Below are 59313 nucleotides of genomic sequence, written 5' to 3' on the forward strand. Positions count from 1 at the left end.
CACATGGGTCCACCTGGATCCACCTGGGTCCACCTGGGTCCACCTGGGTTCACATGGGTTCACATGGGTCCACCTGGGTCCACCTGGATCCACCTGGGTCCACCTGGGTCCACCTGGGGTCACATGGGGTCACATGGGTCCACCTGGATCCACCTGGGTCCACCTGGGTCCACCTGGGTTCACATGGGTCCACATGGGTCCACCTGGACTCCCAGCAGGCTGACTACCTCTTAATGATGACGTCCTGGTTGGTTCCTGCTGGTGTTCTTCCTCTCAGATGTAGGTCGTTTGGAGAAAAGCGTCTGTTACCTGACTGTAGAACAAAATGTAATCTTTAAGAAAACTGTGTGATTATAAATAATATTTTACATATAAAGAAAATCTGTTAAATAAACAGTAAACAGTACTTTACAATAAACCTACAGAAACCATGGAAACTCAGACCCACTCGCACAGTTTCCACCTGCTGGTAGTTCTATTTATTTTCCTCCATTTATCATCATGCTGGTAGTTCTATTTATTTTCCTCCATTTATCATCATGCTGGTAGTTCTATTTATTTTCCTCCATTTATCATCATGCTGGTAGTTCTATTTATTTTCCTCCATTTATTATCATGCTGGTAGTTCTATTTATTTTCCCTCCATTTATCATCATGCTGGTAGTTCTATTTATTTTCCTCCATTTATCATCATGCTGGTAGTTCTATTTATTTTTCCTCCATTTATCATCATTGCTGGTAGTTCTATTTATTTTCCTCCATTTATTATCATGCTGGTAGTTCTATTTATTTTCCTCCATTTATCATCATGCTGGTAGTTCTATTATTTTTCCTCCATTTATCCTCATGCTGGGTAGTTCTATTTATTTTCCTCCATTTATCATCATGCTGGTAGTTCTATTATTTTCCTCCATTTATCATCATGCTGGTAGTTCTATTTATTTTCCTCCATTTATTATCATGCTGGTAGTTCTATTTCTTTTCCTCCATTTATTATCATGCTGGTAGTTCTATTTATTTTCCTCCATTTATCATCATGCTGGTAGTTCTATTTATTTTCCTCCATTTATTAACATGCTGGTAGTTCTATTTATTTTCCTCCATTTATTCATCATTGCTGGTAGTTCTATTTATTTTCCTCCATTTATCATCATGCTGGTAGTTCTATTTATTTTTCCTCCATTTATTCATCATGCTGGTAGTTCTATTTATTTTCCTCCATTTATTCATCTATGCTGGTAGTTCTATTTATTTTCCTCCATTTATCATCATGCTGGTAGTTCTATTTATTTTTCCTCCATTTATCATCATGCTGGTAGTTCTATTTATTTTCCTCCATTTATCATCATGCTGGTAGTTCTATTTCATTGTTTTCCTCCATTTATTAACATGCTGGTAGTTCTATTTATTTTCCTCCATTTAATCATCATGCTGGTAGTTCTATTTATTTTCCTCCATTTATCATCATGCTGGTAGTTCTATTTATTTTTCCTCCATTTATCATTCATGCTGGTAGTTCTATTTATTTTCCTACATTTATCATCATGCTGGTAGTTCTATTTATTTTCCTCCATTTATCATCATGCTGGTAGTTCTATTTATTTTCCTCCATTTATCATCATGCTGGTAGTTCTATTTTATTTTCATCCCCATTACTCATCATGCTGGTAGTTCTATTTATTTTCCTCCATTTATCCATCATGCTGGTAGTTCTATTTATTTTCCTCCATTTATCATCATGCTGGTAGTTCTATTTATTGTTCCTCCATTTATTCATCATGCTGGTAGTTCTATTTATTTTCCTCCATTTATCCATCATGCTGGTAGTTCTATTATTTCCTCCATTTATCATCATGCTGGTAGTTCTATTTATTTTCCTCCATTTATCATCATGCTGGTAGTTCTATTTATTTTCCTCCATTTATCATCATGCTGGTAGTTCTATTTATTTTCCTCCATTTATCATCATGCTGGTAGTTCTATTTATTTTCCTCCATTTATCATCATGCTGGTAGTTCTATTTATTTTCCTCCATTTATCATCATGCTGGTAGTTCTATTTATTTTCCTCCATTTATCATCATGCTGGTAGTTCTATTTATTTTCCTCCATTTATCATCATGCTGGTAGTTCTATTTATTTTCCTCCATTTATCATCATGCTGGTAGTTCTATTTATTTTCCTCCATTTATCATCATGCTGGTAGTTCTATTTATTTTCCTCCATTTATCATCATGCTGGTAGTTCTATTTATTTTCCTCCATTTATCATCATGCTGGTAGTTCTATTTATTTTCCTCCATTTATCATCATGCTGGTAGTTCTATTTATTTTCCTCCATTTATCATCATGCTGGTAGTTCTATTTATTTTCCTCCATTTATCATCATGCTGGTAGTTCTATTTATTTTCCTCCATTTATCATCATGCTGGTAGTTCTATTTATTTTCCTCCATTTATCATCATGCTGGTAGTTCTATTTATTTTCCTCCATTTATCATCATGCTGGTAGTTCTATTTATTTTCCTCCATTTATCATCATGCTGGTAGTTCTATTTATTTTCCTCCATTTATCATCATGCTGGTAGTTCTATTTATTTTCCTCCATTTATTCATCATGCTGGTAGTTCTATTTATTTTCCTCCATTTATCATCATGCTGGTAGTTCTATTTATTTTCCTCCATTTATCATCATGCTGGTAGTTCTATTTATTTTCCTCCATTTATCATCATGCTGGTAGTTCTATTTATTTTCCTCCATTTATCATCATGCTGGTAGTTCTATTTATTTTCCTCCATTTATCATCATGCTGGTAGTTCTATTTATTTTCCTCCATTTATCATCATGCTGGTAGTTCTATTTATTTTCCTCCATTTATCATCATGCTGGTAGTTCTATTTATTTTCCTCCATTTATCATCATGCTGGTAGTTCTATTTATTTTCCTCCATTTATCATCATGCTGGTAGTTCTATTTATTTTCCTCCATTTATTATCATGCTGGTAGTTCTATTTATTTTCCTCCATTTATCATCATGCTGGTAGTTCTATTTATTTTCCTCCATTTATCATCATGCTGGTAGTTCTATTTATTTTCCTCCATTTATCATCATGCTGGTAGTTCTATTTATTTTCCTCCATTTATCATCATGCTGGTAGTTCTATTTATTTTCCTCCATTTATCATCATGCTGGTAGTTCTATTTATTTTCCTCCATTTATCATCATGCTGGTAGTTCTATTTATTTTCCTCCATTTATCATCATGCTGGTAGTTCTATTTATTTTCCTCCATTTATCATCATGCTGGTAGTTCTATTTATTTTCCTCCATTTATCATCATGCTGGTAGTTCTATTTATTTTCCTCCATTTATCATCATGCTGGTAGTTCTATTTATTTTCCTCCATTTATCATCATGCTGGTAGTTCTATTTATTTTCCTCCATTTATCATCATGCTGGTAGTTCTATTATTTTCCTCCATTTATCATCATGCTGGTAGTTCTATTTATTTTCCTCCATTTATCATCATGCTGGTAGTTCTATTTATTTTCCTCCATTTATTCATCATGCTGGTAGTTCTATTTATTTTCCTCCATTTATCATCATGCTGGTAGTTCTATTTATTTCCTCCATTTATCATCATGCTGGTAGTTCTATTTATTTTCCTCCATTTATCATCATGCTGGTAGTTCTATTTATTTTCCTCCATTTATCATCATGCTGGTAGTTCTATTTATTTTCCTCCATTTATCATCATGCTGGTAGTTCTATTTATTTTCCTCCATTATCATCATGCTGGTAGTTCTATTTATTTTCCTCCATTTATCATCATGCTGGTAGTTCTATTTATTTTCCTCCATTTATCATCATGCTGGTAGTTCTATTTATTTTCCTCCATTTATCATTATGCTGGTAGTGCTATTTATTTTCCTCCATTTATCATCATGCTGGGTAGTTCTATTTATTTTCCTCCATTTATCATCATGCTGGTAAGTTTCTATTTATTTTCCTCCATTTATCATCATGCTGGTAGTTCTATTTATTTTCCTTCCATTTATCATCATGCTGGTAGTTCTATTTATTTTCCTCCATTTATCATCATGCTGGTAGTTCTATTTATTTTCCTCCATTTATCATCATGCTGGTAGTTCTATTTATTTTCCTCCATTTATCATCATGCTGGTAGTTCTATTTATTTTCCTCCATTTATCATCATGCTGGTAGTTCTATTTATTTTCCTCCATTTATCATCATGCTGGTAGTTCTATTTATTTTCCTCCATTTATCATCATGCTGGTAGTTCTATTTATTTTCCTCCATTTATCATCATGCTGGTAGTTCTATTTATTTTCCTCCATTTATCATCATGCTGGTAGTTCTATTTATTTTCCTCCACTTATTATCATGCTGGTAGTTCTATTTATTTTCCTCCATTTATTATCATGCTGGTAGTTCTATTTATTTTCCTCCATTTATCATCCATGCTGGTAGTTCTATTTATTTTCCTCCATTAATCATTCATGCTGGTAGTTCTATTTATTTTCCTCCATTTATCATCATGCTGGTAGTTCTATTTATTTTCCTCCATTTATCATCATGCTGGTAGTTCTATTTATTTTCCTCCATTTATCATCATGCTGGTAGTTCTATTTATTTTTCCTCCATTTATCATCATGCTGGTAGTTCTATTTATTTTCCTCCATTTATCATCATGCTGGTAGTTCTATTTATTTTCCTCCATTTATCATCATGCTGGTAGTTCTATTTATTTTCCTCCATTTATCATCATGCTGGTAGTTCTATTTATTTTCCTCCATTTATCATCATGCTGGTAGTTCTATTTATTTTCCTCCATTTATCATCATGCTGGTAGTTCTATTTATTTTCCTCCATTTATCATCATGCTGGTTGTTCTATTTATTTTCCTCCATTTATCATAATGCTGGTAGTTCTATTTATTTTCCTCCATTTATCATCATGCTGGTAGTTCTATTTATTTTCCTCCATTTATCATCATGCTGGTAGTTCTATTTATTTTTCTCCATTTATCATCATGCTGGTAGTTCTATTTATCTTCCTCCATTTATCATCATGCTGGTAGTTCTATTTATTTTCCTCCATTTATCATCATGCTGGTAGTTCTATTTATTTTCCTCCATTTATCATCATGCTGGTAGTTCTATTTATTTTCCTCCATTTACCGTCATGCTGGTAGTTCTATTTATTTTCCTCCATTTATCATCATGCTGGTAGTTCTATTTATTTTCCTCCATTTATCATCATGCTGGTAGTTCTATTTATTTTCCTCCATTTATTAACATGCTGGTAGTTCTATTTATTTTCCTCCATTTATCATCATGCTGGTAGTTCTATTTATTTTCCTCCATTTATCATCATGCTGGTAGTTCTATTTATTTTTCCTCCATTTATTACATGCTGGTAGTTTCTATTTATTGTCCTCCATTTATCATCATGCTGGTAGTTCTATTTATTTTCCTCCATTTATCATCATGCTGGTAGTTCTATTTATTTTCCTCCATTTATCATCATGCTGGTAGTTCTATTTTTTTTCCTCCATTATCATCATGCTGGTAGTTCTATTTATTTTCCTCCATTTATCATCATGCTGGTAGTTCTATTTATTTTCCTCCACTTATTATCATGCTGGTAGTTCTATTTATTTTCCTCCATTTATTATCATGCTGGTAGTTCTATTTATTTTCCTCCATTTATCATTATGCTGGTAGTGCTATTTATTTTCCTCCATTTATCATCATGCTGGTAGTTCTATTTATTTTCCTCCATTTATCATCATGCTGGTAGTTCTATTTATTTTCCTCCATTTATTAACATGCTGGTAGTTCTATTTATTTTCCTCCATTTATCATCATGCTGGTAGTTCTATTTATTTTCCTCCATTTATCATCATGCTGGTAGTTCTATTTATTTTCCTCCATTTATTAACATGCTGGTAGTTCTATTTATTGTCCTCCATTTATCATCATGCTGGTAGTTCTATTTATTTTCCTCCATTTATCATCATGCTGGTAGTTCTATTTATTTTCCTCCATTTATCATCATGCTGGTAGTTCTATTTATTTTCCTCCATTTATCATCATGCTGGTAGTTCTATTTATTTTCCTCCATTTATCATCATGCTGGTAGTTCTATTTATTTTCCTCCACTTATTATCATGCTGGTAGTTCTATTTATTTTCCTCCATTTATTATCATGCTGGTAGTTCTATTTATTTTCCTCCATTTATCATTATGCTGGTAGTGCTATTTATTTTCCTCCATTTATCATCATGCTGGTAGTTCTATTTATTTTCCTCCATTTATCATCATGCTGGTAAGTTCTATTTATTTTCCTCCATTTATCATCATGCTGGTAGTTCTATTTATTTTCCTTCATTTATCATCATTCTGGTAGTTCTATTTATTTTCCTCCATTTATCATCATGCTGGTAGTTCTATTTATTTTCCTCCATTTATCATCATGCTGGTAGTTCTATTTATTTTCCTCCATTTATCATCATGCTGGTAGTTCTATTTATTTTCCTCCATTTATCATCATGCTGGTAGTTCTATTTATTTTCCTCCATTTATCATCATGCTGGTAGTTCTATTTATTTTCCTCCATTTATCATCATGCTGGTAGTTCTATTTATTTTCCTCCATTTATCATAATGCTGGTAGTTCTATTTATTTTCCTCCATTTATCATCATGCTGGTAGTTCTATTTATTTTCCTCCACTTATTATCATGCTGGTAGTTCTATTTATTTTCCTCCATTTATTATCATGCTGGTAGTTCTATTTATTTTCCTCCATTTATCATCATGCTGGTAGTTCTATTTATTTTCCTCCATTTATCATTATGCTGGTAGTTCTATTTATTTTCCTCCATTTATCATCATGCTGGTAGTTCTATTTATTTTCCTCCATTTATCATCATGCTGGTAGTTCTATTTATTTTCCTCCATTTATCATCATGCTGGTAGTTCTATTTATTTTTCTCCATTTATCATCATGCTGGTAGTTCTATTTATTTTCCTCCATTTATCATCATGCTGGTAGTTCTATTTATTTTCCTCCATTTATCATCATGCTGGTAGTTCTATTTATTTTCCTCCATTTATCATCATGCTGGTAGTTCTATTTATTGTCCTCCATTTATCATCATGCTGGTAGTTCTATTTATTTTCCTCCATTTATCATCATGCTGGTAGTTCTATTTATTTTCCTCCATTTATCATCATGCTGGTAGTTCTATTTATTTTCCTCCATTTATCATAATGCTGGTAGTTCTATTTATTTTCCTCCATTTATCATCATGCTGGTAGTTCTATTTATTTTCCTCCATTTATCATCATGCTGGTAGTTCTATTTATTTTCCTCCATTTATCATCATGCTGGTAGTTCTATTTATTTTCCTCCATTTATCATCATGCTGGTAGTTCTATTTATTTTCCTCCATTTATCATCATGCTGGTAGTTCTATTTATTTTTCTCCATTTATCATCATGCTGGTAGTTCTATTTATTTTCCTCCATTTATCATCATGCTGGTAGTCCTATTTATTTTCCTCCATTTATCATCATGCTGGTAGTTCTATTTATTTTCCTCCATTTATCATCATGCTGGTAGTTCTATTTATTTTCCTCCATTTATCATCATGCTGGTAGTTCTATTTATTTTCCTCCATTTATCATCATGCTGGTAGTTCTATTTATTTTCCTCCATTTATCATCATGCTGGTAGTTCTATTTATTTTCCTCCATTTATCATCATGCTGGTAGTTCTATTTATTTTCCTCCATTTATTAACATGCTGGTAGTTCTATTTATTTTCCTCCATTTATCATCATGCTGGTAGTTCTATTCATTTTCCTCCATTTATCATCATGCTGGTAGTTCTATTTATTTTCCTCCATTTATCATCATGCTGGTAGTTCTATTTATTTTCCTCCATTTATCATCATGCTGGTAGTTCTATTTATTTTCCTCCATTTATCATCATGCTGGTAGTTCTATTTATTTTCCTCCATTTATCATCATGCTGGTAGTTCTATTTATTTTCCTCCATTTATCATCATGCTGGTAGTTCTATTTATTTTCCTCCATTTATCATCATGCTGGTAGTTCTATTTATTTTCCTCCATTTATCATCATGCTGGTAGTTCTATTTATTTTCCTCCATTTATCATCATGCTGGTAGTTCTATTTATTTTCCTCCATTTATCATCATGCTGGTAGTTCTATTTATTTTCCTCCACTTATTATCATGCTGGTAGTTCTATTTATTTTCCTCTATTTATTATCATGCTGGTAGTTCTATTTATATTCCTCCATTTATTATCATGCTGGTAGTTAGATAGACTGGTAGTTCATCTCAGTGGTGGAGGACGCTTCTTCTACTTGGCTTTTTTTTTTTTTTTTTTGGCAATATTAAGATTTTGTTTTACTTTCTTATTTAGCCTGATGAGAGCCTTAATGTCTTTTCAGTCTGTTCAAATATAGTACTACTGATTACTGAAAGATAGCGCATTGCACTATGTACATGTTATTGTCTAAATTAGGGGGATTTTATGGTTCCTTTTCCACATCAAAAAGTCGGCTGTGCTTATAAGAAAATTACAGCCAATCCCTGTGATTATCGGTGATCGGCACTCATGGGTAATCGGTAACGGAATCGACAACAAAAAATCTGATCGGAGCATCCCTAGTATATATATATATATATATGTGTGTGTGTGTGTGTGTGTGTGTGTGTGTGTGTGTGTGTGTGTGTGTGTGTGTGACAATCTATCTTATGACCCAGAGACCAGCCTGAAGCAGACAGGTGAGTTTCTGTTTATTAAAAACTGAAAACAGTAAAACACTGAAGCTGATCATCATCAATAGATCTGATTACATGTTATTAAACACATTGATTTACACAGAGAAGCAGCTCACACACCACAGTCCAGATCAGACCTGATCCAGGACTGTCAGAGGACTGACTCCTGATGGAGGACCACTGTGAGGGTCCTGGATCAGGTTCAGACCTGTTAGTCCAGTTCTGGATCAGGTTTACATCAGTCTGGTCCAACCAGGATCATCGGTCTGCTGAGGAGGTGGAGGCAGGTTAAAGCAGCAGCTGGTTCTACGTCTGACAGGACCAGGACCACAACCAGGTCCAGGACCAGGACCAGGATCCAGTCTCAGTTAGTGAGAACCAAAATACGACCTGAGAAAAAAGGAAGAGACTTAAACAACAAATCCTGGACAGAACTGGTCTAGTCTGACCTAAACTGGTTCAAACTGGTGTGAGAGGAGTCTGACACTAGACTGGTGTGATGGTGGACATAAAGCTGGTAGAAAACCTGGGAGACGGGTTTAACACGTTCTGGTCTGCAGGGCTCCCATGCTGCAGTATTCTCTAGGCCAACATTCACAGTAAAACCAGAAGTTTAGACTCTTCACTTGGTTTTATTTAATGTTTCTACTGTCCTCAGAGAAATAAAACCTACAGGTGGACGGCTTGAAGGTTTCCAGAAAATTCTCAGATAAAGAGAAGTTTTTATCTTAAACACTGGTTGTTGTTTAAGCTGCAGGTTTATGTTCAGAGATAAAACGTTTAGGTTTTAGATGAGCTCTAACTGGTTTGAAGTGGTCTGAACTGGTTTTAAACTGAACTGGTCTGAACTGGTCTGAAGTGGTTCCATACTGGTCTGAACTGGTTTTAAGCTGGTCTGAACTGGTCTGAAGTGGTTTCATACTGGTCTGAACTGGTTTTAAGCTGGTCTGAACTGGTTTTAAACTGGTCTGAACTGGTCTGAAGTGGTTTCATACTGGTCTGAACTGGTCTGAAGTGGTTTCATACTGGTCTGAACTGGTTTTAAGCTGGTCTGAACTGGTTTAAACTGGTCTGAACTGGTCTGAAGTGGTTTCATACTGGTCTGAACTGGTTTTAAGCTGGTCTGAACTCGTTTAAACTGGTCTGAACTGGTTTTAAATTAATCAGAACTGGTTTTAAACTGGTCTGACCTTTGGCCTTCCTCCTGTAGTAGATTAATCCAGCCAGAGAAAAGATCAGACCCAGGGTTCGTCCTGCGGCTCCGATGGCGATCTTGTTTCTTTCTGACTCAGGCATGGACGGGTCTGAGAACACACAGGTGAGACAGACAGGTGTAGAACAGTTAGGCGTAGAACAGTTAGGTGTAGATCAGACAGATGTAGAACAGAGGTGTAGAACCCAATCCCAAACCAGGATCCAGTCTCAGTTAGTGAGAACCAAAATACGACCTGAGAAAAAAGGAAGAGACTTAAACAACAAATCCTGGACAGAACTGGTCCAGTCTGACCTAAACTGGTTCAAACTGGTGTGAGAGGAGTCTGACACTAGACTGGTGTGATGGTGGACATAAAGCTGGTAGAAAACCTGGGAGACGGGTTTAACCTGTTCTGGTCTGCAGGGCTCCCATGCTGCAGTATTCTCTAGGCCAACATTCATAGTAAAACCGGAAGTTTAGACTCTTCACTTGGTTTTATTTAATGTTTCTACTGTCCTCAGAGAAATAAAACCTGGTGGTGGACGGCTTGAAGGTTTCCAGAAAATTCTCAGATAAAGACAAGTTTTTTATCTTAAACACTGGTTGTTGTTTAGGCTGCAGGTTTATGTTCAGAGATAAAATGTTTAGGCTTTAGATGAGCTTTAAACTGGTCTGAAGTGGTCTGAACTGGTTTTAAACTGGTCTGAACTGGTTTCATACTGGTCTGAACTGGTTTTAAATTAATCAGAACTGGTTTTAAACTGGTCTGAACTCGTTTAAACTGGTTTGAACTGGTTTTAAATTAATCAGAACTGGTTTTAAACTGGTCTGACCTTTGGCCTTCCTACTGTAGTAGATGAATCCAGCCAGAAAAAAGACCAAACCCAGGATCAGTCCTGAGGCTCCGATGGCGATCTTGTTTCTTTCTGACTTTGGCATGGACGGGTCTGAGGACACACAGGTGAGACAGAGGTGAGACAGACAGATGGGACAGGTGTAAAACAAACAAGTTTAGAACCAGACAGGTGTAGATCATTCAGGTGTAGCACAGACAGCTGTAGATCAGACAGTTGTATATCAGACAGGTGTAGCACAGACAGACGTAGATCAGACAGGTGTAGAACCAGGCAGGTGTAAAACCAGATAGGTGTAGATCATTCAGGTGTAGTACAGACAGATGTAGATCAGACAGGTGTAGAACCAGGCAGGTGTAAAACCAGATAGGTGTAGATCAGACAGGTGTAGCACAGACAGATGTAGATCAGACAGGTGTGGATCAGACAGGTGTGGATCAGACAGGTGTAGAACCAGGCAGGTGTAAAAGCAGACAGGTGTATATCAGTCAGGTGTAGATCAGACAGGTGTAGATCAGTCAGGTGTAGATCAGACAGGGGTAAAACTAGACAGGTGTAGATCATTCAGGTGTAGCACAGACAGATGTAGATCAGACAGATGTATATCAGACAGATGTAGATCAGTCAGGTGTAGATCAGACAGGGGTAAAACCAGACAGGTGTAAAACCAGACAGGTGTAGATCATTCAGGTGTAGCACAGACAGATGTAGATCAGACAGATGTATATCAGACAGATGTAGATCAGTCAGGTGTAGATCAGACAGGGGTAAAACCAGACAGGTGTAAAACCAGACAGGTGTAGATCATTCAGGTGTAGCACAGACAGATGTAGATCAGACAGATGTATATCAGACAGATGTAGATCAGTCAGGTGTAGATCAGGCAGGGGTAAAACCAGACAGGTGTAAAACCAGACAGGTGTAGATCATTCAGGTGTAGCACAGACAGGTGTAGATCAGACAGGTGTAGCACAGACAGATGTAGATCAGACAGTTGTATATCAGACAGGTGTAGATCAGACAGATGTAGCTCACACAGGTGTAGATCAGACAGGGGTAAAACCAGACAGGTGTAAAACCAGACAGGTGTAGATCATTCAGGTGTAGCACAGACAGATGTAGATCAGACAGCTGTATATCAGACAGGTGTAGATCAGACAGGTGTAGATCAGACAGGTGTAGAACCAGACAGGTGTAGATCAGACAGGTGTAGATCAGTCAGGTGTAGATCAGACAGGTGTAAACCAGACAGGTGTAGATCATTCAGATGTAGCACAGACAGATGTAGATCAGACAGCTGTATATCAGACAGGTGTAGATCAGACAGGTGTAGAACCAGACAGGTGTAGATCAGACAGGTGTAGAACCAGACAGGTGTAGATCAGACAGATGTAGATCAGTCAGGTGTAGATCAGACAGATGTAGATCAGTCAGATGTAGCACAGACAGATGTAGATCAGTCAGATGTAGCACAGACAGATGTAGATCAGACAGCTGTAGATCAGTCAGGTGTAGATCAGACAGATGTAGATCAGTCAGGTGTAGATCAGACAGATGTAGATCAGTCAGGTGTAGATCAGACAGGGGTAAAACCAGACAGGTGTAAACCAGACAGGTGTAGATCATTCAGATGTAGCACAGACAGATGTAGATCAGACAGCTGTATATCAGACAGGTGTAGATCAGACAGGTGTAGAACCAGACAGGTGTAGATCAGACAGATGTAGATCAGTCAGGTGTAGATCAGACAGATGTAGATCAGACAGGGGTAAAACCAGACAGGTGTAAACCAGACAGGTGTAGATCATTCAGATGTAGCACAGACAGGTGTAGATCAGACAGCTGTATATCAGACAGGTGTAGAACCAGACAGGTGTAGAAACAGACAGGTGTAGATCAGACAGGTGTAGATCAGACAGGTGTAGAACCAGACAGGTGTAGAATCAGACAGGTGTAGAACCAGACAGGTGTAGATCAGACAGATGTAGATCAGTCAGGTGTAGATCAGTCAGGTGTAGATCAGACAGGGGTAAAACCAGACAGGTGTAAACCAGACAGGTGTAGATCATTCAGATGTAGCACAGACAGATGTAGATCAGACAGCTGTATATCAGACAGGTGTAGATCAGACAGGTGTAGAACCAGACAGGTGTAGAAACAGACAGGTGTAGATCAGACAGGTGTAGAATCAGACAGGTGTAGAACCAGACAGGTATGTACCCCAGTCAATAATCAGAGGCTCCTTCAGGCTGGCGTGTTCCACCTTACAGGAGATCTTCTCTCCAGGCCTGCACCAACACAAACCAACGTCACTGACATGAAACTGCACCACGAAGTCCAGAAACTCTGGTACAACCAGGGTAGAATCCAGGTAGAACTCAGGTAGAAACCAGGTAGAAACCAGGTAGAACCCAGGTAGAACTCAAGCCCTAACCTCATAGCTGTACCTTAACCAACAAATGCTGTTGGATGTTTGTTCAAGTTTATTTTTTCCAGACTGGCCTGGTAGGGGAGAGCAGCCATTTTGTTTTGTTTGGGTGCTTTTCTACTCTTTATGTTGAAGTTAGGGTAGAACCCAGGTAGAATCCTTCGTTAGGTTCTCTATGAACTACTCAGCAGATTCAGACTATGAGTTACCTTCTGGTTATCAACCAGGTGTTCTGTCTCTGGATCAGGTAAAACGGGGCAGAGCTGACATATATGGATCTGGACTTGGACTCACCTGGGTGTGTACTCCAGGTGGGAGTGGACCAGGACCTGGACTTACCTGGGTGTGTACTGCAGGTGGGACTGGACCAGGACTTGGACTCACCTGTGTGTGTACTCCAGGTGGGACTGGACCTGGACTTGGACTCACCTGGGTGTGTACCCCAGGTGAAACTGGACCAGGACCTGAACTCACCTGGGTGTGTACTCCAGGTGGGACTGGACCAGGACTTGGACTCACCTGGGTGTGTACTCCAGGTGGAACTGGACCAGGACCTGAACTCACCTGGGTGTGTACTCCAGGTGGGACTGGACCAGGACTTGGACTCACCTGGGTGTGTACTCCAGGTGGGACTGGACCTGGACTTGGACTCACCTGGGTGTGTACCCCAGGTGGAACTGGACCAGGACCTGAACTCACCTGGGTGTGTACTCCAGGTGGGACTGGACCTGGACTTGGACTCACCTGGGTGTGTACCCCAGGTGGAACTGGACCAGGACCTGAACTCACCTGGGTGTGTACTCCAGGTGGGACTGGACCAGGACTTGGACTCACCTGGGTGTGTACTCCAGGTGGAACTGGACCAGCACCTGGACTCACCTGGGTGGGTCCTCCAGGTAGGAGTGGGTCTGGTAGTACCAATCACCGTCCTCCATCTCATTAGTGAGATCAGGCAGGACTTCCTGTCCGTCTCTGAGCCAGCTGACTCTGATGGTTTTTGGGTAGAAGTCGTAGACGCTGCAGACCAACATGGCGGGATGGCGACCAGCATGGGGCGTGGTGGAGTACAGCCTGACGTAGGGTTCAGCTGGAAGACAGACGATGGTTATAGATTAATCGTTCATATCTCTGATCATCTTTAATTAGGTTGGTGGAAGAAGAGGAGGAGGAGGAGATGGAGGAGGAGGAGGTTCTGCAGGATGAGGAAGGAGTGTGTTTATTACAGAAACCAGATGATTGACTGCAAACAGTCTGAACCAAGAACAGAGACTTAATGTTCTGGTCCAGGGACAGCTGGTATCTAAGCAGTCCTCAACATCATCCTCTTCATCGTCCTCTTGACATTTAGACAGCAGACTCGCACTCGAACCAGACCAGGCCAGACCAGGCCAGACCAGACCAGACCAGACCAGGCCAGGCCAGGCCAGGCCAGGCCAGACCAGACCAGACCAGGCCAGGCCAGGCCAGGCCAGACCAGACCAGGCCAGGCCAGACCAGACCAGACCAGGCCAGACCAGACCAGGCCAGACCAGACCAGACCAGACCAGGCCAGGCCAGGCCAGGCCAGACCAGGCCAGACCAGACCAGGCCAGGCCAGACCAGACCAGATCAGACCAGACCAGGCCAGGCCAGACCAGGCCAGACCAGACCAGGCCAGGCCAGACCAGACCAGACCAGACCAGGCCGGCCAGACCAGGCCAGGCCAGACCAGACCATACCAGGCCAGGCCAGATGAGACACAGGACTAGGAATGATGGTTAGCCCAGCTGCCAGGTTTAGGTTTAAGACTGATGCCACTGAGCTTCACTTCCTGTTTACTCACCAGGAGGTTAAATACTGACCCCTGCTGGTGGAGAAGGAGCTCTGCATCCGTTAGACTAAGCTGCTAAAATCACTACATGATACACGACCTGGTAGGTGTATAGATGACCTGATAGGTGTATAGATGACCTGGTAGGTGTATAGATGACCTCATAGGTGTATTGATGACCTCATAGGTGTATAAATGACCTGATAGGTGTATAGATGACCTGATAGGTGTATAGATGACCTGGTAGGTGTATAGATGACCTGGTAGGTGTATAGATGACCTCATAGGTGTATTGATGACCTGGTAGGTGTATAGATGACCTGATAGGTGTATTGATGACCTGGTAGGTGTATTGATGACCTGATTGGTGTATAGATGACCTGGTTGGTGTATAGATGATCTGGTAGGTGTATTGATGACCTCATAGGTGTATAGATGACCTGATAGGTGTATAGATGACCTGGTAGGTGTATAGATGACCTGATAGGTGTATAGATGACCTGATAGGTGTACTGACGACCTGATAGGTGTATAGATGACCTCATAGGTGTATAGATGACCTCATAGGTGTATAAATGACCTGATAGGTGTATTGATGACCTGGTAGGTGTATAGATGACCTGGTAGGTGTATAGATGACCTGATAGGTGTACTGACGACCTGATAGGTGTATAGATGACCTGGTAGGTGTATAGATGACCTGATAGGTGTATAGATGACCTGGTAGGTGTATAGATGACCTCATAGGTGTATAAATGACCTCATAGGTGTATAGATGACCTGATAGGTGTATAGATGACCTGGTAGGTGTATAGATGACCTGATAGGTGTATTGATGACCTGGTAGGTGTATAGATGACCTGGTAGGTGTATAGATGACCTGATAGGTGTATAGATGACCTGGTAGGTGTATAGATGACCTGATAGGTGTACTGACGACCTGATAGGTGTATTGATGACCTGGTAGGTGTATAGATGACCTGATAGGTGTATAGATGACCTGACAGGTGTATAGATGACCTCATAGGTGTACTGACGACCTGATAGGTGTATAGATGACCTGGTAGGTGTATAGATGACCTCATAGGTGTATTGATGACCTCATAGGTGTATAAATGACCTGATAGGTGTATAGATGACCTGATAGGTGTATAGATGACCTGGTAGGTGTATAAATGACCTGATAGGTGTATTGATGACCTGGTAGGTGTATAGATGACCTGGTAGGTGTATAGATGACCTCATAGGTGTACTGACGACCTGATAGGTGTATAGATGACCTGGTAGGTGTATAGATGACCTGATAGGTGTATAGATGACCTGGTAGGTGTATAGATGACCTGATAGGTGTACTGACGACCTGATAGGTGTATAGATGACCTGTTAGGTGTATAGATGACCTGATAGGTGTATAGATGACCTGATAGGTGTATAGATGACCTGGTAGGTGTATAGATGACCTGATAGGTGTACTGACGACCTGATAGGTGTATTGATGACCTGATAGGTGTATAGATGACCTGATAGGTGTATAGATGACCTGGTAGGTGTATAGATGACCTGATAGGTGTACTGACAACCTGATAGGTGTATAGATGACCTGGTAGGTGTATAGATGACCTGATAGGTGTACTGACGACCTGATAGGTGTATAGATGACCTGATAGGTGTATAGATGACCTGGTAGGTGTATAGATGACCTGATAGGTGTATAGATGACCTCATAGGTGTATAGATGGCCTGATAGGTGTATAGATGACCTGATAGGTGTATAGATGACCTGATAGGTGTATAGATGACCTGATAGGTGTATAGATGACTTGATAGGTGTATTGATGACCTGGTAGGTGTATAGATGACCTGATAGGTGTATAGATGACCTGGTAGGTGTATAGATGACCTGATAGGTGTACTGACGACCTGATAGGTGTATAGATGACCTGATAGGTGTATAGATGACCTGGTAGGTGTATAGATGACCTGATAGGTGTATAGATGACCTGGTAGGTGTATAGATGACCTGATAGGTGTATTGATGACCTGATAGGTGTATAGATGACCTGGTAGGTGTATAGATGACCTGGTAGGTGTATTGATGACCTGATAGGTGTATAGATGACCTGGTAGGTGTATAGATGACCTGATAGGTGTATAGATGACCTGGTAGGTGTATAGATGACCTGGTAGGTGTATAGATGACCTCATAGGTGTATAAATGACCTGGTAGGTGTATAGATGACCTGGTAGGTGTATAGATGACCTGGTAGGTGTATAGATGACCTGGTAGGTGTATTGATGACCTGGTAGGTGTATAGATGACCTCATAGGTGTATAAATGACCTGATAGGTGTATAGATGACCTGGTAGATGTATAGATGACCTGATAGGTGTATTGATGACCTGGTAGGTGTATAGATGACCTGATAGGTGTATTGATGACCTGGTAGGTGTATAGATGACCTGATAGGTGTATAGATGACCTGGTAGGTGTATTGATGACCTGATAGGTGTATAGATGACCTGGTAGGTGTATAGATGTATACGCTGTGTAGCGTCCACAGCTTTAAATAATTACATGGAATAAGTCAGACCAGTGAGGAAGGAACGGTCTTCTGAATGATCAATAAAAACAGAACAGAAGGATGGGATTTAATGAAGTTTAAATATTTCTGCTGAATATCTCATGAAATCAATCAATTACTTTATTGATAGTCTGATTATATATATAGTTATAGTTGCAATAACTGTGTAAACAAGCAGAATCAATATGTTATTGATCATCAGTATCAGCTGTTATTGATCAGTGTGGTATGAATGAGCTGCAGTTCCAGGGTCTGACCAGCAGGTGGAGACAGAGACCTGGTTCTGGTTCAGTTTTCTGATCAGCATGTTATTGATTACTGTGATTGATTCTGGGATCTGAGCTAATAAACTGGAGGATTATAGATCAGAGCAGCAGCTGATCTGAAGCTCAGACCTGATCCAGTCTGACCTTCATCATGAGGATGACGATGGTACACTCACCTGATTTAGACAGAGCATTCTGGTATTCAATACCAATGTTGTATTGGCAGTACACCTCCTTCTGAGCTCTCATACTAGCCAGGAGTGAAGCATCTTGGTTCCAGTGCTCGGCGGCCTTCACTCCGAACTCCGTGTATCCGACAAACTTCCCCAAACTGCTGCTGAACCGGATGTACTCCAGCTTGTTGTAGAAATAAGACTGGATGAACTCGATGTCCTTCAGCTCCGTGGAGTTAAACACACACCGATCCAGGTCATAATGTCGAAACCCATCTGAAACACACACACTCGGTATTGATCACTGATCACATTATTGATTCTGCACACTGTACAAACACCATGTGTTCTCCAGAATGTTGATCAGAGTAGTGGTTTGTCTATCATTCAGTGTAAAATTGTATATAATGTAAAATATAATGTAAAATTATTGATCAGTGATTAGTAATATAGTAAAATTATTGATCAGTGATTAGTAAATCAGTAAAATTATTGATTGTCTCTATATTGATAAAGTTATAAACAATCTTCAAGCCTCGGTGGGACTACATACAAACAGGGGGGTAAGAGCACTCGTGGCAGATGGAGATGGAAGTTTGTTGAAGGAGGAACAATTTGTGGCATCCCTAGAAGTTATTAACTTTTTCCTGGATGTAAACTTTGGGACTACGGATAGGTTGGCGACAGTGTGCATGAGCCTGATCCATGTAGATGGCAAAATATTATCCAAAATTCACAGTATTGCCACAAATCATTTATAAAGATGAAGTGGGGTTTATTAAGCTTTGGTTTAATAAATAAGGCTGCTGCACTTCCTGTAAGCAAAGACAAATAACCCGAACCCGGGAGCAGCAATATTTCTTGACACACAGAAAGCGTCTGACAGAGAGGAGTTTCTTATTTATCAGGAGATTAAGACTCTATACGTGGAAGAAAAGGCTGCAGTGTTCACTAACGGAGTGTTTTCTCCCTTTTCAGTGTTTCCAGGTCTACCTGTCAGGGTTGTCATCTCAGGCTTCTGTTTGCCTTTTTTCTGGAACCTCTAGCTGTTAAAATAAGGGAAGAAATCAGAATTCAGGGTGTGACGGGAGGCTGGAGGGAACACACACTGTTTTTGTATGCGGACGATGTTCTGGTACTATGTCAGGACCCTTCTAACTCCATAACTACGATGCTAGAAGTTATTGATGAGTTCTCTAAATTGTCAGGTTATAAAGTTAACGTAAGTCAGAGGAAATGCCAGCGCCTCAACATTTTAACGCCGACTTATTATCTGCTTTCAGTTTAAGAGGGTACAGAACGGGATGAACTCTTTGGGAATATTACCTAATCCTAAGATTGAAGAAATCATAATGTGGGAAAAAAAATGAAGACTAATTTGGATAGTTGGGGTAAACTGCGACTGACGGGTGTAAACCCCGGATTAATCTGACGGCCGTAAACCCCGGATTAATCTGACGGCCGTAAACCCCGGATTAATCTGACGGCCGTAAACCCCGGATTAATCTGACGGCCGTAAACCCCGGATTAATCTGACGGGCGTAAACCCCGGATTAATCTGACGGCCGTAAACCCCGGATTAATCAGTCGGGCGTAAACCCCGGATTAATCTGACTGGCGTAAACCCCGGATTAATCTGATGGACGTAAACCCCGGATTAATCTGACGGCCGTAAACCCCGGATTAATCTGACTGGCGTAAACACCGGATTAATCTGACTGGCGTAAACCCCGGATTAATCTGACGGCCGTAAACCCCGGATTAATCTGACTGGCGTAAACCCCGGATTAATCTGACGGACGTAAATCCCGGATTAATCTGACTGGCGTAAACCCCGGATTAATCTGACGGCCGTAAACCCCGGATTAATCTGACTGGCGTAAACCCCGGATTAATCTGACTGGCGTAAACCCCGGATTAATCTGACGGCCGTAAACCCCGGATTAATCTGACTGGCGTAAACACCGGATTAATCTGACGGTCGTAAACCCCGGATTAATCTGACGGACGTAAATCCCGGATTAATCTGACTGGCGTAAACCCCGGATTAATCTGACGGCCGTAAACCCCGGATTAATCTGACTGGCGTAAACCCCGGATTAATCTGACTGGCGTAAACCCCGGATTAATCTGACGGCCGTAAACCCCGGATTAATCTGACTGGCGTAAACCCCGGATTAATCTGACTGGCGTAAACCCCGGATTAATCTGACGGCCGTAAACCCCGGATTAATCTGACTGGCGTAAACACCGGATTAATCTGACGGTCGTAAACCCCGGATTAATCTGACGGACGTAAATCCCGGATTAATCTGACTGGCGTAAACCCCGGATTAATCTGACGGCCGTAAACCCCGGATTAATCTGACTGGCGTAAACCCCGGATTAATCTGACTGGCGTAAACCCCGGATTAATCTGACGGCCGTAAACCCCGGATTAATCTGACTGGCGTAAACCCCGGATTAATCTGACAGCCGTAAACCCGGATTAATCTGACGGGTTTTTTAAACTTCTCCAGGGTGGTAAAGCAGGAGGTTCATAAGAAGTGTGACATTTCCACATTTTTCTAAAGGTACGCATCCATAATACACAATCTGAAACTTAAGATAAGCAGACAGATGATTTACTGGCTGCGGTGGCTAAAAACAGGGACGTGGACGATTGGTGATTTTTATGAGAGGACACATTCATGTCATTTAATGCACTTAGAGAAAAGTTTAACCTGGAGGGACGCAATCATTTTTAAAAATGTTTGCAAATTAGAAACTGTTTGGAAGGCAAAGTAAAGCTCTCTAAAGAGAGTTCTTATCATTACCAGCATTACTAACAAGGCTTCAAAGGGGTACAATACTTGTCCGTGGGTTAAGAACAAAGTGAGCAACAATGTTAAAATATAATGGGAAAGAGACTCGGCTGCCCAGGCTGCACGTTTGAAGAAAATATTAGTGAAGCTAAAGGTAAATTTATCCAGTGGGTATTATTTTACTCCATCTAGACTTCATGGAATGAGCTCTAGTAAAGATGACCTGTGTTGGATGAAGTGTAAGCTACAGATCTGAGGTACCACAGCTGGATAAGGCAGCTTTTAGAGGGGGAACACTGGATGTGTGACTTCTGCTGCCTTAGAAAGAACCACAGCTCCCGACTCTGAAGACGTGGAGAGAAAATGACTGAAAATGCAGCGTGGGAGAAAATGTTGGGAAGATTAAACCGTAAAACGAGGCTGTGACAGAGAGACGGGACAGTTTTGCTCTTATGTCTACAACACGGGACAGTAGGACGTCCATCCTGGACTAATGTTCAGCAGAGTCAAAATCTAATAAAGACTTTAATTACAAAAGAAAACAAACATCTCCAGCACATTGATCAGAGTATTGATCAGGTTTCCTCCAGCTGCTGTACAGAGGAATGGAACGGTGTGTGTATTGATCAGGTTTCCTCCAGCTGCTGTACAGAGGAATGGAACGGTGTGTGTATTGATCAGTGATCAGTGAGTATTGATCCTACCTGCTGAGTAGATGGTGATGAAGAGGAGGGTGAGGCAGAGGAAGGATGAAGCCATCTCTCTGAGTCCAGCAGACAAACTGATCCAGTCTGACTGAGAGCTGCAGGAAAACCCGGAGGAGGGTCACGTGACCGCAGCATCAGCTGTTACCGGGTAGAAGAACCTGGCTGGAGGCTGGAACCGTGGACCAGGACTAGAGTCCCGTTTACAGACGGTTCTGGTTCTGGTAGAGGTCACAGCGGATCCACATCACAACTTTTAAAGTTCTGCACAAGCCTTTTAATGATCCACTTATAATGTGACTCGGGTGTATTGCAGCAGGTAAACATGTAAAATCTGCAGGACAGGAGGCTCCACAGTTAGTGATCCTGCACCAGTCCACCGACCTTCATATCTTTTTATAGGCTTGAAATAAATCTGGTTCATACAGAAAATATTCCTTTTAAACTTTTAAATTTTAATTAAAAAAAATAACTCAGTGTTTTAAATCATTTAGATCGAATACCTGAAGACACAAGAAATATTTCCTGCATTCCTAATTCAGAAAGCAGGATTTTTCTAATAAACAGACCCAGTAAAAGACGTAGTTTACAGCGGGTCTGGTCCCAGTTTGGTCCCAGTTCAGCGTTATCGTAGCAAAGTTACAGCTGATTCTTCTGAACACATCCAGAGGAGCTAATCTGATGAGTTCACATGAATTTAGTTCAAACAAAGCAACAAGCTAACGTTTACACGGCTATGGCTCTAAGCTAGTTGCTAACGTTGATGCTAACATTAGCTTCATATGACAGTGACTAACCTCTCCAGGTGTGTTTTAAGGTGGATGTGGTGTATCCAGCATCGTGGATTTTAAAACCACAGACGTTCCAGTTTGCTGCTCCTTTTTTAAGTTTTTAATTCCCAAAAGTTAGAATAACGCTGCAGCTACAGCTGCGTTCACCCGTGTGGTCAATGTCTGGACTGATAAGAGTTTTTCTAAGATTAAAGGTTTTATGTGCATCCTAAACTCTGTTTTTCCTTATAAAGACTAATAATTGTAATATTATATAGTATATATTATATAGTTCCACCAGCATTAAAAACTGTATTTAACAGAAATACTAAATTTAGAAATGATAAAATCTGGAACAAACTAAACGTGGAAATGTTTGTGAAACTGTGATGATGATCCAGAAATTCATCCATAGAAGAGTCAGCGTTTAACCAGAGGCGGGTTCATTGTGAGGAATGAGAGGACGGTGGTTGGTAATCAGATCCTGGGAAGGCAGTCTGGTCTCGTGGGACGGAAGCACACTGCAGGACAGCTTAGTTCTGGGATCTGAAAACACTCATAAGTCCGATAACCAGGTGCGTGGTCCAGAGAACGGGCAGAGGTCAGGACACTCATCCACGTGGGTAGGTGAGAATCAGTGGTCATAGATCAGACCTGGGTTGGCAAGGTGAGGTCCGGGTAATCCTGGGACGTGGTTTGGTAGGTAAGAAAACTGGAAGATAGAAAACAAACGCTGGGTCTGAACCTGGCACAAGGCTGTCGGTAGTCCGGCAGGGAAGGAGAGTCTGGGCTGAGAACAGGTGAGGAGCAATCAGGGAGGCTCAGGAGGAGCGAATGAACCTGATGGAGGTTACCCGTTTACCAGTTTGCCTGCTCCACCTGCCGACAACTCACCTGTTTCCTGGTGGAAAGATGTGGACTACAGCTCTAAGCTGGAACCCACCATCTGGACGTTTACATCTTTATTAAAGTCGGTTAAACTTCCTCGTCTGCTTTCAGGTCCACGTTCCTCCAGCAGCACCTGCTCTTTACATCCATCTCCATCTGACTTTTTACTTCACTGCTTGTGGTTTTTCGTTGGCCTGCTGCTGGAACGCAGGTTGTCTCATATATCATAGTTTATATGGTAGATTCTGAGTCTCAACTCTTTATCTTTATTCCTTGTCATTAATTTCCCCTGAGGAGACAAATAAGGATGTTTTCTAAGACTTCGTTGTTTCTATGACTTCTGTTTGGTATGTACATAATCGTAAAATTGAAAACTCTTTAACATGATAATCGAGTGTTTGCAGAAACATTTTGACTCTAACATGCATGTAAATGTTCTGAACTGTGTGTAAACAATATTCTATGTAATTAAACGTAGATGCAGGTTCCAGAGGGAATTTAATAAAACCAGGATGAAAATCACTTTATTAAAGACAATAAGTTAAACTAAGACAGTAGAAACTGTTTCTATCAGTTTTATTTCTTAAGAAGTATTTTACAGGAGGAAGAGGATAAAAACATCTGCTTCATGTGAAATGTGAAGACAGCTTTCAGTGTTAATAAATCAGGACTAATTACAATAGAAAATGTTCATTTCTGTCTTTATGTCGTATTAATGACGACACTAATAAAGTTCATGTTCTCAAGAAATAACTGATTAAACTGAAGCTGGGATTTATATACAGAATTATAGATGACATCATCAGCTCCGGCCAATCAGCTGCGCTTGATTGCTTTGATGAAGAAGTAAGTTCCAGCTGCAACCCCGACGACTCCAACAGTCAGACCCAGTCCACAGAAAACTGTTGGTCCTATACCGGGTTTAGTCGCCTCCACCTCTGCAGACAGAAAACAGAGACATGAACCTCCTCCTGGAGACACAAAACAGAGACATGAACCTCCTCCTGGAGACAGAAAACAGAGACGTGAACCTCCTCCTGGAGACACAAAACAGAGACATGAACCTCCTCCTGGAGACGGAAAACAGAGACATGAACCTCCTCCTGGAGACAGAAAACAGAAACGTGAACCTCCTCCTGGAGACAGAAAACAGAAACGTGAACCTCCTCCTGGAGACACAAAACAGAGACATGAACCTCCTCCTGGAGACACAAAACAGAGACATGAACCTCCTCCTGGAGACACAAAACAGAGACATGAACCTCCTCCTGGAGACGGAAAACAGAGACATGAACCTCCTCCTGGAGACAGAAAACAGAAACGTGAACCTCCTCCTGGAGACACAAAACAGAGACATGAACCTCCTCCTGGAGACACAAAACAGAGACATGAACCTCCTCCTGGAGACACAAAACAGAGACATGAACCTCCTCCTGGAGACACAAAACAGAGACATGAACCTCCTCCTGGAGACAGAAAACAGAAACGTGAACCTCCTCCTGGAGACACAAAACAGAGACATGAACCTCCTCCTGGAGAAAGAAAACAGAGACATGAACCCCCTCCTGGAGACACAAAACAGAGACATAAACCTCCTCCTGGAGAAAGAAAACAGAGACATGAACCTCCTCCTGGAGACACAAAACAGAGACATAAACCTCCTCCTGGAGACAGAAAACAGAGACATAAACCTCCTCCTGGAGACAGAAAACAGAGACGTGAACCTCCTCCTGGAGACAGAAAACAGAGACATGAACCTCCTCCTGGAGACACAAAACAGAGACATGAACCTCCTCCTGGAGACAGAAAACAGAGACATGAACCTCCTCCGGGACACGGAAAACAGAGACATGAACCCCCTCCTGGAGACACAAAACAGAGACATAAACCTCCTCCTGGAGACGGAAAACAGAGACGTGAACCTCCTCCTGGAGACACAAAACAGAGACGTGAACCTCCACCTGGAGACAGAAAACAGAGACATAAACCTCCTCCTGGAGACAGAAAACAGAGACGTGAACCTCCTCCTGGAGACAGAAAACAGAGACATGAACCTCCTCCTGGAGACACAAAACAGAGACATGAACCTCCTCCTGGAGACAGAAAACAGAGACATGAACCTCCTCCGGGACACGGAAAACAGAGACATGAACCTCCTCCTGGAGACACAAAACAGAGACATGAACCTCCTCCTGGAGACGGAAAACAGAGACGTGAACCTCCTCCTGGAGACGGAAAACAGAGACATGAACCTCCTCCTGGAGACACAAAACAGAGACCTGAACCTCCTCCTGGAGACAGAAAACAGAGACGTGAACCTCCTCCTGGAGAAAGAAAACAGAGACATGAACCTCCTCCTGGAGACACAAAACAGAGACATGAACCTCCTCCTGGAGACACAAAACAGAGACATGAACCTCCTCCTGGAGACGGAAAACAGAGACATGAACCTCCTCCTGGAGACAGAAAACAGAAACGTGAACCTCCTCCTGGAGACACAAAACAGAGACATGAACCTCCTCCTGGAGACACAAAACAGAGACGTGAACCTCCTCCTGGAGACACAAAACAGAGACATGAACCTCCTCCTGGAGACACAAAACAGAGACATGAACCTCCTCCTGGAGACAGAAAACAGAAACGTGAACCTCCTCCTGGAGACACAAAACAGAGACATGAACCTCCTCCTGGAGAAAGAAAACAGAGACATGAACCTCCTCCTGGAGACACAAAACAGAGACATAAACCTCCTCCTGGAGAAAGAAAACAGAGACATGAACCTCCTCCTGGAGACACAAAACAGAGACATAAACCTCCTCCTGGAGACACAAAACAGAGACATAAACCTCCTCCTGGAGACGGAAAACAGAGACGTGAACCTCCTCCTGGAGACACAAAACAGAGACGTGAACCTCCACCTGGAGACAGAAAACAGAGACATAAACCTCCTCCTGGAGACAGAAAACAGAGACGTGAACCTCCTCCTGGAGACAGAAAACAGAGACATGAACCTCCTCCTGGAGACACAAAACAGAGACATGAACCTCCTCCTGGAGACAGAAAACAGAGACATGAACCTCCTCCGGGACACGGAAAACAGAGACATGAACCTCCTCCTGGAGACACAAAACAGAGACATGAACCTCCTCCTGGAGACGGAAAACAGAGACGTGAACCTCCTCCTGGAGACGGAAAACAGAGACATGAACCTCCTCCTGGAGACACAAAACAGAGACCTGAACCTCCTCCTGGAGACAGAAAACAGAGACGTGAACCTCCTCCTGGAGAAAGAAAACAGAGACATGAACCTCCTCCTGGAGACACAAAACAGAGACATGAACCTCCTCCTGGAGACAGAAAACAGAAACGTGAACCTCCTCCTGGAGACACAAAACAGAGACGTGAACCTCCTCCTGAAGACAGAAAACATAGACTTTAACCTCCTCCTGGAGACGGAAAACAGAGACGTGAACCTCCTCCTGGAGACAGAAAACAGAGACATGAACCTCCTCCTGGAGACACAAAACAGAGACATGAACCTCCTCCTGGAGACAGAAAACAGAGACGTGAACCTCCTCCTGGAGACACAAAACAGAGACATGAACCTCCTCCTGGAGACGGAAAACAGAGACATGAACCTCCTCCTGGAGACAGAAAACAGAAACGTGAACCTCCTCCTGGAGACAGAAAACAGAAACGTGAACCTCCTCCTGGAGACACAAAACAGAGACATGAACCTCCTCCTGGAGACACAAAACAGAGACATGAACCTCCTCCTGGAGACACAAAACAGAGACATGAACCTCCTCCTGGAGACGGAAAACAGAGACATGAACCTCCTCCTGGAGACAGAAAACAGAAACGTGAACCTCCTCCTGGAGACACAAAACAGAGACATGAACCTCCTCCTGGAGACACAAAACAGAGACATGAACCTCCTCCTGGAGACACAAAACAGAGACGTGAACCTCCTCCTGGAGACACAAAACAGAGACATGAACCTCCTCCTGGAGACAGAAAACAGAAACGTGAACCTCCTCCTGGAGACACAAAACAGAGACATGAACCTCCTCCTGGAGAAAGAAAACAGAGACATGAACCTCCTCCTGGAGACACAAAACAGAGACATAAACCTCCTCCTGGAGAAAGAAAACAGAGACATGAACCTCCTCCTGGAGACACAAAACAGAGACATAAACCTCCTCCTGGAGACACAAAACAGAGACATAAACCTCCTCCTGGAGACGGAAAACAGAGACGTGAACCTCCTCCTGGAGACACAAAACAGAGACGTGAACCTCCACCTGGAGACAGAAAACAGAGACATAAACCTCCTCCTGGATACGGAAAACATAGACTTTAACCTCCTCCTGGAGACAGAAAACAGAGACATGAACCTCCTCCTGGATACGGAAAACATAGACTTTAACCTCCTCCTGGAGACAGAAAACAGAGACTTTAACCTCCTCCTGGAGACACAAAACAGAGACATGAACCTCCTCCTGGAGATGGACAACAGAGACATGAACCTCCTCCTGGAGACGTCATCAGGAGATACGGCATTGAGTCCACAGCTATGCTGATGATACACAGCTTTACATCGGCGTGTTTCCTAATGACCTGGAACCAGTTAACGTTCTTTTAAACTGTATTTTAGGCTAGGTTCACACTGCAGGGCATCATTTTTTGTGAAATCTGATTTTTTGGAGAGTCCGTTCACATTTCCAATTAAATGTGACTTGTATGTAATCTCCTGTATGAACTTTATGTGCACCGAAAGTGTCCTGCATGCGCAGAAGACGACACGACAGCGAGCGTGCGTGTGACGTCTTTGTATTGGAGGTAGCAGCAGAGCGTATGTTGCTGTTTTAAAGTTGTTGTCCAACCGTAGCCAGCATATTTTCAGTGGCATCGTTTTAGGAGGAGATTAGAGGAGAGCCAGATTTGTGGCCATGGCAACGTGGCAGCAACGTCTGTACAGAGAACCGTGGGTACGCAGTCGCAGCCAGCACAGGTAGAGAGTCATGTGATCCTTTACAGATAAGAGTTTATAAACTATGTCATGTATGACGTGTAGGTTGGATTAATGCGAACTGGCCGTTCAGACTGAAGTCGCATGGCTAAAGATCAGAGACGTATCGGATTTAGGACCACATATCCAAGTGGCCTGGGTCCCATTTAAAAAAAACTGGATCTGTGTTGTTCCGACTGTTGTTCAGACAGGTCGCATTGGGACAAGAGAATCGGGTTTGGTTCACTTCAGCCTGCAGTGTGAACGTAGCCTTAGATATTAAGTCTTGGGAGGCAGAGAACTTCTTACAGCTCAACCAGGACAAAAGTGAAGTTTTAATTAGAGAGATTTTACCACAATTACAAACTTTAAATATTCTCAGTGTGGGAGAAATCTGGGTGTCCTTTTTAACTCTGAGCTGGATTTTATTATCTTAAAAACATCACCAGAATCGCTCTTTTCTCTCTCTGCCAGCAGCGACGTGCTGATGCTTTCATTTCTAGATTAGATTACTGTAACGCCCTGCTCTCTGGTCTTCACCAAAAGTCTATTTCGAACCTGCAGCTGCTCCAGAACTCAGCAGCAGAGTTCTGACGAGGACCAGAGGAACACATCACACCAGTTTTTAAATCGCTGCGTTGGCTCCCCGTGCATTTCAGGACTGATTTCAAGGTTCTTTTAGTTATTTATGAATGTCTTATTGGTCTTGGGCCTTCTTATTTATCAGACCTGCTTTTAGACCCTGAGGTCTTCTGGTACTGGCCTCTTGGTTGTTCCCAAAGTCAGAACCAAGACTTCTGGTGAGGCCTCGGTCCACCAGGTCCTGGACTGGACCGGCCTACCAGAGAACCTCAGGGCTGCAGAGTCTGTCCATGTTTTTTTTTAAAAAAGGATCAAAACCTTTCTTTTTATATTCGTCTATTATTTTTACCACCTGTTCCTGTGGCTTTCTGTTTTATTGTTTTACTGTTTATTCTTTTATTTTTTACCCAAGTACAGTTTTTATAAAAGCCTTTATTTTATTTTTTTATTTTATTTTTCCTGAACTCATTTTTATCTTGTCGCTCCTATCTGTTCTTATTGTTTCTATGTTTATTATATCTTATTTTTACTGTTTAACGCCAGTGTTTCCTCCTGGGGATCCTTCACACCGGTGGCTCTGTCTGCTGTCTGCATTGTTGTTGCCATGGTAACTGCCCTTGTCTGGGTGGCTGGGGGTCCTGCACTGCAGCCCTGTGGCTGTGGTGTGGACCCCGGGCCTGCCTTGACCTGTGTGGTTCCTGTGGTGGCGCCCTCTGCCAGATGTTTTCATTTTATTAATATTTAGACTTACATTCAGGTCGGAGACAGTTATTAGTGATGGGAGTTCATGCTGGTACAGAACGGGTTCTGGGCACATGGGGGGATGGACATGGTTTCTATGTGAGTTTGTGCCGTTTTATTTCTTGTCCTGATCTTTGATGTGGGAAGGCTTTTAAATTTTGTTTTTAATATGTCCATCACTTTGTGTTGCTTTCTGCATGAAAAGTGCTCTATAAATAAAATTTGATTTGATTCGGTTTGATAATGAAGATGGGAACCTCCTCCCGGAGACAGAAAACAGAGACATGAACCTCCTCCCGGAGACGGAAAACAGAGACTGGGACCTCCTCCTGGAGACAGTTTTCCTCAGTTTCCGTGTGTACTGTGTCGGTTCAGAGTTTAAATAAAGCTTCTTACCCCAGATCCTGGTCAGTGGCTGGGTCAGGGCCAGATGTTCCACTGAACAGCTGTAGATGTCTCCCTGCTTTGGGATGAAGTCCAGTCTGGAGATCTGGGTGAAGGAAGAATCTTTGTTGGGGAAGGGAACGTTGATGCTGGTTCCTTCAGTCACCTTCTCTCCGTTCTTGGTCCAGGAGACGTTGACCGGAGCCGGATAGAAACCAGAAACATGGCAGATCAGAGAGTTCTTCTCTCCAAGGTCCACATAGTCTCTGCTGTAGATCATCATGCTGGATGGAGGATCTGAGGAGAAAGAAAATCCAGCTTCAGGTTAAGGATTAATAAAAAGCTGATTTATGGTTTTTATACAGGGATATTTAGTACAGGAGATCTCCTGAACTGATTTATTGGGATATTACTGCATTGTTAGTATTTCAACCACTGAGGAACAAGTTCTAAAAGCCTTTAACTAATTATCATTAACCCTTCGAACTCTTTAACCCTGTTCATGTGGTCAGTCAGGAGGTTCATTCTCATGAACTTCAAGGTTTTTCCTTCTTCACAGGAACTCTGAACTCACCTGTTACCTGAAAATCCTGAAGCAGGAAGATGACCGTAAGATTGAAAAACAAATCTAATAAATTCTCTCATATTTACCTTTTTAAATAGAAACATCAACAGGATCACTGAGCAAGAAATCCTGATTCTTTTTATCAAACTTTATTTATAAAGCACTTCATGCATAACAGCAGCACAAAGTAAGAAACACTGTAGTAAAACAGAGACCTGGACCTCATATAAAACACAGTCACACACCCAGGTTTATCACAAAACAAATCAAATCTCTCACACACACCTAATAACACACTTTTACATACAAACTACATGAACATAGACCCCCGTACACTAACTAAATAATAACGGTGTAGACGGGCAGTTTTATTCATGAAGCTCGTTTAAAACAGGAACTGTTGGCCAGCGCGCTGAGAAACATCCAGAAACACACACACCTAATAACACACTTTTACATACAAACTACATGAACATAGACCCCCGTACACTAACTAAATAATAACGGTGTAGACGGGCAGTTTTATTCATGAAGCTCGTTTTAAACAGGAACTGTTGGCCAGCGCGCTGAGAAACATCCAGAAACACACACACCTAATAACACACTTTTACATACAAACTACATGAACATAGACCCCCGTACACTAACTAAATAATAACGGTGTAGACGGGCAGTTTTATTCATGAAGCTCGTTTTAAACAGGAACTGTTGGCCAGCGCGCTGAGAAACATCCAGAAACACACACACCTAATAACACACTTTTACATACAAACTACATGAACATAGACCCCCACACACTAACTAAATAATAACGGTGTAGACGAGCAGTTTTATTCATGAAGCTCGTTTTAAACAGGAACTGTTGGCCAGCGCGCTGAGAAACATCCAGAAACACCAACAACTACAATCACTCCTCAACTTGATGGGCAGCCAGAGAACAGAAGCAAGCATCAGGGTGCTCACGTGTGCCTGGTAAAGGACCAGCAGCTGAAGTCTGGACCTGGAGGCGGTTTAGGTAAGACTGGGTTAGACTGGTTTATACCTTTAGAGAGAGCTGCAATGATCTAAAAGAACAAATAAAATCATGCAGGACCGTCTAAACATCATCAGAAGAAAGAGATGGCGTGATCTTGTATGAACAAGCAGACAATGTTCTAAGAGTCCACCCACAACAAGAGGAGGGATTATGGATGGAGATAGAAACCTGGTTCCTTGAGGAACTGGTTCTAAATTTCCCAAATGCAACTCTATCAGAGTGGAGAGATGGTGGCCAGCTCCCTGGCTACATGGTCCAGATCATAGCTACATGATCCAAATCATAGTTACATGATCCAGATCATAGCTACATGGTCCAGATCATAGCTACATGATCCAGAGCATGGATACATGATCCAGATCATAGCTACCCGGTCCAGATCATGGCTACATGGTCCAGATCACAGCTACACGGTCCAGATCATAGCTACATGATCTAGATCATGGCTACATGGTCCAGATCATAGCTACCCGGTCAAGATCATGGTTACATGATCCAGATCATGGCTACATGGTCCAGATCATAGCTACATGATCCAGATCATGGCTACATGGTCCAGATCATAGCTACCCGGTCCAGATCATGGCTACATGATCCAGATCACAGCTACATGGTCCATATCACGGCTACACGGTCCAGATCATAGCTACATGATCCAGATCATGGCTACATGGTCCAGATCATAGCTACATGATCCAGAGCATGGCTACATGGTCCAGATCATAGCTACATGATCCAGAGCATGGATACATGGTCCAGATCATAGCTACATGATCCAGATCATGGCTACATGGTCCAGATCACAGCTACACGGTCCATATCACGGCTACACGGTCCAGATCATAGCTACATGATCCAGATCATGGCTACATGGTCCAGATCACAGCTACAAGGTCCATATCACGGCTACACGGTCCAGATCATAGCTACATGATCCAGATCATGGCTACATGGTTCAGATCATAGCTACATGGTCCAGATCATAGCTACATGATCCAGATCATAGCTACATGATCCAGATCATGGCTACATGGTCCAGATCATAGCTACCCGGTCCAGATCATGGCTACATGGTCCAGATCACAGCTACACGGTCCATATCACGGCTACACGGTCCAGATCATGGCTACATGATCCAGATCATGGCTACATGGTCCAGATCATAGCTACCCGGTCCAGATCATAGCGACCCGGTCCAGATCATGGCTACCCGGTCCAGATCATGGCTACATAATCCAGATCATAGCTACATGGTCCTGTTGTGGAAATTTCATATTATTCCCTTTACTATATTATGTCTACTGATCCCTCTCAGAGTAAACAGCTTGTTTAAGTTCTTGGTAATTGAGTTTAATACTGAGTAGCCTGTTGCTATCGTAAATGTGGATGCATTCTTTAGAACAGTTCGCTCTGACCTGTGTGACTTATCTGATACCAGCCAGGCGCCTCAGGATGACCCAGCCGGGCACTGGGGTTGCTTACGTGCTCAATAAACTGAAAAAGCTCATTAGGTTTGCTGAAGTGTCTAATCCTGTGTGAGGAACAGACAATCTCTTTGTTTGTATTTCATGCTGTGCTGTGACGTGATCATTCTGCTTAAAAGATGCTGCATGTGTGTTTCTTATCAGATTCTGTTCAGATCTCTGTGCTGTCAGACCTCTGAACAGTCTCTCAGGAATTGCAATTCTATTCTTTCTATTCTTCCTATTCATTCTATTCTTTGTATTTTAATCCTGTGTTCAATAAACTTGTAATCATTTTTCACTTCAGAACCAGACTCTTAATTCCTTGACAGAGTAACTTTTTGCCTCAACAACCTGGTGTCAGAAGTGGGATCGAACCCACGCCTCCATTCGGAGGCCAGTCCCGCCACCTGCCCAAGGCCGAACCACAGCCCGATCCGCAGACCACAGAGGAAAAGAAAAAGTCCAAAGCCCCTCACAAAAGCAGCAGAACCTCCATTGTGACCCTGAGGAAAGATGGCCTGAACTCTGATTCCACCACTCACTCAGTGGCTGGTCCGACTGGGACCCATTCTGGTCTTCCGAACATGGACGGAGACCGAGGTCGCTGAAGATTGCGACCCCATTGCCCCTTTGACCTCTGGGCCAAAGTTTGCTGATGAGTTTCCTCTTTTCTGCTGCTGGAGCTGCTGAGGGGGGACAAAGAGCTGCACCTGGCTGCTATGACAATGTATTCAGCTCTGTCTGGTCCAAACTCAAACGGGGCCAGACGGCGTGACTTCCCACGTGGACGTGGGCGTGGTTCTCGAGGACGTGGCCGCCATCACGACGCATGTCATATCTGCGGACAGCTGGGACACTGGAAGGCTGAGTGTCCGCGTCGCCTGCAAAACGGGGGCCGGCAACGTGCCCCTTCAGATTGACTGGGGGGGGTATGGCAGCCAAGGATGGATCACGGGGGACGCTCCACATCTCTGGGTGACGTAACTTACACACACAAAGTTTTGACCCAGTAAATGAAAGCTCTCCTCTCCTTTTCCTCCTGCTCTGCTGCAAGCACACAGACACCCAATGTAAAACAAACTACAGATAACACAACACACACACCCAGCTCCCACACACACACACACCACACACACCCGCTGAAGGTCACAACACTGATGAACACGTGCAGTTTTCCCTCGCTCTGTTGCAATGAAGAGACGCTTGCTGTTTCCTCTGACTTTGACAAAAATTAACCATGCTTATCTCTGTGCTCGAAAGCAGATGCATACCGACGAAGACGTATAGCAGCGAAAATACGCATTTAACGGCTGAGGCCTACAAGATTTTCCCAAACCTACAAGTCGAGGTGTCGGGTAAGACCGTTGAATTCATGGTAGACTCTGGTGCAACTAGATCAGTTGAGGGCTTCTGAGTTTCCTGTGCCGCTTAAGATGTCTGGTAATTTTGTGCATTCAATCTCTGCGTCTGGGACCACCGTGAAAGAAATGGTTGACCGCACCCCTTGGGTGTAATTTACTCTTGGGGTGTAAATTTAAACATTTATTTCTGCTGTCTGAAGTTGGTCCGGTCAACCTTTTTGGGTCGAGATTTGATGTGTCGGTTAAACATTTGTCTTACATCTTCTCCTGATGGAGTGAAAGTTATGGCCAACCCTGACTCCGTCATCACAGCATGGACACACCCCCTGGGAAATCCTGTGTGCTATTGTTGGGAGTTCCCGAGCCAAATTTTTTCTGCAGCAGCTGACTGAGGTAAAAATCTTTCCCCCTCTGTCTCCAGCCCTGCTCAGAACTGTGTGTGCATTGCTAACATCTCACGGGAACCTGATGAGAGATTTGAAACACAATGGTTTAATCATTCTCCAGAAACTTTAAAGGTGTCATCTGTAAAGTGGAATGAGCACGTGGCTGCAGCTGTGCTCAGTCTGACAGAAGAACAGAAGGGATGCTTCCTGCTTCCGCATCCCGCATGCTCCTCCCTACAGCTATGTGAGTTAAACAGGGGTAATGCATGAATGTGAGCCGGCTGGTGTAAATGTGTGTGACTCTGAGTCTGTGTGGCTGCAGGGTGATGGATGTGTGTGACTGATGACGTCAGCGTGTTGTTGAGTGTGTGTGAGAAGGCCGAAGACTGGAGTTCTCTCCCTCTTGAACCTGCAGTGATGTTTTTCTTCTGCTGCGAATCCAGCTTGAAGGACACCCCCTTTACCCCGTCTAACCGCTGACCCAGGATCTGATAAGATGGTTTCTCTCAGTCCTACAGCTGAAGCAGTGAGAGTGAGTAAAACCTTTTTCTGCCAGAGGTGTAAAGGCCCCCAAATACCGAACAGCAGTTTTCCTGCTTGGTTCTGTGTGGTGATGCGAACTGCAACTTCCCTGATTTCCTGTCAACTTTAAGTGTGTGCGTAATTCGCACCAAAACTGCTCGTGTGTCTCTGGGTCCCGATTATTTTATTTTTGCTCACAGTTGGGTTAAGTTAAGGTTTTGAATATCTTGGTACCTATAATTTATAATAAACCAGAAACAGCTTTATTTTGCTCTTAAAAAGGCTGCATAATAACTTTGAGCCGTGGTCTCATGTGTGAACCATAACATGCTGCATTTAGGGGTTATTAGCAGCCACATCCACATATACTGGAATCATTTTCTTTGGTATTGCTCTATCATTCATTGCTAAGTTAAAATGGATAACATGGCTCTTTGAGATCAAGGTCTCAAACATCTATAAAAGAGGGAAAATACGTGCTATTTTTACTTTAAAGAATAAACACTGAAGGCCTGATCTATATTTCAACCAAGCAAACTAAAGATCTGAAATCTGTCTAAAAACAAATAAATGAATCCCGGGCATTTTGAGAAAATGTTGATTTATAAATGGGAATAAAAAAAAATTAAAGTAAAGTTGAGGAGCTCCTCTTTTAACGGTCACCAAATAACCAGATGGAAATTAGTTAAAGTAAAAGAAGGGAAAGTTTAAAACTAGCTCCACAAACCTACGTTAAATTAGATAAAATAGTTTTTTTTGGGTTGTTGTTGCTATTTGAAATAACATGGGAAGGTGCACTGTAAGAATTAATACAGAGATGTACCTGGAGAAAATACAAACTATTTCATAATAATCTGATATCCATGGATGTTTTAAACTGATTCTCTTGGAAAATAAAATAAAGAAATTGTAAAAGAACAAAAGCAAAAAGCTGCTCGAGCAAAAACTTGGCTGATGATGGACACATAATTAAAAGCAATTTAACTTGATTTAATGTCCTTATCATCTCAGAGTTTAATAAATTGATTAAGAAAACTCCAGCAGACTTCATGTCTTTCCAAAACGATGCCATAATGGCCTTTATGGATCCTCCTACATGCAGGGGAAATCTACCTGCTCTGATTTGGCTTTTCTGCAGAACGAGTGACGTAACTGACGAAGTTCTGACTGACCTGAACGAACTGACGGACTTTACTCGACCTTTTCCTTCCAGCAGGATTTTCTCCAGGATGCTGCTCTGCTTCCACACAGGGATGGTTGCAGTGTTTCATAATGCTGCTACTCTGATGTTATTAACCAGAAACACCTTTATTTTCCTGATAAGCAGGACTGATGATGTGGATCTATCTACAGGAAAAGACGTCTACACTAAATCTCTTTTGAATATGTGTGTGTACATTTAGAAAAATCAAACATGATTTTGACACTTATGACATTCTGGGATAAACTTTTACAGGAAGGATATTATCACCATGGATACGGGTGCATGTGCTGTTTTAGTTCATCTTATCATACTGCTGATGATGCTGCTTTCACAGGGGTGATACCGGAGCAGTGGCCTTCAGGATCCAGTCGTATAGTCTGGTCATTTCATAATAACTTGTTTTTCTAGATTACAGGAACAAGCAGATGTTGTAATGAAAAATATCTGATGTGTTTATGTTGGTTATGTGCATGTATGACACTGTCCTGTGGTTTGAGGGAATGTTGATGTGGTTTAGAAAGTTTGTTTTGTCCACATCTTTCTCTCCTAATGCTGGTTGCTATGGCGACGCAGTTACCGTTCTAAAAACCGGACGGTAAGCTGGTTTTGGACGTGTCTCGGGCACCGTTACTCCTGTCTGTCTCACTCCGCCGTCTCTCGCTTGATGTCTCCCTTCTTCTCCTCCTCGCTCCCTCTCTCCTCTGCTCTCTGTTCCCCTCCCTTCACATCCTCTGCTTTGCATGCTGACGGCTCTCTACCTCCTCCTGACCTGCAGGAGGATGTGTAAACGGACAAGGTTGAACCTCAGTCCATTTCAGGTTCTCTCTAGCAGGCCTCCTGGTCTTGGAACTGAGCCGGCCCAACCTGGAATCGTCATTGGTGAGGATTTAGTGTTGATTTATTGTGAAACCATTTCCTTGTGCTTTCTGAGGCTTCACAGGATCAGCAGCTCTCCCACAACCAGCTGAAATGGGTTTCACACACTGATGCAGAATTGCTGGATTGTAGTTTGTTTGTGACGTGTTTCCACGTCCTGCTGAAACCGTGCGCCATTCGATCCGTCCCGGAGACTGGGTCCTGACTAAGAACCTCAAAAGGATGCACTGTGGGTCCCAGCGGTTCTGTGGACCCCTTCCAGGCTCGTGCCCATTCCATCGGAGTCCAGGGACACGTCCGGTGCCCCCCCCCCCCGAGGGTGCAGCTGTATCGCCTGGCCCTTAGCCTGAGAAGGAGCCTAGCAACGGGACGTCGTGGCCCCGGACAGAGCGGGTGAGCCTAGCAACGGGACGTCGTGGCCCCGGACAGAGCGGGTGAGCCTAGCAACGGGACGTCGTGGCCCCGGACAGAACGGGTGAGCCTAGCAACACAACTGGATTTTCCTGGCTCCTTCTGACCTGAGCCCACCACTGATCTGCCTGTTTGCTGCTTGCACACCTTTTTCCTGCCTAAAGGTGTGCAGTTCATTTCCCCTGTGGGAAAAAGGAATGGAGCCCTGGATGCGTCAACACCGTCTCCCACCTGCACATTTGGTGGTGTTTCAGTGCAGATGTTGGTGTCTGCCTCTGTTTGTTTTAGCAGCACTGTTTTCGCTGCTATACGTGCTGTCTGCCCTGACAGCAGGAGTTTCACCTGTTCCTCCTTCACCTTCACCTGGTACGTTTTCAGGTCCTGAGTTACACAGACTGCCACGCCATGTCATCAATCATCATGACGAACATGACAACTTGTGGTATGCACTTGCTAAGCAGACCACAACCAAAGTGATTAATAGCACATGTTACGTGTGTTCTCTGATCCCTCATGCCACACCGACTGGAGAGCAGCTGGTGCTATCCTTCCTGGCTGCCAGATCAGTGGGTAAATCTAACAGTACACATTTTCTCAATGCTTCTTTGCTTCTGAAGTTTTGTCCATGGATGCATGATTTTTCATTTCAGTCTATTAGGTTTCACAGAGACTTCTCCAGCAAGACTGATCACCTGATTTCTAAGTCTGTGATGCCTTCTAGTTCTGTACATGCAGTGGCTGCCCCGTTGTGTGTTGAGATGCCTTGGTTTGATGTGTATATGCTTTTAGGTGTAAACAGTACCTGTAATCACACCATCCTGGCTTCATGTGGGGTTTTTTTTTTTACTGCTGGATAGACCTCCCTGTAAGGATCCTAATTTTACGTTGTGTGCAGGAGAGAGTAATGTTAAGTTGTCCTGGTTTGTCCCTATTTAACTCTTCTATCTCCATCTTTTATCTCTTCTATCTCCATCTTCTATCTCTTCTATCTCCATCTCCTGAGGGTTATAGTTGTCCAACTAATGTGGGTTGGGGTTGCAGTTCAAAGTCCTTTTTGTATCTGCCTAGAAATTGGTGTGGTAGACGCTATCTATCTTATCTCATCCCTCACCTCCGTGTGTTGTCAGATCTTTCAGGGGTTCTCGCTCCTCCTCATATGACTACAAGGGCTCGTATCTCCATCACTAACTCAGTGCTTGGGGGGTGTTTTTTCCACACTATGGTACAGTTAACAATGCTTTTCAAATGGATGCATTAGCTGTAGAGTTAGAAAGTCTCACTTTTCTAAAACTAAGGGGTTCAACGTGTTAGATTACATTAGATTAGATAAACTTTATTGATCCCACGGACGGGAAATTCACTTATTACAGCAGCATTAAAAAGTGAAAGATAAAAAAGAAAAGAATAAATAGATAAACTTAAGAGTTAAATATAACACAATAAACATAAAAAAAATCAATAACAGAATAAGGTGACGGTATAAGTGACTGTGTAAACAGTGTAAACAGACTACAACATGACAGCCTGGTTCAGGTGTTACAGATTGTTGTAGAGTCTGACAGCAGTTGGGATGAAGGATCTGCGGAGCCTCTTTCTTACACCGTGGGTGTAACAGTCTGCTGCTGAAGGACCTGAGTTAAAGGCCCTCCGGGTCATGACCCTGCAGAATAGGATGGCTCTGGACTTTCTCTTAGCTGAAAGGGGGGGGACCTGCAAGGTTATAGGGGACGAGTGTTGTACATTCATTCCTGATATGTCTACTAATCTGTCTTCTGTTCATGTCACCTTAGAGATCTGTTATCTGGGATGGAGGCTCAGGATAGCTCTGATTTTTCTTCTAAATTATGGTCTTGGTTTCAGTCAGGGGGCTGGTGGCATATCTTGCTCGCAGTCTTAGGCCCTACTTTTGCTGTTCTGATTACCTGCTGGCTTGTGGTGACTGTCGTCCCCGGTGCCTCAAGGTTATGATAACATCTGCATTTCCTGGTCATTCCCTCCAGATGTTTGTTAGTGCTCAGGGCGATTTTTCTAACACCCCCTTAGACTTCCTGGTTTCTCCTCCCGCTTACCCTCCCCGGATCTGTTATGATGATACTGGTCTTCTGCTTGATTTTTCTAGTGATGATGAAGTTTAGATTGTGTGGATAGTTCTCTGTTTAGTTATCTTAGTTTGCTCTTCATCTCATTCATATGTATTCTGATGTGTTTTTTTTTTGTTGTTTTTTGCTGGAAATCACATGTGTTGAATTGAGGGTGGGTTTTATTTCCCCATTCAGAGTTATGATGGAGTTTCTCGAATCCTTGTGACTTTCAACTTCTGATGTTTTGTCTGTATGTATATTGGGAAATGGGGAGTTGATTTGATTGTTGAATATAATCATTAAGGGTTTTTTTTACTACAAATACATTACTTTTATTACTTTTATCTTTTATGGGTTTTCTGTTTTTTTATTTTTTTTGTTTCCTCTGTCTTCCCATTGTTTTTTTGTTTCAATTGTTTTTTTTCTTTGTTTTTATGTGTTCATTAGCGGGTTGATGACACCGTAAGAGTTTTGGGTTCACTAGCTGATTGTGGGGTTCTCATTTTTATCCACTGTGCATCTCTGCCTCGGTGGTTCTCCTTGTTTGATGCATTTTTGTGTTTTTTTCTTTTATGCTTTAATCTTATGAAATTTTCTTTTCTGGTGTGATCAATATGAAATGGGTTTCATTATGATCAAAAGAGGGGAATTGTTGTGGAAATTTCATATTATTCCCTTTACTATATTATGTCTACTGATCCCTCTCAGAGTAAACAGCTTGTTTAAGTTCTTGGTAATTGAGTTTAATACTGAGTAGCCTGTTGCTATCGTAAATGTGGATGCATTCTTTAGAACAGTTCGCTCTGACCTGTGTGACTTATCTGATACCAGCCAGGCGCCTCAGGATGACCCAGCCGGGCACTGGGGTTGCTTACGTGCTCAATAAACTGAAAAAGCTCATTAGGTTTGCTGAAGTGTCTAATCCTGTGTGAGGAACAGACAATCTCTTTGTTTGTATTTCATGCTGTGTTGTGACGTGATCATTCTGCTTAAAAGATGCTGCATGTGTGTTTCTTATCAGATTCTGTTCAGATCTCTGTGCTGTCAGACCTCTGAGCAGTCTCTCAGGAATTGCAATTCTATTCTTTCTATTCTTCCTATTCATTCTATTCTTTGTATTTTAATCCTGTGTTCAATAAACTTGTAATCATTTTTCACTTCAGAACCAGACTCTTAATTCCTTGACAGAGTAACTTTTTGCCTCAACAGTCCAGATCATATCTACATGGTCCAGATCACAGCTACATGGTCCAGATCATAGCTACATGGTCCAGATCATGGCTACATGATCCAGATCATAGCTACATGGTCCAGATCATGGCTACATGGTTCAGATCATAGCTACATGATCCAGATCACAGCTACATGGTCCAGATCATAGCTACATGGTCCAGATCATGGCTACATGATCCAGATCATAGCTATATGGTCCAGATCATAGCTACATGGTCCAGATCATAGCTACATGATCCAGATCACAGCTACACGGTCCAGATCATAGCTACCCGGTCAAGATCATGGCTACATGATCCAGATCATGGCTACATGATCCAGATCATAGCTATATGGTCCAGATCATAGCTACATGGTCCAGATCATAGCTACATGATCTAGATCATAGCTACATGGTCCAGATCATAGCTACCCGGTCAAGATCATGGCTACATGATCCAGATCATGGCTACATGGTCCAGATCATAGCTACATGGTCCAGATCACGGCTACATGGTCCAGATCATAGCTACATGATCCAGATCACGGCTACATGGTCCAGATCACGGCTACATAGTCCAGATCATAGCTACATGATCCAGATCACGGCTACATGGTCCAGATCACGGCTACATGGTCCAGATCATAGCTACATGATCCAGATCACGGCTACATGATCCAGATCACGGCTACATGGTCCAGATCATAGCTACATGATCCAGATCACGGCTACATGATCCAGATCATGGCTACATGGTCCAGATCATGGCTACATGGTCCAGATCACAGCTACACGGTCCATATCACGGCTACACAGTCCAGATCATAGCTACATGATCCAGATCATGGCTACATGGTCCAGATCATAGCTACCCGGTCCAGATCATAGCTACCCGGTCCAGATCATGGCTACATGATCTAGATCATGGCTACATGGTCCAGATCATAGCTACATGGTCCAGATCACAGCTACATGGTCCAGATCATGGCTACATGATCCAGATCACAGCTACATGATCCAGATCATAGCTACCTGGTCCAGATCATGGCTACATAATCCAGATCATAGCTACATAATCCAGATCATAGCTACATGATCCAGATCATAGCTACCTGGTCCAGATCATGGCTACATAATCCAGATCATATCTACATGGTCCAGATCATGGCTACGTGGTCCAGATCATGGCTACATGGTCCAGATCATGGCTACATGATCCAGATCACGGCTACATGGTCCAGATCATAGCTACATGGTCCAGATCATGGCTACATGATCCAGATCATAGCTATATGGTCCAGATCATAGCTACATGGTTCAGATCATAGCTACATGATCCAGATCATAGCTACATGGTCCAGATCATGGCTACATGATCCAGATCATAGCTACATGGTCCAGATCATAGCTACATGGTCCAAATCATAGCTACATGGTCCAGATCATGGCTACATGATCCAGATCATAGCTACATGGTCCAGATCATAGCTACATGGTCCAGATCATGGCTACATGATCCAGATCATAGCTACATGATCCAGATCCCAGCTACATGGTCCAGATCATAGCTACATGGTCCAAATCATGGCTACATGATCTAGATCACAGCTACATGGTCCAGATCACGGCTACATGATCCAGATCATGGCTACAGGGTCCAGATCATACCCGTTTAGTCCTGATCTATACCTATTTCTTACCGATCTATACCCGTTTAGTCCTGATCTATATCCCTTTAGCCCCGATGTGTTTCTGTTTAGTCCTGATCTATATCCATTTAGTCCCGATCTACATTCATTTGGTCCTGATCTATATCTGTTTAGTCCTGAACAATATCAGCTTAGTCCTCATCTATATCAGTTTAGATAGATAGATAGATAGATAGATAGATAGATAGATAGATAGATAGATAGATAGATAGATAGATAGATAGATAGATAGATAGATAGATAGATAGATAGAAGTACTTTATTCATCCCAAGTTGGGAAATTTAGGTGTAATCCCAGCTACATCTATTTAGTCCTGATCTATATCAGTTTATTCCAGATCTATATCTATTTAGTCCTGATCTGTATCTATTTAGTACCAATCTATATCTGTTAAGTCCCGATCTTTAGTCTCCCCGTTTCTCGACAGAAACACTGATGTCAGTCTATGATGATCACCATCCTCCATATGGTCTGTTAGGGTGGAGAATTCCTAATAACCTGCTGCTGATTGGATTATACTGTTTTTTCCCAGTATAACCCAGTGTAACCCAATATAACCCAATATAACCCAGTATAACCCAGTATAATCCAGTGTAACCCAGTATAATCCAGTATAACCCAGTATAATCCAGTATAATCCAGTATAACCCAGTATAATCCAGTATAACCCAGTATAACCCAGTATAATCCAGTATAACCCAGTATAATCCAGTATAATCCAGTGTAATCCAGTATAACCCAGTATAATCCAGTATAACCCAGTATAACCCAGTATAATCCAGTATAACCCAGTATAACCCAGTATAATCCAGTATAACCTAGTATAATCCAGTATAACCCAGTATAACCCAGTATAACCCAGTATAATCCAGTATAACCCAGTATAACCCAGTATAACCCAGTATAATCCAGTATAATCCAGTATAACCAAGTATAATCCAGTATAACCCAGTATAATCCAGTATAATCCAGTTTAACCCAGTATAACCCAGTATAATCCAGTATAACCCAGTATAACCCAGTGTAATCCAGTATAATCCCGTATAACCCAGTATAACCGAGTATAATCCAGTATAACCCAATATAACCCAGTATAACCCAGTATAATCCAGTATAACCCAGTATAACCCAGTATAATCCAGTATAACCTAGTATAACCCAATATAATCCAGTATAACCTAATATAATCCAGTATAACCCAGTATACCCCAGTATAATCTAGTATAACCCCAGTATAACCCAGTATTACCCAGTATAACCCCAGTATAACCCAGTATTACCCAGTATAACCCAGTATAATCCAGTATAACCCAGTATTACCCAGTATAATCCAGTATAACCCAGTATTACCCAGTATAACCCCAGTATAACCCAGTATTACCCAGTATAACCCAGTATAATCCAGTATAACCCAGTATTACCCAGTATAACCCAGTATAATGCAGTATAACCCTGTATAACCCCGTATAACCCAGTATTACCCAGTATAACCCAGTATAATCCAGTATAACCCAGTATAACCCAGTATAATCCAGTATAATCCCGTATAACCCAGTATAACCGAGTATAATCCAGTATAACCCAATATAACCCAGTATAACCCAGTATAATCCAGTATAACCCAGTATAACCCAGTATAATCCAGTATAACCCAGTATAACCCAATATAATCCAGTATAACCTAATATAATCCAGTATAACCCAGTATACCCCAGTATAATCTAGTATAACCCCAGTATAACCCAGTATTACCCAGTATAACCCCAATATAACCCAGTATTACCCAGTATAACCCAGTATAATCCAGTATAACCCAGTATTACCCAGTATAATCCAGTATAACCCAGTATTACCCAGTATAACCCCAGTATAACCCAGTATTACCCAGTATAACCCAGTATAATCCAGTATAACCCAGTATTACCCAGCATAACCCAGTATAATCCAGTATAACCCTGTATAACCCCGTATAACCCAGTATTACCCAGTATAACCCCTGTATAACCCCGTATATACCCAGTAAACACCCTGTACTACCCAGTATATACCCAGTATAATCCAGTATAACCCAGTATAACCCAGTATAATCCAGTATAATCCCGTATAACCCAGTATAACCGAGTATAATCCAGTATAACCCAATATAACCCAGTATAACCCAGTATAATCCAGTATAACCCAGTATAACCCAGTATAATCCAGTATAACCCAGTATAACCCAATATAATCCAGTATAACCCAGTATACCCTAGTATAATCTAGTATAACCCCAGTATAACCCAGTATTACCCAGTATAACCCCAATATAACCCAGTATTACCCAGTATAACCCAGTATAATCCAGTATAACCCAGTATTACCCAGTATAATCCAGTATAACCCAGTATTACCCAGTATAACCCCAGTATAACCCAGTATTACCCAGTATAACCCAGTATAATCCAGTATAACCCAGTATTACCCAGCATAACCCAGTATAATCCAGTATAACCCTTTATAACCCCGTATAACCCAGTATTACCCAGTATAACCCCTGTATAACCCCGTATATACCCAGTAAAGACCCTGTACTACCCAGTATATACCCAGTATAATCCAGTATAACCCAGTATAACCCAGTATAATCCAGTATAATCCCGTATAACCCAGTATAACCGAGTATAATCCAGTATAACCCAATATAACCCAGTATAACCCAGTATAATCCAGTATAACCCAGTATAACCCAGTATAATCTAGTATAACCCAGTATAACCCAATATAATCCAGTATAACCTAATATAATCCAGTATAACCCAGTATACCCCACTATAATCTAGTATAACCCCAGTATAACCCAGTATTACCTAGTATAACCCCAGTATAACCCTGTATTACCCAGTATAACCCAGTATAATCCAGTATAACCCAGTATTACCCAGTATAATCCAGTATAACCCAGTATTACCCAGTATAACCCCAGTATAACCCAGTATTACCCAGTATAACCCAGTATAATCCAGTATAACCCAGTATTACCCAGTATAACCCAGTATAATCCAGTATAACCCTGTATAACCCCGTATAACCCAGTATTACCCAGTATAACCCCTGTATAACCCCGTATAACCCAGTATTACCCAGTATAACCCCTGTATAACCCCGTATATACCCAGTAAAGACCCTGTACTACCCAGTATATGCCCAGTATAACCCAGTAAATACCCAGTATATACCCAGTTTAACCTAGTATATACCCAGTATAACCCAGTATATACCCAGTATACACCCTGTATTACCAAGTGTATACCCAGTATAACCCAGTATATACCCTGGATAACCCTGGATATACCCAGCAAATAACCAATATAACCAAGTATATACCCAGTATAACCTTGTATAACTCAGTTTATGCCCAGTGTATACCCAGGACAATCCACTATATACCCAGTATAACCCAGTATTTACCCAGTATAACCCTGTATAACCCAGTATAACCATGTATAACCCAGCATATACCCTGTACAACCCTGTATAACCCAGTATACCCAGTAAATACCCAGTATAAGCCAGTATATACCCAGTATAAGCCAGTATATACACAGTATAACCTACTATAACACAGTATATACCCAGTTTAACACAGTATGTACCCAGTATTAGCCAGTATACAGCCAGTATAATCCAGTATATACCCAGTATAACCCAGTTAATACCCAGTATAACACAGTATATACCCAGTTTAACCCAGTATATACCCAGTATAGCCCTGTATAATACAGTATATACCCTGTACAACCCAGTATATACCCAGTATAACCCAGTATATACCCAGTATATACCATGTATAACCTACTATATACCCAGTATAACCCAGTACTTACCCAGTATAACCCAGTACATACCCAGTATTACTCAGTACATACTCAGTACATACCCAGTATTACTCAGTACATACTCAGTATAACCTAGTACATACCCAGTACATACCCAGTATTACCCAGTACATACCCAGTATATAACCAGACTTTGTAAAATCATCATGGAAACTGTCTGATAGTTTCTACACATGAAGAAGAAGGAGATGAAGATGTGACTTTACCGTTTTCTAGAGGAAGGTCCTTCATGGCTTTCTGAACAACTTTCAGGTTTGTTCTGCAGACTTGTTGATTAGCCACAGCTTCTTCATAAGTTCCTTCTGGGTAGCTCATATGATCTACAAAAGGAGGCTGAGGTTCGATTCCTTTCCCCTGTTTGAAGTCAGCGTACCACTTCTCTTCACCATCCAGAGTATACATGTTCTCTCCATCAGAATCTGAACATCCAGTGATAGCAAGGTCCTCATGTAGAACTGCAACACAGAGAAGCTGATTATTGATCTGATATTTGTTTGTTTGTTTGTTTGTTTGTCTCTGATGTCAGTAAACAGCTTCCTGTCCAACTTACCGTCCGCAGAGACCCAGAGGACACAGCAGAGGAAGAGGAGCAGCTTCATCTTCATCCTCATGTAGACTGACAGAAAGTCCAGCAGCAGCTGAACTCCTACTGACACAGCAGCCAATCACAGCGCAGAGAGACAGTGATGTCATCAGTGTCCAGGTGGATTCTGTCAGCAGCTGAACACAGACACACAGCTGCTGATCAATAATCAATAATCTGTTTACTGTAAATAAATATTTACATGATGATGTCACAGGAAGTAGAAAGTATTGATTATAACATGATTAAAGAGAAAACGGAGAACTTTCATCCAGATGATCAGCTGATCAATACTGATCAGAAATGATCAACAATGATCAGAATTGATCAGTGATGATTAATGATGATCAGCGATTATCATTAACTGTCGGAGATGATTACTGATGATCAATAATGATAAAGATTCAAGATTCTTTATTTGTCATTAATCATCTCTGATCCTCCACCCGTCAGCCTGCGCTACGTTTCCTCCACCCGTCACCCTGCGCTATGTTTCCTCCACCCGTCACCCTGCGCTACATGTCCTCCACCCATCATCCTGCGCCACGTTTCCTCCACCCGTCACCCTGCGCTATGTTTCCTCCACCCGTCACCCTGCGCTACGTGTCCTCCACCGTCACCCTGCGCTACGTGTCCTCCACCCGTCAGCCTGCGCTACGTTTTCTCCACCCGTCAGCCTGCGCTACGTTTTCTCCACCCGTCAGCCTGCACTACGTTTCCTCCACCCGTCAGTCTGCGCTACGTGTCCTCCACCCGTCAGCCTGCGCTACGTTTTCTCCACCCGTCAGCCTGCGCTACATGTCCTCCACCCATCATCCTGCGCCACGTTTCCTCCACCCGTCACCCTGCGCTATGTTTCCTCCACCCGTCACCCTGCGCTACGTGTCCTCCACCATCACCCTGCGCTACGTGTCCTCCACCCGTCAGCCTGCGCTACGTTTTCTCCACCCGTCAGCCTGCGCTACGTTTTCTCCACCCGTCAGCCTGCACTACGTTTCCTCCACCCGTCAGTCTGCGCTACGTGTCCTCCACCCGTCAGCCTGCGCTACGTTTTCTCCACCCGTCAGCCTGCGCTACGTTTCCCTCACCCGTCAGCCTGCGCTACGTGTCCTCCACCCATCAGCCTGGGCTACGTTTCCTCCACCCATCAGCCTGTGCTACGTGTCCTCCACCAGTCAGCCTGCGCTACGTTTCCCTCACCCATCAGCCTGGGCTACGTTTCCTCCACCTGTCAGCCTGCGCTACGTGTCCTCCACCCGTCAGCCTGCGCTACGTGTCCGCCACCTGTCAGCCTGCGCTACGTGTCCTCCACCCGTCAGCCTGCGCTACGTGTCCTCTACCCGTCAGCCTGCGCTTCGTGTCCTCCACCCGTCAGCCTGCGCTACGTGTCCTCCACCCATCAGCCTGCGCTACGTGTCCTCCACCTGTCACCCTGCGCTATGTTTCCTCCACCCGTCACCCTGCGCTACATGTCCTCCACCCATCATCCTGCGCCACGTTTCCTCCACCCGTCACCCTACGCTATGTTTCCTCCACCCGTCACCCTGCGCTACGTGTCCTCCACCGTCACCCTGCGCTACGTGTCCTCCACCCGTCAGCCTGCGCTACGTTTTCTCCACCCGTCAGCCTGCACTACGTTTCCTCCACTCGTCAGTCTGCGCTACGTGTCCTCCACCCGTCAGCCTGCGCTACGTTTTCTCCACCCGTCAGCCTGCGCTACGTTTCCCTCACCCGTCAGCCTGCGCTACGTGTCCTCCACCCATCAGCCTGGGCTACGTTTCCTCCACCTGTCAGCCTGCGCTACGTGTCCTCCACCAGTCAGCCTGCGCTACGTTTCCCTCACCCATCAGCCTGGGCTACGTTTCCTCCACCTGTCAGCCTGCGCTACGTGTCCTCCACCCGTCAGCCTGCGCTACGTGTCCGCCACCTGTCAGCCTGCGCTACGTGTCCTCCACCCGTCAGCCTGCGCTACGTGTCCTCTACCCGTCAGCCTGCGCTTCGTGTCCTCCACCCGTCAGCCTGCGCTACGTGTCCTCCACCCATCAGCCTGCGCTACGTGTCCTCCACCTGTCACCCTGCGCTATGTTTCCTCCACCCGTCACCCTGCGCTACATGTCCTCCACCCATCATCCTGCGCCACGTTTCCTCCACCCGTCACCCTGCGCTATGTTTCCTCCACCCGTCACCCTGCGCTACGTGTCCTCCACCGTCACCCTGCGCTACGTGTCCTCCACCCGTCAGCCTGCGCTACGTTTTCTCCACCCGTCAGCCTGCGCTACGTTTCCCTCACCCGTCAGCCTGCGCTACGTGTCCTCCACCCATCAGCCTGGGCTACGTTTCCTCCACCTGTCAGCCTGCGCTACGTGTCCTCCACCAGTCAGCCTGCGCTACGTTTCCCTCACCCATCAGCCTGGGCTACATTTCCTCCACCTGTCAGCCTGCGCTACGTGTCCTCCACCCGTCAGCCTGCGCTACGTGTCCGCCACCTGTCAGCCTGCGCTACGTGTCCTCCACCCGTCAGCCTGCGCTACGTGTCCTCCACCCGTCAGCCTGCGCTTCGTGTCCTCCACCCGTCAGCCTGCGCTACGTGTCCTCCACCCGTCAGCCTGTGCTACGTGTCCGCCACCTGTCAGCCTGCGCTACGTGTCCTCCACCCATCAGCCTGCGCTACGTGTCCTCCACCCATCAGCCTGCGCTACGTGTCCTCCACCCATCAGCCTGTGCTACGTGTCCTCCACCCATCAGCCTGTGCTTGGCATCGTTATATTTTAGCTGAATCGGTACTTTTTAAAGTTCTTAACTCGGTTGGAGGCTGCAGAGGCGTCTGACATGACCACACAAGGAGAGCGTTCCAAGCCACGCCCACTGCTCATGGATGTACCTGTATGGCGAAGGACAGGTGTGCTCACCCTGGAATGATTCATGGTGTCTTTGCATTCAGAGCTCTGCATGTCAGGACTAAAAGAAAACCCATGCTTCAGCAAGACGTGGGCGTATGTGGCTTCTCCTGAATCAGTGCTTCTCAGCCTTGATGGAGCCAGCGCCCCCCTATCTGTTATCCAGGTCCTTCACCGCCCCCCACCGTGTCTTCCCAGCATACCCGGCCTAACGTTGATTATTCTGTCACACAATGAAAACCTGTAGTAAAACCTGTGTGGTGAGAACAGAAATAATGAATACACTGCTGAGACATATGATGATTAAAACTTTAATTAAAACTTATTTACAAACAACATCTATGTAAAAATAATTACAAAGCAGCCAATAAGAACGCTGCTGTTGGTCAAGCGTGTGCTTTACTGGGATAAAAACAACAGAAAAGGTGGTTTTTATTTTTCTAGGTGTGTAAGAAGTGAGTGTGAGCCCTGCGCTGAAGGCCTGCCGCCAGCTGCTCATTCCCACTCCCTGCTTCCTGCTGACCATATTTGGATCACCAATCATCACCGCTATTAGGACGGCGCAGCTGGAGAACATCAAGTCATCATTCTCATCCCCATATAAACCTCACCCGGACCTCCAGTCATCGCTGGATTATACTACTCATCGTGGTAACCAGTCGCGCACCTTATCCTGATCTTGTTGTGTTTAAGCCAACCTTACCTGTACCATCTCGCTCCAAAGATACTCACCTGAACCTCATCCGCACCACGAAGGAATCCTGTCTGCCCGCTCCAGCCCGCCATCCTAGAGAACAGGACGTTGAGCATATCTGAGCCACGTTTTCCCAGCCAGATGTGTGAAAACAGCCTCATCGTCGCTCTGGAAGTCCACTAGATGTTCCTGGACAGCAGCATCACGTTCACTCGCGCCCCCCTGAAGAGGCTCTGCCGTCCAGGTGGGAACATCCAGGTCCAGGAGGTCCCTGAGGCGGACGTCGATGTGGGCCTGAAGCATTTCAGATGGTTGGTGTAAATGGTGAGGTGGAGATCAGAAAGAGCCCCAGACACATGAAATCCATGAGAAGGGTTCTAGTCTGTCAGGTTTTAAAGCAGGTGCTTCATTTTAATTAAATTATTCAACCAATAAACATTTAATGATAAAACTCAGTCCACCACCTTTTATTTCATGTCTATCTTTAAATGGTTTTCGTATGATTGTCTTTCTTCATGAGTCTTATTTTGACATGTTCTTGTTATCTCTGATGAGGGATCAGTATTTCAGGTCCTCAGCGGGTTCTGACATACAGGGATGTTACAAAAGTCTTTAAATTGGGTCTGTGATGCATAAAAGCTGGACATATAATCAGACAGTTCAATAAATAATCTAATAGCACCTGGAATATAATAATTATTATAATTATTTGAACGTTTTTCTTCCAGATGTGAGTTGAGACTGCGGGTGACCGGTTTGCACCGGACCAGTGTGAACCCCTTTCCCTGGAGTTTGAGGGTAACTGCAATAATCTTCCTAAAAAAAACACCAAGGTACATGAGCGTCTTCCAGGACGTCTACGATGATGTCACGGCTACGGAAACCAGGAAGGCGGTTTCCTTCACAGCCGGCGGACGTCCGTGTGAAGGAGAGGACGCTCACAGCTCTCATCCTTTTCCTGGAAGTCGGCATTCAGCGCATGGACTTTCATTTTGTTTATTGCCTTCGTGAGATTCGTGGTGGGTAGAGCGGTCGTCTGGTAGCCTGAAGGTTGCTGGTTCAATCCCAGCCTGTCGAGCTCATGTGAAGGTGTCCCTGAGCAGGACACCGAACCCCTGGTTGCTCCTGATGGGTCGTGGTTGGCGCCTTGCTCGGCAGCTTCCTTCATCAGTGTGAGGATGTGGTGGAAATGTGAAGCGCTGTATAAGTACAGAACATTTACCGTTGACCCGTCAGTGATAACAACACATTTAAAAGCACAAAAACCTCAGAAAGTCTGTCTGACGTTGCAGTTTTGCAGTTATTCAGTGGACTGTGCATTTGTTTAAACCTCTTCTCTAAAGTCCAGGTTATTTAAGATAAAAGATTTGTTAGGATGGAGGGAGCCATCTTCTTACACGACACAACCTCTGGGTCTTCCTCCTTTTCATCGTATTTGCTGTAGTGCCTGTTTTTTTATGAATCTGATTGGTCAGTAAAGTTGCCAAGCCAATCCCGCTGCCCCTAAAAGAAACGTCGTCCCCCCTTTAAAGAATTAATGCTCTTAGCTCCCCCTGATGGTATTATAACACCCCTGGGGGGCTGTATCGCCCCTGTTGAGAAGCGCTGGTCTACAGCTACTCGGCGTTTCTTGTGATTCATGATTTCCATGGTCAGGTCTGCAGTGGTGGACCATCAGGTGTCAGATACACCTGCCCACCAGAGGACAGGCTCCACCTGTCACGTCAGGTCACATGTATGTACAGATTCCATGTAGAGTCACTCCACAGGTGGATGTTTGAGTTACAGAGCTGAGCTGGAGAGAGCTGTGCTTCTTGGATCACCAACCACAAGGTTTTGGCAAATCCTCAACAGCCATATAATGGGGTGGGTATAATGGGTATAATGGGTTTAATGGGTATAATGGGTATAATGGGTTTAATGGGTATAATGGGTATAATGGGTATAATGGGTTTAATGGGTATAATGGGTATAATGGGTTTAATGGGTTTAATGGGTATAATGGGCATAATGGGTTTAATGGGTTTAATTGGTATAATGGGTTTAATGTCTTTAATGGGTTTAATGGGTTTAATGGGTATAATGGGCATAATGGGTTTAATGGGTTTAATTGGTATAATGGGTATAATGGGTATAATGGGTATAATGGGTTTAATGGGTTTAATGGGTATAATGGGTTTAATGGGTTTAATGGGTATAATGGGTTTAATGGGTATAATGGGTTTAATGGGTTTAATGGGTATAATGGGTTTAATGGGTTTAATGGGTATAATGGGTTTAATGGGTTTAATGGGTATAATGGGTATAATGGGTTTAATGGGTATAATGGGTTTAATGGGTTTAATGGGTATAATGGGTTTAATGGGTTTAATGGGTATAATGGGCATAATGGGTTTAATGGGTTTAATTGGTATAATGGGTTTAATGTCTTTAATGGGTATAATGGGTTTAATGGGTTTAAAGGGTATAATGGGTTTAATGGGTTTAATGGGTATAATGGGTATAATGGGTTTAATGGGTTTAAAGGGTATAATGCGTATAATGGGTATAATGGGTATAATGGGTATAATGCGTATAATGGGTTTAATGGGTTTAAAGGGTATAATGGGTATAATGCGTATAATGGGTATAATGGGTATAATGGGTATAATGCGTATAATGGGTTTAATGGGTTTAATGGGTTTGAAGGGTTTAATGGGTATAATGGGTTTAAAGGGTTTAATGGGTATAATGGGTTTAATCGGTTTAATGGGTATAATGGGTATAATGGGTTTAAAGGGTTTAATGGGTTTAAAGGGTTTAATGGGTTTAATGGGTATAATGGGTATAATAGGTTTAAAGGGTTTAATGGATAAAATGGGTATAATGGGTTTAAAGGGTTTAATGGGTTTAAAGGGTTTAATGGGTTTAATGGGTATAATGGGTATAATAGGTTTAAAGGGTTTAATGGGTATAATGGGTTTAAAGGGTTTAATGGGTACAATGGGTTTAAAGGGTTTAATGGGTTTAATGGGTATAATGGGTATAATGGGTTTAAAGGGTTTAATGTGTATAATGGGTTTAATGGGTATATTGGGTTTAACGGGTTTAATGGGTTTAATGGGTATAATGGGTTAAATGGATATAATGGGTATAATGGGTATATTGGGTGGACTACCATATTAGGAACAAAAGGAGTAAATTATAGTATAACATATTGAGCACCACATATGTAAGCCACTATATGTGCTGTCTGGACACCTGCATGCTGACCTACTCGTCGTTTTTTTTTAGTGATTTAAGAGAAGATGAGGGAACGTCCCAGAACCCTGCCTGCCTGGTTTCGTTCCTTCCTCCTACTCCATCCGTTACAGGGCAGGCCAGTAAAACCAGCTATCCTAGCTGGACTTCATGTTGGAGGAAGAACTTTTAAGTTTCATGCTGAGAATTACTCACCAACACTGACTTATTTTTGCCTATTTTAGCAGAGACCTGCTGAGACCCCTGATAAGACTTTTATAAATATCCATGTAAACTGTAAGTCTGAGAGCAGGTTAATAAGCAGGTAATTAACGGGCTAGTAGCTGCATTCGCCACAGCTTTGACTGAGCGGGCTGTTTGTCATACGCTCGCTGTGCAGCTCTGGACAACAACATACAGAGCTGGAAGTTAACTGATTGAGTTTCAACCAGAATTCAGCGTTATGCCATCTGGTGGTGGTTTTCCTGCAGTCCTACATGGTATATTTAACCCTTTAAATCCACGAGTATCTAATATTAAATTATTTTATTGCCACTGTTTAACAAACATGTTTGAACATATTTGGTTTTCTTACATTTCAACGAAAGGAGGAAAAATGAAAACATACTCTTCAGAGCTTTGCTTTTCATTCGCCACCATCTTGTGTGAAATGAATTCTGGGAGAAAAGAGGCCACTGAAACAACGTGGGAATAAAAGGATTTAAAAGCAGAGCGTGGCCCGGCCTGGCTAAGGTGCAGCCCAGAGTTCGTGGCCAGCAACCTGACACCGAACCCCTAGTTGCTCCTGGGTGGTTAGCGCCCTGCATGGCAGCGTCCTCCATCAGTGTGTGGATGTGACGTATGATGTAAAGCGCTTTGGGTATCGTTCTAAATAAAGTTCATGCTTTCCTTTCACATACAGACTTATGCCGACGTGCCTGCTCTTTAAATGTTCGAGCATTGCAGACGTACGTCCGTGGTACACAAGGTCCGCTCTCCAAACCTCACATGTACGTACTTTGTTTTGTAAGTTCAACGTAAAGTTATCGCAGACTTTTGACGTTCTCTACCGCTGGTTTGGTCCGTGGTCGGCCACCACATTTCGCCCTGCTCCTAGCCCGCTCTGTGAAGGATCCGATGAGATCTCGATGGTTTAGTCGGTCGTAGAATCGCAGACGTGGCTCCTTTGTCAGGAAGTTCCTTAAGTCGTTCCACGACTTCTCATGCTCATGAGTCCACTCCCATTCGTTTCTTTTTTAGTCAGAAGTCTTTCAGAGAGGTTGGGTATGTGGTTCACCATTCTATTAAATCTCTGTACATCCTTCTGACATTGTGGTCTGGGCTTGTTTTCAGCAGCTCTGGTTTGATTCCTTCATTACTGAGAATGTCCCCAAGCTGACACTTCTCCTTGTTGAGCTTTAAGTTTAGGCTATTGGAGGCTTCCAGCACTTTAATCCGCCTTTCATCGTGCTCAGCTTTGTGCTTCCCCACACTGACGTCATTCTTTGAAGTGTCTGCACCTTCCAGATGTTCGTAAATCACGTGGATTGTTTTGTGGTACACCTCAGGTTCAGAGACAATGCCGAAGGGTAACGGTCAAATGGACTGTTAAAGGTGGATGATTTTGAGCTCTTCCTCCAGCTTTAGTTGCCAAAATCCTGACGATGCTAGTTTGCTGAAATATTTGGCATCAGCAAAGTGTGACATTATTTCCTCTCTTGAGGGACGTTTGAAGTTTTCTCTTTTGCTGTTTAGACCCCTGGGATCAATGTAAACTCTGGGCTTGTTGGTTTTTCTCACAACAGCCAGTGAACTCTCCCCTCAGCTGGCTCATCAACCCTTGCGATCGCTCCCAGGCTCTCCGTCTGCTTTCAGTGGTTTCTGCACAGCAAACGGTGCTTAGTTCCTCCGAGTCGCTCGCGTGTGAACAGCACTTTGCTGGGTTTTCTTTTTGCAGCGTCGGCCGTAATGGTTCTTCTTTTTGCAGTCGCTGCATGGTGGCAGACACTTTTCAGGAGCACGCTGTGTGCCGCAATGACCACAAGCCTTTCCACATCCCTCTTTAATCGCTGATCTAGTTCCAAATCTCCCCTCAGCAACACTGCATTTCTTTTTGGTAGCTCAATGCGTCTTCTGTTCACGCGTGAACAATCTGTGCCTCTCGAGTGTCACATTTGCTTTAGGTATGCAGTAAGCTTCAAACATTTCCAGTATCTCATTGAGCTCCATGTAAAGCTCCAAGGTAAAGTTACTGTAAACTCCCAGTGCTTCTTCACCGATAACATGTAGAAGGACTGATGCTTTAGTCTTTTCACTCTTTTCGTCAGCTCCGATTGCAGCCAAACCTCCAGTTTTCAGCCACGTTACCTGTCAGCTGAAGATTGGGTGGCGGGTGTAATCCCTCAATCACGTTAGCTTAGCAGCATTAGCTCGTTGCGCCGTTAACATAAAGGTAACTTGCTGCAGCTGCTTTCCTTCACTCAGCCAGCATGTCGTGTTTGTTTTGTGGGTTCTTCAGTAACAACACTGTGTTTATCTTGAACAGATCGGGCTTTATGTAGAACTTTTATACCAACACGTCTGTTGGGTACAACTCTCCTTTCTGGCTGACATAAAACATACATCACGTGACTTATTAGACAAATAGGAAAACCTCGATTTGTTCTTATCGTTACAGAAAATATGTTCCAAATGATTATTCAAACTACCATGTAGATCTCAGGACGCCCCTAAAATGGCATTTTTCTCTCGCTGTCTGTGCCGGCGCATCGCTGTGAAAGCAGCCTGCAGGCTCATTGAACGACGTACGAAACGATCTGTGGACTAAATGTTGCGTCATCCTCTGGACACACACCAGCTGTAAGAGCTGCACCCGCCCTCTGAAATGTGTGTGTCACATAACACAACGTTAACCAATCATCTCCTTCCCTCCACTGATCAGGTCTAATACAACAGCTGACCGACCGAGCCGCAGGTTCTGTGTCAGAGCCGGTTACCTTGGCAACGCGTCACAACAAAATAGTCCACTCAGCCGTTTTTTGTGAATCACTTTAAACACAACATTAAACCTACCAGAGCTGAAGGAGACCTACTGCCAGGTGAAACCTACCAGAGCTGAAGGAGACCCACTGCCAGGTGAAACCTACCAGAACTGAAGGAGACCCACTGCCAGGTGAAACCTACCAGAACTGAAGGAGACCCACTGCCGGGTGAAACCTACCAGAACTGAAGGAGACCTACTGCAGGGTGAAACCTACCAGAACTGAAGGAGACGTACTGCAGGGTGAAACCTACCAGAGCTGAAGGAGGCCTACTGCAGGGTGAAACCTACCAGAGCTGAAGGAGGCCTACTGCAGGGTGAAACCTACCAGAGCTGAAGGAGACCTACTAACAGGGTGAAACCTACCAGAGCTGAAGGAGACCCACTGCAGGGTGAAACCTACCAGAACTGAAGGAGACGTACTGCAGGGTGAAACCTACCAGAGCTGAAGGAGGCCTACTGCAGGGTGAAACCTACCAGAGCTGAAGGAGACCTACTAACAGGGTGAAACCTACCAGAGGTGAAGGAGACCCACTGCCAGGTGAAACCTACCAGAGCTGAAGGAGACCCACTGCAGGGTGAAACCTACCAGAGCTGAAGGAGACCCACTACAGGGTGAAACCTACCAGAGACAAAGGAGACCCACTGCAGGGTGAAACCTACCGGAGCTGAAGGAGACCCACTGCAGGGTGAAACCTACCAGAACTGAAGGAGACCTACTGCAGGGTGAAACCTACCAGAGCTGAAGGAGACCTACTACAGGGTGAAACCTACCAGAGCTGAAGGAGACCCACTGCAGGGTGAAACCTACCAGAGCTGAAGGAGACCTACTACAGGGTGAAACCTACCAGAGCTGAAGGAGACCCACTGCCAGGTGAAACCTACCAGAGCTGAAGGAGACCTACTGCAGGGTGAAACCTACCAGAGCTGAAGGAGACCTACTAACAGGGTGAAACCTACCGGAACTGAAGGAGACCTACTACAGGGTGAAACCTACCAGAGACAAAGGAGACCCACTGCAGGGTGAAAGCTACCGGAGCTGAAGGAGACCCACTGCAGGGTGAAACCTACCAGAACTGAAGGAGACCTACTGCAGGGTGAAACCTACCAGAGCTGAAGGAGACCCACTGCAGGGTGAAACCTACCAGAGCTGAAGGAGACCTACTGCCGGGTGAAACCTACCGGAGGTGAAGGAGACCTACTGCAGGGTGAAACCTACCGGAGGTGAAGGAGACCTACTGCCGGGTGAAACCTACCAGAGCTGAAGGAGACCTACTGCCGGGTGAAACGTATGTGGGGAGAAATCCTGTTTCTGGCCATGAGGGAGGATCTCCACTGGTACCCCGTGAGGACGTGTTGACCCTTTCTGGGACACGTTGGCAGCCATGACTGTTAAACCTGTTTACACTGGTGTTCTGTATATTCTCTGTTCTGGCTGTTCGCCCACTTTAACACTGTTTTTAATGTGTTAAATATGTGATCATACACAGTTTGTGGTCTTGTTGGTGTGTAAATATTTTATTCATGTTACATGATTCTTTGTTGTAGTTCTAATTTACAGCCTTCATGAAAACATTTCTGTCGTTCTCAGAATCTATTTCTCACATTGAAGTAATTCTCTACAATCAGAGTAATAAGTACATATAATAAATATGCTAAAAGAAGAAAGAGAAGTCATTTAAAGGGAAAACTTCATAGAAATGGACCTACAGATTCAATTAACTGCTGCTAAAGCAAAATGAAATGTTATGATTTCCAATGAGATTAAACAAAAAGTGTAAAAGTAAATCAAACAGAAGGAAAATGAATTCAGTAACAAACCAGGTAAATTATCAGCTCATCAAATAAAGACGGAGCAGCTGAAAAGACTACTAAAGCACTAAAACTCAGGGAAAATACGTCTGTAGGTACATGTGTGTATGTATATGTGTAGATGTGTGGGTGTGTGTTTATCAGTGTGTATAGATGTGTGTATCAGTGTGTATAGATGTGCGTATCAGTGAGTATACATGTGTGTATCAGTGTATAGGCGTGTGTATTACTGTGTATAGATGTGTGTATCAGTGTGTAAAGGTGTGTGTATCAGTGAGTGTAGATGTGTGTATCAGTGTGTAAAGGTGTGTGTATCAGTGTATAGGCGTGTGT

The 59313-nt window shown here is 43.2% G+C and overlaps 2 protein-coding genes and 1 long non-coding RNA gene across 4 annotated transcripts; all 3 read right to left on the reverse strand.

Annotated features, from left to right (window-relative positions):
- Positions 1 to 8835: 8835 nt before the first annotated feature.
- LOC121639613 (H-2 class II histocompatibility antigen, E-S beta chain-like) lies at positions 8836 to 21808 on the reverse strand. Of its 2 annotated transcripts, XM_041984941.1 has the most exons (7): positions 21654 to 21796; positions 18149 to 18421; positions 14194 to 14401; positions 13107 to 13174; positions 10866 to 10979; positions 10028 to 10141; positions 8836 to 9227 (listed from the first exon to the last, which is right to left on the reverse strand). In XM_041984941.1, the coding sequence occupies exons 1-7, from the start codon at positions 21706 to 21708 to the stop codon at positions 9202 to 9204; spliced, it is 858 nt and encodes a 285-aa protein (XP_041840875.1). In that variant the 5' UTR covers positions 21709 to 21796; the 3' UTR covers positions 8836 to 9201. The 2 variants fall into 2 exon arrangements, with proteins under 2 accessions (XP_041840875.1, XP_041840876.1); XM_041984942.1 differs by lacking the exon at positions 10866 to 10979 and having other exon boundaries at positions 21654 to 21808.
- LOC121639617 lies at positions 13788 to 14194 on the reverse strand. Its single transcript, XR_006010225.1, has 2 exons — positions 14104 to 14194; positions 13788 to 14058 (listed from the first exon to the last, which is right to left on the reverse strand). It is a non-coding gene; the product is annotated as an uncharacterized LOC121639617 (long non-coding RNA).
- A 2056-nt stretch (positions 21809 to 23864) lies between the features above and the next one.
- On the reverse strand, positions 23865 to 47398 carry LOC121639616 (mamu class II histocompatibility antigen, DR alpha chain-like). Its single transcript, XM_041984946.1, has 4 exons — positions 47286 to 47398; positions 46942 to 47190; positions 30042 to 30326; positions 23865 to 24249 (listed from the first exon to the last, which is right to left on the reverse strand). Exons 1-4 carry the CDS (start codon positions 47344 to 47346, stop codon positions 24128 to 24130), a joined length of 717 nt encoding a protein of 238 aa, XP_041840880.1. The 5' UTR covers positions 47347 to 47398; the 3' UTR covers positions 23865 to 24127.
- Between the last annotated feature and the right edge of the window lie 11915 nt (positions 47399 to 59313).

This window comes from Melanotaenia boesemani, chromosome 5 (assembly GCF_017639745.1).
Source record: "Melanotaenia boesemani isolate fMelBoe1 chromosome 5, fMelBoe1.pri, whole genome shotgun sequence".
NCBI lineage: Eukaryota > Metazoa > Chordata > Actinopteri > Atheriniformes > Melanotaeniidae > Melanotaenia > Melanotaenia boesemani.

Coding starts and splice junctions, on each gene's coding strand:
- LOC121639613 (XM_041984941.1), bottom strand. CDS start 21,708: ATGGCTTCATCCTTCCTCTGCCTCACCCTCCTCTTCATCACCATCTAC. Junction 18,422..21,653: donor CATCACCATCTACTCAGCAG/GTAGGATCAATA, acceptor TGTGTGTTTCAG/ATGGGTTTCGACATTATGAC. Junction 10,980..13,106: donor GCCTCTGATTATTGACTGGG/GTACATACCTGT, acceptor GTGTGTCCTCAG/ACCCGTCCATGCCAAAGTCA.
- LOC121639616 (XM_041984946.1), bottom strand. CDS start 47,346: ATGAGGATGAAGATGAAGCTGCTCCTCTTCCTCTGCTGTGTCCTCTGG. Junction 30,327..46,941: donor GGACCTTCCTCTAGAAAACG/GTAAAGTCACAT, acceptor CTTTCTCCTCAG/ATCCTCCATCCAGCATGATG. Junction 24,250..30,041: donor GCCACTGACCAGGATCTGGG/GTAAGAAGCTTT, acceptor TTCTGTCTGCAG/AGGTGGAGGCGACTAAACCC.